This window comes from Triticum aestivum, chromosome 5A (genome assembly GCF_018294505.1).
Source record: "Triticum aestivum cultivar Chinese Spring chromosome 5A, IWGSC CS RefSeq v2.1, whole genome shotgun sequence".
In the NCBI taxonomy this organism is placed as follows: Eukaryota; Viridiplantae; Streptophyta; class Magnoliopsida; order Poales; family Poaceae; genus Triticum; species Triticum aestivum.
Genome location: NC_057806.1, coordinates 706,887,697 through 706,959,785, shown reverse-complemented (window position 1 = coordinate 706,959,785; position 72,089 = coordinate 706,887,697). Strand labels below are relative to the sequence as shown.

Genomic DNA, 72,089 nt, shown 5'->3' with positions numbered 1-72,089 from the left:
AGAGTAAGATCCGCGCCAGAGTGGTACGATAATCCTTTTCTGGAAGTCATGCTACTAGATCATGATGAACCTACGAACTATGAAGAAGCGATGGTGAGCCCAGATTCCGCAAAGTGGCTTGAAGCCATGAAATCTGAGATGGGATCCATGTATGAGAACAAAGTTTGGACTTTGGTTGACTTGCCCGATGATCGGCAAGCAATTGAGAATAAATGGATCTTCAAGAGGAAGACGGACGCTGATAGTAGTGTTACTATCTACAAAGCTAGAATTGTCGCAAAAGGTTTTTCGACAAGTTCAAGGTGTTGACTACGATGAGAGCTTCTCACTCGTATCTATGCTTGAGTCTGTCTGAATCATGTTAGTAATTGCCGCATTTTATGAAATCTGGCAAATGGATAAACAAAACTGCATTCCTTAATGGATTTATTAAAGAAGAGTTGTATATGATGCAACAGAAGGTTTTGTCAATCCGAAAGGTACTAACAAAATGTGCAAGCTCCAGTGATCCATCTATGGACTGGTGCAAGAATCTCGGAGTTGGAATATACGCTTTGATGAGTTGATCAAAGCATATAGTTTTATACAGACTTGCGGTGAAGCCTGTATTTACAAGAAAGTGAGTGGGAGCACTACAACATTTCTGATAAAGTATATGTGAATGACATATTGTTGATCGGAAATAATGTAGAATTATTCTGTAAAGCATAAAGGAGTGTTTGAAAGGAGTTTTTCAAATAAAGACTTCGGTAAAGCTGCTTACATATTGAGTATCAAGATTTATAGAGATAGATCAAGACGCTTGATAAGTTTTTCCAATGAGTACATACCTTGACAAGATTTTGAAGTAGTTCAAAATGGAACAGTCAAAGAAAGAGTTCTTGCCTGTGTTACAAGGTGTGAAGTTGAGTAAGACTCAAAGCCCGACCACGGCAGAAAATAGAAAGAGAATGAAAGTCATTCCCTATGCCTCAGTCATAGGTTCTATAAAGTATGCCATGCTGTATACCAGATCTATTGTATGCCCTACCACTGAGTTTGGCAAGGGAGTACAATAGTGATCTAGGAGTAGATCACTGGACAGCGGTCAAAATTATCCTTAGTGAAATAAGGATATGTTTCTCGATTATGGAAGTGGAAAAAGGTTCGTCGTAAAGGGTTACGCCGATGCAAGTTTGACACTAATCTAGATGACTCTAAGTCTCGGTCTAGATACATACTGAAAGTGGGAGCAATTAGCTAGAGTAGCTCCATGCAGAGCATTGTTGACATAGAAATTTGCAAAATACATGTGGATCTGAATGTGGCAGACCCGTTGACTAAGATTCTCTCACAAGCAAAACATGATCACACCTTAGTACTCCTTGGGTGTTAATCACATAGCGATGTGAACTAGATTACTGAATCTAGTAAACCCTTTGGGTGTTGGTCACATAGCGATGTGAACTATGGGTGTTAATCACATGATGATGTGAACTATCGATGTTAATCACATGGTGATGTGATCTAGATTATTGACTCTAGTGCAAGTGGGAGACTGAAGGAAATATGCCCTAGAGGCAATAATAAAGTTATTATTTATTTCCTTATTTCATGATAAATGTTTATTATTCATGCTAGAATTGTATTAACCGGAAACATAATACATGTGTGAATACATAGACAAACAAAGTGTCACTAGTATGCCTCTACTTGACTAGCTCGTTAATCAAAGATGGTTATGTTTCCTAACCATGAACAATGAGTTGTTATTTGATTAACGAGGTCACATCATTAGTAGAATGATCTGATTGACATGACCCATTCCATTAGCTTAGCACCCGATCGTTTAGTATGTTGCTATTGCTTTCTTCATGACTTATACATGTTCCTATGACTATGAGATTATGCAACTCCCGTTTACCGGAGGAACACTTTGGGTACTACCAAACGTCACAACGTAACTGGGTGATTATAAAGGAGTACTACAGGTGTCTCCAATGGTCGATGTTGGGTTGGCGTATTTCGAGATTAGGATTTGTCACTCCGATTGTCGGAGAGGTATCTCTGGGCCCTCTCGGTAATGCACATCACATAAGCCTTGCAAGCACTGCAACTAAGATGTTAGTTGTGAGATGATGTATTACAGAACGAGTAAAGAGACTTGCCAGTAACGAGATTGAACTAGGTATTGGATACCGACGATCGAATCTCGGGCAAGTAACATACCGATGACAAAGGGAACAACGTATGTTGTTATGCGGTCTGACCGATAAAGATCTTCGTAGAATATGTAGGAGCCAATATGGGCATCCAGGTCCCGCTATTGGTTATTGACCAGAGACGTGTCTCGGTCATGTCTACATTGTTCTCGAACCCGTAGGGTCCGCACGCTTAAGGTTTCGATGACAGTTATATTATGAGTTTATGAGTTTTGATGTACCGAAGGAGTTCGGAGTCCCGGATGAGATCGGGGACATGACGAGGAGTCTCGAAATGGTCGAGACGTAAAGATCGATATATTGGACGACTATATTCGGAGTTCGGAAAGGTTCCGAGTCATTCGGGTATTTATCGGAGTACCGGAGAGTTACGGGAATTCGCCGGGGAGAAGTATTGGGCCTTATTGGGCCCTGCGGGAAAGAGAGAGGGGCTGCCTAGGGCAGGCCGCGCGCCCCCCCAAGGCCTAGTCCGAATTGGACTAGGGGGAGGGGCCGCACCCCCTCCTTCCTTCCCTTCTCTCTTCCCCTTCCTAGTCTCCTACTCCTACTACATGGAAGGATCCCTAGTTGGACTAGGAAAGGGGGAATCCTACTCCCGGTGGGAGTAGGACTCCCCTATGGCGCGCCTCCTCCCTAGGCCGGCCTCCTCCTCCCTCCCTCCTTTATATACGGGGGCGGGGGGGCACCTCTAGACACAACAAGTTGACACAAGTTGATCCACGTGATCGATTCCTTAGCCGTGTGCGGTGCCCCCTGCCACCATATTCCTCGATAATACTGTAGCGGAGTTTAGGCGAAGCCCTGCTGCTGTAGTTCATCAAGATCGTCACCACGCCGTCGTGCTGACGGAACTCTTCCCCGACACTTTGCTGGATCGGAGTCCGGGGATCGTCATCGAGCTGAACGTGTGCTCGAACTCGGAGGTGCCGTAGTTTCGGTGCTTGATCGGTTGGATCGTGAAGACGTATGACTACTTCCTCTACGTCGTGTCATCGCTTCCGCAGTCGGTCTGCGTTGGGTACGTAGACAACACTCTCCCCTCGTTGCTATGCATCACATGATCCTGTGTGCGCGTAGGAAATTTTTTGAAATTATTACGAAACCCAACAGTACATGCCCTCCATGTCTCTGCACACTGCCACAACTCCACAAATATAAGTAAAACATAAAAAAATATGTGCGTGACTTCAGTGTGATGAAACCACATGGCTACTGGGCCGGCCCACTAATAGCTCCCTCTATAGGCGAAGGATATTTTTGCCCCTGTATCTTGCCTACAAAGAGATATGCTCAGCTTGGCCCATGAAAAAAGTCTCACCAATAGTACCGTTTTTCTCCAGAAGGTGTCTGATCGCTAGTTAGTTTGTGCATGCTTAATGCTGGGCCTTTTCTCTCTTTATTTTTTCACTTTATCCCTTCTTATAAATATTTTGGAAGTTGTTAAAGTATGTTTATTTTATTTTATTTTATTAGTCCTATAAAAATGTTTATAGGGTATTAAAAAATGGTAATCATATTTTCAAAAAGGGTTCATCATGTGTTAAAAAGATTCCTCGGGTATCGAAAATGTTTAGTGGGTCTTTTAATTTTTTCATAGGATATTAAAAAATGTCCACCAGAAAATAAAATTTCATCGTGTTTTCCAAAATGTTCGACGCATATTAAAAAGGCCATTTTTTTTTGAAAACATTTCCATCGTGTAATAGAAAATTGTTCGCTGGTCATTAAGAAGGATTCATCATCTTATTTAACAAATCTCTATTGCATATTAAATAACTTTTTATTGTGTTTTAAAATACTTTCATCATGTGATATAAAATTGTTCAACACATATTACCCTTTTCAATAAATGATAACACATTAAAAAATGGGCATGGAAATTTAAAAAGTTCTCCACATATACTTTTTAAAATTTTAATGACATATAAATATATATATTCATACTCTATGACCGATAGGATTTTTAAAGATAATGAATTTGAACCTAAAAAAATGGAAATTTAAAAATTTAAAAAGAAAACTGAGAATAAAAATAGAAACAAAATTATCAAAACCGATAAAGAAAACACATTAATAAAATGTAAAAAAAAAGACATAGTCTTCCTAAAACCAAACGGAAGATTCCCAAAACCCGCTAAGCACACGATTACTAGTTCCACCAGGTCCGCTACTAGGCCACGATCCCCACATTGTCGCCTGTACATCCACCTTGCAAGAGGCGAGATATAGCTTTTTGGTTGCAACTTCGTGTGGAAAAAAGAGAACTTATCCATTTATGGCGTCATGTGGTTAGAACTGTAGGCCCATGAGGCCATCTCTTGCTATCTGCTGCTCACACATATCATCGACCAAGTCACCATATGTGGCTTTTGGAGCTCCTGGTCTATGTACAGTACTCCACTGACCACTGATTACGTTGCTCTTTCAGTGGATGGATACTTTTCAATGGAATCTGGCGCGACAACGTTAGGGATGATTCTCCAACGACATGATGGTTCAATTATTATTTTAGCAAGTTGGTTTATTTCAATTGTGACGAAGCACTGGAGGCGGAGAATAGATACATACAATTATGCAAGGGATGTTACTTGCTATACAAAATTTCAGTCTTCCGGTCATTGTCCAATCTGACTCAAGTGAGGCTTTATCCTATCTATCAGGGGACGGACTAGTTCGCTCGACATATGGTCATCTTGTGGCTGAAATTAAGGACTTGATATGTGACATGGAGTTTATTCCCTAGAAATTGACTAGGGATCAGAATAGAGTTGCCGATCGTGTGGCAAACTATAGTCGTATCGAGTGTACCACGGCTATGTGGAAGTAGTTGGGACCACCATGTATCGAGGATCTTCTGACTCTCGACTGTAACTCTCTCAATTTGGAACAAAACTCCTTTCCCCATGCAAAAATATATATGCTTGGAGGGAGGTGCCATATATCGCTTCTAGCGAGCAGTACGCTCGCATCGCTCATGCGCCTGCTGTTGGTAGGCTTGGCCCAATGAGCGTGGAAGAGCTAGTACACGTTCATTTTCTCTTTATTATTTCGGTCGGTTTAATTTTAATTAAAAATCACGAAGAAGAACAAGTTCATGAATTTTAAAAGAGTTCAATTTGAAGAATGTTACATATTTTAAAAAATGTTAATGGATTTGACAAAATTCATAAAATTGGAAAAGTGAAGAATTTGAAAACAATCAGTGAAAAATGTCCACAAATTTGGAAAAGGTTTAATAATTTAAAGAAAGCTCTCTTATTTTAGAAAATCGTTCATGAATTTGAAAATTGTTCAGTGAACGACATTTGAAAAAGGTTCAATGCAAAATGTTCAGAAGTTCGATTTTTTTTCATGAATTTAAAAAATGTTCGTGTATTTGAAAAATCTTTGCGGATTTGTAAAATGTTCTTGTATTTGAGAAACAGGAAAAAAGAAAAAGAAAAGACAAAAAAAGCAGTAAAACCGGTGCATACATTGGATCGAACGTTGGGTAATCATATGATAAAGATTGTTAGCGAACGTGCTTCTGTAGTGGTCCTGTTCCTTAGGCTAGAGTAGTGTAATTCTATTGTAACAGCCAGTATATATGTACTTGTGTAACCCCAATCAATAATCAAGGAAGTGTTACACGATCTCTCTCGCTATCCTCATTCAGACTCCAACATGGTATCAGTTTGAATCTCACGATCCACGTCTTCCACTACTCCTCTCTCCTCCCCACCCTCCACGATCGCCATGAGCACTTCCTCCTTTGTCTCCTCCCGCGACTCGGAGTCCGACGACGACCAGTTCCGTCTTCCCGTCGTCACCCAAACCCTCCCCACTACCCAGGTCCAGTCCCTTCGCATCCGCGACCATGTGCTGGTTACTCTGGATTTCGAGAAGGAAAACTACGCCCTCTGGCGCCGTCAGTTCCTCTCCGCCCTCGCCAAGTTTGGCCTCACCGCCCACGTCGACGGCTCGCTGACCCAGGCGACTTCCGACTGGGTTCTCAATGACTTTGCCATCCTCCCGTGGTACAACGCTACAGTGACTCCGTCGACGTTGGAGATCGTCTCCGATCACAAGGACACGACGTATTCCCTCTGGCACCCGCTTCACTCTCTCTTCCGCAGCAACTGCGACGCCCGGATCACCTACCTCCTCGACGAGTTCCACAGCTTTACCCAGGGCGATCTCTCCGTCGTCGACTACACCTCCCGGCTCAAGACCATGGCGGACACCCTCCGGGACCTCGGTCACCGCCTGAAGGATCGCGAGCTCGTTCACAATGTGCTCCGTGGCCTCGATGAGCGTCTCCAACACGCCGTCCCGCACATGACGCCCGGACGCCACCCTTCTTCATCAAGCTGCGGTCGTTTCTCTAGCTAGAGGAGCAGCGCGTCGCTCGCCTGGCGCACGTCAACGCCCGCTCGGCTCTCCTCACCCATGCCAGCGCGTTCTACGTGGCCCGCCTATCGTCTTCCACGTCGGCCCCGCCCTCCTCCAACCCCCCCGCTGCTCGGCCCTCCAACGGCCGGGCCCGGCGGCTCTCCGGCTCTCGTGGGCGCCAGAAGAAGCGCAAGCAGAACCCCTCCGGCCAGCCCGGCTCCTCTTCCGGCGGGGGCGCGCCCGGCGGCCTTCTGCCCGTCCCGCGTCTGCCCGCTCCTGCTGCAATGATGGCCGGCACCTTACAGGGGATCCTCGACGCAAGCCCACCCGTACCCGTCGTTCCCCAGGCGCACCCAGCTACGACCACCGTCCTGCCCTCACCACAATGGGATCAGGCCGCCCTCATTGCTGCCTTGAATTAGATGGCTCTACATCCGCCCACTGCTCCTGGCGGCGATTGGATCTTCGACAGCGGCACCTCTTCCCATATGGGCTCCGGCTCTGGTATTCCCTTTCCCCCTTCCTCTCCAACCTCGATCGTCGTCGATAATGGTGCTCTCCTGCCCATCACCGGCGTCGGCTCCACCTCCTCCCCCACCCCCTCACGCCCACTCTCTCTTCTTGAAATTCTTATCTCCCCCTCTCTTATTAGAAATCCAGTCTTAGTTCATGCCTTCACTCGTGACAATTTGGTTTCTGTTGAATTTGACCCTACTGGTTTTTCTATCAAGGATCTGGCAACCAAGATGGTGCTTCTCCGATGTGATTCTCCCAGCGAGCTCTACACCTTCACACCGCCTCGCCACTATCTCTCCACCACCGTCACCGCCGACCTGTGGCACCAGCGCCTCGGCCATCCTGGTGCCGCCGTCCTCGCCAAAGCCTCTACATATTTCAATTTCAATTTCAATAAAAGCACGACATATCATTGTGATGCTTGTCACTTGGGCAAACATGTTAGGCTACCTTTTAGTTCCTCTTCTTCTCAAACTAGTTTCCCTTTTGAGCTTTGTCATTGTGATTTATGGACAAGTCCTCTCTTAAGTGTATCCGGTTATCAATATTACTTGGTCATTCTGGATGATTTTACTCATTATGCATGGACCTTCCCTATACGTCGCAAGTATGAAGTTCATTCTCTCCTTACTCGTTTCTATGCCTACGTCAAAATACAATTCTCTCACCCCATCTTAACCTTCCAAACGGACAACGGTCGCGAATTCGACAACCTTGCCAACCGCACGCTCTTTTAGTCCAACGACACTCTTCTACGCCTCACCTGCCCCTACATTTCCCAACAAAACGAGAAAGCCGAATGCATTTTACGCACTCTCAACCACAGGGTTCGCACCCTTCTCTTGCATGCTCAGATGCCTCCTCCATGGTGGGCTGAAGTCCTCGCCACATCCACCTACCTTCTCAACCGTAGACCTTGCAAGCCTCACCTCATTACCACACTACACGAGCTTCTCTTTGGGCATGCACCTGACTTTCGCCACTTACATGTATTCGGTTGCCTCTGTTATCCCAATTTGCTCGCGACTACTCCCAACAAACTCTCAACACGATCGGTTTCCTGCGTTTTTTTGGGTTATCCCAGTGACTGCAAGGGATATCGTTGCTACAATCCCCTCACTCGTCGTGTAATCTTTTCCAGGCACGTCATGTTCGTTGAATCCATTTTCCTGTTCAAAACCCTGCCTCCCACACCCGAATCCATCGCTGAATCAGCTCCTGATCCGCCTCCCTTGGATCACGTCGATCCTGCATGGGAGCCGCCCCAACCGACCCCTCCCGCATCGCCACCTGGCTCCCCCATGCGGCCCACGTCCACCCCTCCCAACTCGCAGCCCACCACATCCGGGGCTTCCCCGCCTTCCCCACCCGGCGGCCCATCTCCCTCCACTCGATCATCTTCCTCCTCCTCCGCTCCTCCTCCACCGCCGCCTACCAGCACCACACACCCGATGCTCACGCGCGCTAAACACGACATCTTCCAACCCAACCCTCGCTAGCCAATCTTCAGGCCACCGTCCTCTCTCCCATTCCCACTTCCGTTCGCGTAGCTCTTCAAGATCCAAATTGGCGCGCCGCCATGCAATCGGAGTATGATGCCCTGATGACGAACTCGACGTGGACACTTGTTCCGCGCCCACCCAACACTAATGTTGTGACCGGCAAGTGGGTTTTCAGGCACAAGCTGAACACCGACGGGTCTTTGGAGCACTATAAGGCCCGGTGGGTCGTCCGCAGTTTTGCCCAGCGCCCTGGCATCGACTTTGGCGAAACCTTCTCTCCGGTTGTCAATCCGGCGATGATCCGCATGATGCTTACTCTGGCGTGCTCGCATGGTTGGCCCGTACACCAGCTCGACGTGAAGAACGCTTTCCTTCACGGTGTTCTCGACGAGCAGGTGCACTTCTACCAGCCGACCGGCTTCGTCGATGCTTCACGCCGCGATCATGTCCGTCGCCTTGCCAAGTCCCTCTATGACCTCAAGCAGGCGTCACGGGCCTGGTTTCATCGCTTCACCGTGTTCGCCGCCACCATTGGCTTCACTGCATCCCGCTCCGACGCATCCCTATTCATCCTCCGGCGGGGTGCTAAAGCTGCCCATTGATACGTCCATTTTGCATCATGCTTTTGTATCGATATTTATTGCATTATGGGCTGTTATTACACATTATGTCACAATACTTATGCCCATTCTCTCTCTTATTTTACAAGGTTTACATAAAGAGGGAGAATGCCGGCAGCTGGAATTCTGGGCTGGAAAAAGAGCAAATATTAGAGACCTATTTTGCACAACTCCAAAAGTCCTGAAACTCCACGGAAGTTATTTTTGGAAATAAAAAAATACTGAGCAAAGAAAATAGCAGAGAGGGCCCACACCCTGGCCACGAGGGTGGGGGGCGCGCCCCCTGCCTCATGGGCCCCCTGGTGGCCCTCCGATGCCCATCTTCTGCTATATGAGGTCTTTCATCCGAGAAAAAATAATAATAAACAAGCTTTCAGGACGAAACTCCGCCGCCACGTGGCGGAACCTTGGCGGAATCAATCTAGGGCTCCGACAGAGCTGTTCTGCCGGGGACACTTCCCTCCGGTAGGGGGAAATCATCACCATCGTCATCACCAACGATCCTCTCATCGGGAGGGGGTCAATCTCCATCAACATCTTCACCAACACCATCTCATCTCAAACCCTAGTTCATCTCTTGTATCCAATCTTTGTATCCAAACCTCAGATTGGTACCTGTGGGTTGCTAGTAGTGTTGATTACTCCTTGTAGTTGATGATAGTTGGTTTACTTGGTGGAAGATCATATGTTGAGATCCATTATGCATATTAATACCCCTCTGATTATGAACATGAATATGCTTTGTGAGTAGTTACGCTTGTTCCTGAGGACATGGGAGAAGTCTTGCTATTAGTAGTCATGTGAATTTGGTATTCGTTCGATATTTTGATGAGATGTATGTTATCATCCCTCTAGTGGTGTCATGTGAACATCGACTACATGACACTTCACCATTGTTTGGGCCTAGAGGGAGGCATTAGGAAGTAATAAGTAGATGATGGGTTGCTAGAGTGACAGAAGCTTAAACCCTAGTTTATGCGTTGCTTCATAAGGGGCTGATTTGGATCCATATGTTTCATGCTATGGTTAGGTTTACCTTAATACTTCTGTTGTAGTTGCGGATGCTTGCAATGGGGGTTAATCATAAGTGGGATGCTTGTCCAAGTAAGGACAACAACCAAGCACCGGTCCACCCACATATCAAATTATCAAAGTACCGAACGCGAATCATATGAACGTGATGAAAACTAGCTTGACGATAATTCCCATGTGTCCTCGGGAGCGCTTTACTTCATATAAGAGTTTGTCCAGGCTTGTCCTTTGCTACAAAAAGGATTGGGCCATCTTCCTGCACCTTATTTACTTTTATTACTTGCTACTCGTTACAAATTACCTTATCACAAAACTATCTGTTACCGATAATTTCAGTGCTTGCAGAGAATACCTTACTGAAAACTGCTTATCATTTCCTTCTGCTCCTCGTTGGGTTCGACACTCTTACTTATCGAAAAGGCTACGATAGATCCCCTACACTTGTGGGTCATCAAGACTCTTTTCTGGCGCCGTTGTCGGGGAGTGAAGCGCCTTTGATAGGTGGAATTTGGTAAGGAAAAATTTATATAGTGTGCTGAAATTTACTGTCACTTGTTACTATGGAAAGTAATCCTTTGAGGGGCTTGTTCGGAGTATCTTCACCCCGACCGGTAGAGCAAATAGTTGCTCCTAAACCTATTGGACCTACTGAAAATGAAAATGTTTACTTTGATATTCCTTCGGGTATGATAGAGAAACTGCTGGCTAATCCTTTTGCAGGAGATGGAACGTTGCATCCCGACCTACACTTAATCTATGTGGATGAAGTTTGTGGATTATTTAAGCTTGCAGGTATGCCCGATGATGTTATCAAGAAGAAGGTCTTCCCTTTATCTTTGAAGGGAGATGCATTGACATGGTATAGGCTATGTGATGATATGGGATCATGGGACTACAAATGGTTGAAATTGGAATTCCATCAGAAGTTTTATCCTATGCATCATGTTCATCATGATCGTAATTATATATATAATTTTTGGCCTCGCGAAGGAGAAAGCATCGCTCAAGCTTGGGGGAGGCTTAAGTCAATGTTATATTCATGCCCCAATCATGAGCTCTCAAGAGAAATGATTATTCAAAATTTTTATGCTCGGCTTTCTGACAACAATCACTCCATGCTCGATACTTCTTGTACTGGTTCCTTTATGATGAAGACTATTGAATTCAAATGGAATTTATTGGAGAGAATTAAATGCAACTCTGAAGATTGGGATCTCGACGAAGGTAAGGAGTCAGGTATAACACCTAAGTTTGATTGTGTTAAATCTTTTATGGATACCGATGTTTTCCGTAAATTTAGCACTAAATACGGACTTGACTCTGAGATTAGCTTCTTTCTGTGAATACTTTGCTCCCACCGCTCGATGAACTTCTGCCATGCACTTCACTGTATCCTTTTTGTAGTTCATTATATCTTCTTTTTGCTCACGGATGACATTCTTGCATTTTCCATGTTTCGGTTGCAGTCCCAGGGGTGTACAGGCGCAGTACTGTGGGGGTTGGACATGCAGTGCACCTGCGGAAAAAAATTGTGGATTTATTTTTTGAAGTCCCCCGTCATTTGTAATTTTAATGTGTTTGTACTGTGGATTAAAGAAATAAGCATTGCAGTACATTCGCCCCGTCTCGTAGTCCATAGACGTACAACTCTCCCTAAACATGCATTGAAGATAACAACGGTACTTTTTGAAGTGCAGCTCACTTGTTTCGTTGCTGCAGTGATCTTCTCTTGCACAGCAGTTCCCTCTGATGCCAAGTGTAACTTTTTTTGGAAGATTATAATTAGAAAAGGTTGATTCTTCTATGCAGCTCACTCTGTTGTTGTGTGGAAGAAAAATAGATGCAGTCCACTTGCCTCGTCCCTGCGGTTTAGTTTTCCATCGTGTACTGTTCTCTTCTCTGTGCTGATATATTGCTTAGTATTTCACTTTGATACATGTCGGGGTTCATTCATGCACTTCCGTTGCCTATCTGATGCAGTGCGGTTTCAGTCCGAAGCAGTGCACTCATCTGACTGATGTAGTACACATGGTTCATTGCAGCCTCAGTGCAACTTCACCGCCTGCATGTTGCATTTAGGTTCCTTTGTGCTTATATTTTCATTTATAATGTGTGATTTGAATGGTTGAGGGCATCTCTGCAGTTCATCTCTTGTATCTAATGCATAAAAAAGTAACCGGTTGTAAAAAGAAATGCAGACCGGTTGTACACATACTTTTGCTTCCACACAAAAACTAAACAAAAAATGTAGAAAAGAACAGCGCAGTTCGCTCGGCTTTTCCTTGCAGTACATATCTGATGAGGTACCACGTGTTTCATCACAAAAGTTACAAAAGAAGACAAAAAGGAATCATGCGGTTCACTACGATATATGTCGCAGCTCACTTGCCCCTGTTTTTGTGGTCCACTCTTGTTCATAATTTTTTTGAAAAAAAAGACAACAAAAACTTGTCTGAGAAAAATATATGTTCGACAAAAGAAATCATGAAGTTCACTTGACCGTCTGATGCAGTTCGGTTTTCTGTCAGATGAAGTACCCACGTCGATTTGGATGTCGCGAAAAACAAAGTGTCCGCATTTCGGTAAATTTAAAACTGCTCTTAAACTGTAAGGAATTAGAGAGAGTGTTCTACATGAAAAAGTTGCGTCTCATCGATATCTTTCCAATGGCATATCATTTGAATCATTTCGACAACCGGTTTGTAAAACTTTCGCGAAAACCGGCCGCTGCCACTCGTCGTCCGCCGCATGATTTTCAAAATTAACTTAAAACTGTAAGGAATCTCAAAACCATTTATACATATGAAAGTTGCGCCTTGTCCATAACTTTCCAACGACGTATTACACGCCTCGTTTTGACAAACGGTTCAAAAACTAGAGCAAAAACAGTACAAAAATTGCAAAAATTTCAAAAAACAGAATTCCGCGATTTAATAAATTCGAAACTGCTTTTAAACGGTAACGAATTAGAGAAAATACTAGATATGAAAAAGATGCGCCTCGATGATATCTTTCAAACAACGTATCATTTACCTTATTCCGATGAGCGGTTTAGGAACAATCATGAAAATACGCTCGCTGCCACTCATCATCCGCCGCATCATTTTTAAAACTGCTCTTAAACTGAGAGGAATCTCGAAAAGTGTTCAACATGGCGAAGTTGCGCCTAATCAATAGCTTTTCAACGGCATATTACACGCCTCGTTCCGATAAACGGTTAAAGAATTAGAGCAAAAACAGTACCGGAAAAACACTGCGTGCAGTTTTTTTCGACACGAAGTTCACTCGTGTGAGTACTGCAGCACACTTGGTTCAAACAATGACGTGCACTTGTATTGATTGTGCAGTGCGGAAGTGTTATCAAAATAACTATTCTGATAATATTATCAGAATAGACCGGCTATTCGTCACCCTGGGTCGCGCTATTCGTCACCCTGGGTGAGGAATAGTTATTCTTCACCCCCCTCTATTTTACCATCAATGCATCGTAATTTTACGTTTCGTAAGTTTTGTCTTATTTCCAACGAAAAAAGAGACCGTAAGAAAATATATAATCGCTGTAAAAAATATTTTATATTATGTAAAATTACAAACGTAAAAACATATTCTAAAATACACATAAACTGCAATTTTTTTTGTCTTATGACCTATATTTTTATTTTTTATGTCAAATTTTATGTAGTGAATCAATAGAAATGTAACTATTTGAATCCCAAACGTAATTTAATTATAAAATGATCGTAAGATTACCTCGGATGAGGAATAATTTATTCTGTACCCTGGGTGATGAATAGTAACACTATATTACGATCCGAGGTAATCTTACGATCATTTTATAATTAAATTACGTTTGGAATTCAAATAGTTACATTCCTGTTGATTCAGTATGTAAAATTTGATATAAGAAAATAAAAATATAGGTCATAAGACAAGAAAATTTACAGTTTATGTGTATTTTAGACTATGTTTTTACGTTTGTAATTTTACATAACATAAAATATTTTTTACGGCGATTATATATTTTCTTACGGTCTCTTTTTGCGTCGGAAATAAGACAAAACTTACGGAACGTAAAATTACGGTGCATTGATGGTAAAATAGAGGGGGAGGGTGAAGAATAACTATTCCTCACCCAGGGTGACGAATAGCGCGACCCTATATATAGCTATTCATCACCCTAGGTGAGGAATTCTTATTCCTCACCCCAGCCCATCTCTCATGGCTATACCTCCAAGATCGTAAGAAACAGAAGGACTAGAGGTAATATTACAGCCTAAACCAAGGAACCAATCTCTGTTCCGTAAAGCAAAGGGGATTAATGTAATATTACCTCATGCATGCGAATAATTTACATCGTGCATGTAAGCAACCTACATGTCGCATCAAAGTGGTAGTGTAGAAATCAAACGATGATGTCGTAATCTTACGGAGTGAGCAACGGAAGCTTTGGTGACTTACAGTGACGTGTTCCTATATTAGTACCCCACTTGATTAGTGTGCAATGCATTCATCATATGAGTTATTTTGTCTATAAAATCATGCTTATCCAATTTCCTTGTAGAGGTACGAGTGGTAGTTTGTTCTTGTAATTTGTATGTGTTTTCAGAATATTGTGCTAGTCTGGTTAATAACTGTGATTTTAAGTGTTTATCTGAGAAAACTGATGTTGACTTCTTGGTTCTGGATTTCTTCTCTGCATTTACTCCAATGTATTGCACAGCAATTATCTACTAGATTATCTTCGCGTGTTTCACCTCATTAGCTCTAGATCACACACAAAATGATTCCTGGGTATTATTGCAAGACATAAGAATTACTGAAATGGTTCATTACACCACGGCATAACTACTCAAAAAGCACTTGGATAAATTAACTAGGTCTTCTTACAATGAACAAAGGCGATGTGAGTTCAACACACATGAATAAATAAAAAATCAGTATACTGCTTGACAAAGTATCATCTAAAAAAATCAATATCTGTAGAGAAAACTATCTTTCTGTAGCAAAACAATCTCCAGTCAATCTTGAGATGGACATTGGTGTTCTTTTGGCCAAACTCAGACCTTTGCATTTCAAATACTAAGAGGATGCAAAATCCCCATCTGAATGAACCTACAATTTCTGCAAAGATGTACTTCCATTCAGCCTTTGCGCCATCCTCATCTGAATGACCCTAATGTTTCTGTAACGATTACTGAAAAAGTTCTAGTACTTGGAAAATTGTTACATGTACTAGTATCATTGCAGCTACTCGTTAGATACAAAATGTAACCATGGACAACTATAAGCTGAAAAGATGAACATTAGTTTCAAAGGTACTCTCCATAATCCATCAGCCACGCTCCTACCTAAGAATGCTGAAAGTAAAGAGAGTTCTAAGATCCAACAGTGATTTTTCACCATCTAATCGGACCTAGCATGAGTCTTGCACAAACCTTTCTATGATACTCCCTCCATTCCTTTATGTAAGGTGTATAATTTTCAGCACGGTGACCAAGGCACACAATTATACACAAGTTAGGACAAAATTAACCTTGACTAAATCATTTATCAGTGGCAAGTAAATCATTTAAGCTAGGAAAGTAAGATATATGCACAATCAGGAGAGAGATACTTTCCTTTATCTCTTTACAAGAAGAGATACATGCAATCGGGGAAAAGATACTTTCCTTTTTACTAGAGGGCTAAAAACAGATTTTTGAGGAATTGGAAGAAATGCACTTTACATTGTGGAATTTTATCAAAAAAGAAATACAACGTATATAAAGGAACGGAGGGAGTAGTCGAAACCACCTGAAGAAACTAGAGAAACCTATTTATACGGTGCTGCTGCACACCATATTTTTATGTGTGGAAGATGCCAAGATGGTATTAGAATGTTCGGAATTCAGACCAGCGTTTGTAAATTTACTCCTGACTGTAAAAGCTTGTTATATTTACAGAGATAAACATTTGCACACATTTTTTGGACGTTTAAGTTTATGTATGTCAGCACTTGAACAAGGATTGAATCACTGGAAGAAAACCTTGGTATACAGAAACTATAAGTTTCTGGAAAGTTATAGCTGTCAAATTTTACTATGATATTTTCTTTCATCAAGTATTGGTGCGGGACAACATACAAGATAAATAAATCAAGAGAGATATGTGCAAGATTTCAACTATATACTAAAGGTTAAGCCATTGTTGCTACAGCTATCATAATCTATCCTAAGATGTACAGAAATAATATGGAGAAGAATGCAGTGAGCAAATGCACATCAGTCTTTGAGTTCCTTACTGATTGCAAAGAAAATACAGACAAGAAAAATGAAGTAGCAACTAATTTGCATTACTAATTGATGAAACAATATATGTGCACTGAAAACAAGTCAAATAGGACGTCTGTTCAAAGACAGAAAAATAAAATTCGACATCTGCTCGGCGCCGCTGTGATTCACCCTCTAAACAAATTCAACAAAACAAATTAGTTATGCTAATAGCAATTTGCATCTTCACGGGTTGGCTCGTATTCAATTAGCATGTTCAACAGGTTCTTCATGGGTCGTTGAAGAGATTTGGATTAAAATCACTAGCGCATAGTGGAGCAAGCAACACAAATCGCTCACATTTGAAGCAGCGCCGTGAGGAGCCTACACCGTTCCCGCGGCCAACAGGCTACCACAAGCCGCTTTGCCCAACACTGAGGCCACAACCCACACGCCTTGTCGACATTTCCGCCGAGCACCACGTCGTCACAACCCCACCATGGTCCACCACTGCTCCCCAATCCACCCAGCCTTTCTTCCGACCACCATGCCATCCGGCCCATCCGCCGGTCACTTAGATGTCGGCCACCACGCCCAAGCTAGTCGCCGTCGAAAACCGCATGCCGCCATGATTTTTTTAGGGAATCGGCCACCATGATTAGAATAGGAAACGACGAGCTCGAGAAAGCGGGCTATAGCTACCACGAACATAAAGCTTTTTTTTGCAAACGACTTACGTTAGCACCTAAAAGATTTTACCTCATGCGTGGAGAGGCACAACACGTTGATTGGATTAGACCGAAGAGAAATCTGACTCGGTCGATCGACCAGGGTGCGTTATTACTTATTAATAGAGTTACTATATATATAAATGGCTAAATGGCCATCATCTGCACAATCACAAGAAGATGAAGTACATGCACCCTTAATTGATTCCCCCGGATCATGATTTGATTTGAAAATATCAAGGCCAAGAATCATGGCATGATGGCAAGCAAGGGAAAATAAACATCTGGTCATCCATCATGGAGAGTTCCAAGGGTTCCTTAAACCAACGAAATAACAATTTTTAAAATCACAAAATAAAGAAGAGAAGGTTATTGTTTTGTATGACATGGAATGCAGATCAATCAAGCTAACAGAAATGAAGAAACCAAATTTACAAATGCAGATTTAGACCAAGATATGTTTATAAACCCTAAAGAAACATTACATGGCATTTAAAAAAAAGGGAAAATCTAGGTTTGCAACCATCCAATCAGCAATTAATAATATGGGATTTCTAAAATACTTTCGGGAATTAGAATGACAGAAATGCTATTGTGGTACATTAGCTGATTCCTGAATGAGAATAAACTTATACACAGAGCAAATCCAAATCATAAATCTAGCTAGTAAGGCAAGATCTAAGATGGTCAGAGATGTAAATTGACTCCTGTCTTTATCACATTACTAATGGAGCTTCCAGCACAATACTTGTCCTGCATAATATGCTAATTAATCTAAGCATCAGTAGCAAAATGACTAATAAGAACACACACGCACGCATGACAACGCCTACAGAGGGAGAGAGAAAGCGAAAAAACCTGGGAATGGCTTGGTACCATGTAGGAGACGAAGCCATGGAGCCTGGGCATCTTACGCGGAGCTCGCCGGAGGATTGACAGCGACAACGTCCACCTCGTCAGCGCTATGAACCAGTCGTGGGAAGGGGGTCGCTTCTCGCGAGCCTCACTCCAATCGGGGTCATCCTGCTGTCGTGCATATCAAAAAGAAAGGAGGGGTCGAGTCCGGCGCAGCGCGGCAACGAGAGGCCAGTGCAGGAGCTTGGGGTCGGGAACTGGGAACGGAAGTCAGGTCATCGCCCGGGCGACGAAGGGAGCGAGGGATGGAGGTGGGTCGTGGCGCGCCCGTCGGTCGAAGAGGTTGCCAAACGCCGTGAAATACTGCTCGCCTCGATGCTGCCACCGGCAAACGGGGCCACCCCCGGCGTCGCACGCATCCGACTCCACCCGCGGCGGCTCGCCGCCGAAACCACCCGCCGCTCGGCGCTTCCTCTCCCAATATTCCAGAAACTGCGGGGAGTGGGCTAGCTAAGCAGTTGCTAGGTAAAAATAAATTATCTTGGCTTTTCTTTTGAGCAAATAAATTACCTCACCAAGAGCCAGGTTGCATGCGAGTGTGGCTGGGTCGTCCGACCGGGGTGGAGAATAGGTAATTCTTCACCCAGGGTTACTAATAGACTTTCTCTCTCTTTATATATATATATATATATATATATATATATATATATATATATATATATATATATGACTCCTCTTCTGTACTCCTGGGAGTATGTACTCCCATTCTCAATATACCTCATATATGTATTAATTATACCTCTTTATTATTCTCAATATACTTCATTAAATATTTTAAGATACCCCAATACGAGTTTTGTTGAAAAAATATCATCTGCGATGTACTTTTTGTAATATACCTTTTTCACGTACAAACAGATCAGTATATATGTAAACATTTAAAAACATGTAGACTCACATAAATTTTTTCATGAAACTCATTTTGGGGTATCTAATAATTACTAATGAAGTATATTAAAAATAATAAAGTGATATAAAAGATTCATCTATGTGGTATATGAGAAGCGGGAGTACGTACTCCCAGGAGTACACAACCATTTTCCTATATATATATATAGGGTCGCGCTATTCGTCACCCTGGGTGAGGAATAATTATTCTTCATCCTCCTCTTTTTACGATCAATGCACCGTAATTTTATGTTTCGTAAGTTTTGTCTTATTTCCGACGTAAAAAGGGACCGTAAGAAAATTTATAATTGCTGTAAAAAATATTTTATGTTATGTAAAATTACAAACGTAAAAATATAGTCTAAAATACACATAAACTATAAATTTTCTTGTCTTATGATCTATATTTTTATTTTCTTATGTCAAATTTTACGTAGTGAATCAATAGGAATGTAACTATTTGAATTCGAAACGTAATTTAATTATAAGATGATCGTAAGTATATAGTGTTACTATTCATCACCCAGGGTGCGATGATCGTAAGATTACCTCGGGTGAACAATAACTTATTATGCACCCTGGGCGATGAATAGTAACACTATATATATATATATTTAATTATATAGTGTTATTATGCACCCTGGGTGATGAATAGTAACACTATATATATATATATATATATATATATTTAATTATATAGTGTTATTATGCACTCTGGGTGATGAATAGTAACAATATATATATATATATAACTTATTATGCACCCTGGGTGATGAATAGTAACACTATATATATAGTGTTACTATTCATCACCCAGGGTGCATAATAAGTTATTGTTCACCCGAGGTAATCTTACGATCATCTCATAATTAAATTACGTTTCGAATTCAAATAGTTACATTTTTATTGATTCACTACGTAAAATTTGACATAAAAAATAAAAATATAGGTCATAAGACAAGATAATTTGCAGTTTATCTGTATTTTAGACTATATTTTTAGGTTTGTAATTTTACATAACATAAAATATTTTTTACAGCGATTATATATTTTCTTATGGTTCCTTTTTGCTTCGGAAATAAGACAAAACTTACGGAACATAAAATTACGATGCATTGATGGTAAAATAGAGGGGGTGAAGAATAACTATTTCTCACCCAGAGTGACGAATAGCGCGACCTATATATATATATATATATATATATATATATATATATATATATATATATATATATATATATATTGCTATTCTAAGAATGATCATGATGCCCTCATGTCTATATTTTATTTTTATCGACGCATCTATCTCTAAACATGTGGACATATTTTTCGATTTCGGTTTTCACTTGAGGACAAGCGAGGTCTAAGCTTGGGGGAGTTGATACGTCCATTTTGCATCATGTTTTTATATCGATATTTATTGCATTATGGGTTGTTATTACACATTATGTCACAATACTTATACCTATTCTATCTTATTTTGCAAGGTTTACATAAAGAGGGAGAATGCCGGCAGCTGAAATTCTGGGCTGGAAAAGGAGCAAATATTAGATATCTATTCCGCACAACTCCAAAAGTACTGAAACTCCACGGAAGTTATTTTCGGAAATAATAAAAAATACTGAGCGAAGAAAATAGCAGAGGGGGCCCACACCCTGGCCACGAGGGTGGGGGGCGCGCCCTACCCCCTGGGCGCGCCCCTGCCTCGTGGGCCCCCGATGGCCCTTCGATGCTCATCTTCTGCTATATGAGATCTTTCGTCTGATAAAAAAATAATAAGCAAGCTTTCGGGACGAAACTCCGCCGCCACGAGGCGGAACCTTGGCGGAACCAATCTAGGGCTCCGGCAGAGCTGTTCTGCCGGGGACACTTCCCTCCGGCTGGGGGAAATCATCACCATCGTCATCACCAACGATCCTCTCATCGTGAGGGAGTCAATCTCCATCAACATCTTCACCAGCACCATCTCATCTCAAACCCTAGTTCATTTTTTGTATCCAATCTTTGTATCCAAACCTTAGATTGGTACCTGTGGGTTGCTAGTAGTGTTGATTACTCCTTGTAGTTGATGCTAGTTGGTTTACTTGGTGGAAGATCATATGTTGAGATCTATTATGCATATTAATACCCTTCTGATTATGAACATGAATATGCTTTGTGAGTAGTTACGTTTGTTCCTGAGGACATGAGAGAAGTCTTGCTATTAGTAGTCATGTGAATTTGGTATTCGTTCGATATTTTGATGAGATGTATGTTGTCATCCCTCTAGTGGTGTCATGTGAACATCGACTACATGACACTTCACCATTGTTTGGGCCTAGAGGGAGGCATTGGGAATAATAAGTAGATGATGGATTGCTAGAGTGACAAAAGTTTAAACCCTAGTTTATGCGTTGCTTCGTAAGGGGCTGCTTTGGATCCATACATTTCATGCTATGGTTAGGTTTACCTTAATACTTCTGTTGTAGTTGCAGATGCTTGCAATGGGGGTTAATCATAAGTGGGATGCTTGTCCAAGTAAGGACAACAGCCAAGCACCGGTCCACCCACATATCAAATTATCAAAGTACCGAACGTGAATCATATGATCGTGATGAAAACTAGCTTGACGATAATTCCCATGTGTCCTCGGGAGCGCTTTACTTCATATAAGAGTTTGTCCAGGCTTGTCCTTTGCTACAAAAAGGATTGGGCCATCTTGCTGCATCTTATTTACTTTTATTACTTGCTACTCGTTACAAATTACCTTATCACAAAACTATCTGTTACCGATAATTTCAGTGCTTGCAAAGAATACCTTACTGAAAACTGCTTATCATTTCCTTCTGCTCCTCGTTGGGTTCGACACTCTTACTTATCAAAAAGGCTACGATAGATCCCCTACACTTATGGGTCATCACCCATCTTCTTCTGTATGTTGATGATATCGTACTTGCGGCATCCTCAACGCCCCTTCTTCGCTCCATCGTCGACAAGCTACAACAGGAGTTTGCCATGACAGATATGGGCGATCTTCACTACTTCCTCGGCATCCGCGTGCAACGTACAACACGGGGGTTCTTCCTCAACCAGGCCCAGTATGCCGAGGAGCTTCTTCGCCGCGCCGGCATGTCCCAATGCCATGCTGCCTCAACACCAGTGGACATGGCCCCAAAGGTCGCCGCTGCCGCCGGCGCTCCCGTGTCCGACCTGTCAGAGTGTCGCAGCCTTACCGGGGGCTTGCAATATCTCACAATGACGCGTCCGGATCTGGCGTATGCGGTGCAACAAGCTTGCCTTCACATGCATGACCCGCGGGACAGTCACCGCGCCCTCATCAAGCGTATTCTACGGTATGTCCGCGGCACGCTCCAGCATGGTCTTCTTCTTCTTCTAGCATCTTCATCGACATACATCATCGCGTATTCGGACGCGGACTGGGCTGGGTGCCCTGACACTCGCCGGTCTACCTCTGGTTACTGCGTGTATCTTGGTGACACGATCGTCAGCTGGTCCTCCAAAAGTGACAAGTCATCGTCTCTCGATCCAGTGCAGAAGCAGAATACCGCGCCCTGGCGAATGTGGTCGCTGATTGTGTATGGTTGAGGCAGCTGCTTGGTGAGCTCTCCGTCTCTCAATCGAAGGCCATAGTCATCTTCTGCAATAATGTATCAGCCGTGTACATGTCTATTAATCCGGTTCATCATCGGAGGACGAAGCACATAGAGCTTGACATTCATTTCATCCGGGAAAAGGTGGGCCCTTGGCGAGTTCCGTGTTGTACATGTTCCAACAACTCAACAGCTAACCGATATCATGACGAAGGGTTTGCCGACATCCATTTTCCAGCACTTCAGGTCCAGTCTCTGTGTCTCCTCAGGCATCGACGACATGACTGCGGCGGGGTGTTAGCGAACGTGCTTCTGTAGTGGTCCTATTCCTTAGGCTAGACTAGTGTAATTCTGTTGTAACAGCCAATATATATGTACTTGTGTAACCGAGTATTTGACAAAAAACTACCACATTAGGGGTTACCGTCCCACAAAACTACCACATTCAAAAAAGTGACTGACAACTACCAAAAAATTCTAATTTTGTGACTAAAAACTACCACTTTTGAAAAATGGCAAGTTTAGACGATTTAAACACATTTATGACATGCGGGACCCACTCACCAGGGCTGACATGGCGGCAAAGTCAACTATGTTTGTTTTGACCATTAGTGTTGACCGTTATGACAAGTGGGGCCCACATCAATCTTCTTCTTCCTCCTCCTCCTCCTCCTCCTCCTCTCTCTCTCTTTGGTATTTCAACAAACATCTTATGTGCATGGAGGAAAGCCGGTGAACTCCGGCCGACGACGGACGTGAGCGTGCTCATCCAGCTGTCATCCCTGACCCCAGGACCGAGCCACACCGCCCCCTCTACCACGCAGGCGTGCGCCAAAACCACGCACCGCCGCAGCGCCCGAGCTGCCCGTCCTCTCCCTTAGACGCGAGCTCGTGCAGCCATGGCACCTGTGTGCCTCGCGCCCCTGCCTCGACAGAAACTCCGGCGAGCCCTCAAGCTACTTCCCGTCGCATGCTGGCTTTTTCACTGTTGCCCCTGCTTTGGTCCTCCTGCTGCTGTGCACCGGCGCGCGCGTGCTTTCCTCCGTCTAGCGCCTCCGCCTTCACGAACCCCTCCGTCCTCATGGCCGAGCGCCTCGCCGCTGGCCAGCGCCGCGGACATTCGCGACCGCGCGCGCCCGGAGCAGGTGCAAGCTTGCCAGCTACCGTCTGCATGCAATATCGGGCCGGCGCCGCTGCATGCTGTTGCCGTTACCGGGGCGCGAGGAGGAGGTCCTCAGCCAGCGGCAGCACGCTGCCGTCGCACGCCTATAGCCCAGACACGGTGGCGCCGAGCATGCTCGCCACCTCCAACGCGACCTCGCTTCCATCGCCTCTTTCCCTTAGATGCACGGAAGGTGCTTGATGAAATGCCTGAGAGAGACGGGAGAAGGAGGAGGAGGAAGGTTGACGATGACGTGTGGGCCCCACTTGTCATAACAGCCAACTTGACGGTCAAAACAAACGGGTCTAACTTTGTCGCCACGTCAGCCCTGATGGGTGGGCCCCGTCTGTCATAAACGCGTTTAAATCGTCTAAACTTGGAATTTCTTTATTCATAGCACTGTATATAAACTATTTCATATAAATATATTGCTTTTGTATGTATCATTAAAAAACTTGTGAGGCGGACTTTTTATGATGTTTGTTGGCAATATTTCATGTAGGTAATATATATGCGCATTTATTATGTATTTTCCTATAATCACCATAATGATTATCTTAAGAGCACCATAGCCCAGCCAAACAATATATAGTAAGGGCCCCTAATTTTTATTCTCGCCCCGGGCCCCTAAATTCTCAGGACCGGCCCTGTTCAAAAGTGATAGTTTTAATTTACAAAATTAAAAAAATTTGATAGTTATCAGTCACGTTTTTGAATGTGGTAGTTCTGTGGGACGGCAACCCCTAATGTGATAGTTTTTTGTCAAATACTCTGTGTAACCCCAATCAATAATCAAGGAAGTGTTACACGATCTCTTTCTTGCTACCCTCGTTCAGACTCCAACAAAGATCATCGGATACATCGAATGTAGAATGACGCGTATGTTGCCGTAGTCTAAGACGTTGAAGCGACGTTGGATATTCGATTCCAGGTCTGCTATGACCGTGCGCTGTATGCATGACATACACGCCCGTGCACGCACGAAGCATAGTACATTATGCAACACTTGGTCAAATAATAATATAGGGAAGTTTTTATTTTTTTGAAAAAATAATATAGAGAAGTTGACCTGGAACAAAGCTATACCTCAAAATAATGTGGAATATTTTTCCCCACAAAAAAAGAAAAGAAAATGACTATATAGTTTCTGAATTTCGTTGACTTGAGTGCCATCTATGCATGATACATCTATCCGTGCACGTACTTAGCAAAACATGTCTACTTGCTAGTAATATCCAAATTAATTAACTCCCCGCAAAACATGTCTACTCTAATTAATTTGCCTCTATGCAAAATACATCCGTGCACGATGTAGATCAAACAGCTAGCGCCTAGCAGTAGATGGAACGCCACAAAAATCCTAGGAATAGCTATATATATCTGCATGAAATGCAGGCCATTACATCCGCATCCACCATAAAAGTAAATAGCTCTCCGGCCTATAGCGACCAACACGCAGGTAGTTGTGATGGCGTCTTCATCTCTGTCAGTGGTGTTGCTCCTGTGCCTGGCTGCGGTGGCGTCGGCGCAGATGTCCCCGACGTTCTACGACGCGTCGTGCCCCGGGGCGCTGGCCACCATCAAGAACGGTGTGGTGGCCGCCGTGAGCAGCGACCCCCGCATGGCTGCGTCGCTGCTCCGGCTGCACTTCCATGACTGCTTTGTCCAAGCAAGTCCTTCACACACTACTTGCACTGGTAGAAAAAGAGGCTTCCGTCCAGCCCCATTAGTCGCGAAACTGTAGGAACCGCGACTAATGAAGTCTTTAGTCGCGGTTCGGCAGACGAACCGCGACCAAAGGCCTGGGCCCAGGGCGCTCGGTGGCCAGCTGGTGCACGTGAGGGGCTTTAGTCGCGGTTGGCCAGGCCAACCGCGACTAAAGGTGCGCAAAGGCCTTTAGTCGCGGTTGGCCAGGCCAACCGCGACTAAAGCTCCTCCCCTATATATACCAGTTCAGCACGCTCACTTAGCCATTTGGTGCCACTTCTCTTCACAAGCTTCACAAGGGGGTGTAGGTTTGCTTTTGGTTCCTCTTATGCACACAAGGTGTTTGATGAAATGCCCTAAGAGGGTGAAACAAACATGATATGAAGTGTTGGAGCCACACTTGAGGTTCCTCATTTATTTTTTCCTCCTCGATCGCGGTTAGCAACTTGAACCTTTCATGCATGTGTGTCATTGATAAAATATGCATGTGTGCAGTTCATTGTTTAATTTATATTGTTTGTAGCTAGTTAGTTTAACAAATGCATGATGGTTAATTATATATTTTATATTATAATAATGCAGATGAATCGGCAATGGATGTACGGTAACCGACTCTCCGGCGAGTTCACTACGGGTTTGAAAGATTTCCTCGTAGTGGCTAATGCGAACAAGCAGGGGGGTTTTGTTATCTGTCCATGTGTTATCTGTAAGAATCAGAAGGGTTACTCTTCCTCAAGAGATGTTCACATGCATCTGCTTCGGCACGGTTTCATGCCAAGCTATAATTGTTGGACCAAGCATGGAGAAAGAGGGGTTATAATGGAAGAAGATGAAGAAGGGGATGATTTCATCGATGAAAGCTATCTTGCTCATTTCGGTGATACTTTCATGGAGGATGCTGAAGGTGAAGGGGAAGGTGAAGAAGAGGCACGTGATGATCCCGTTGATGATCTTGGTCGGACCATTGCTGATGCACGGAGACGCTGCGAAACTGAAAAGGAGAGGGAGAATTTGGATCGCATGTTAGAGGATCACAGAAAGGCGCTGTACCCCGGATGCGATGATGGTCTGAAAAAGCTGGGCTGCACACTGGATTTGCTGAAATGGAAGGCAGAGGCAGGTGTAGCTGACTCGGCATTTGAAAACTTGCTGAAAATGTTGAAGAATATGTTTCCAAAGGATAACGAGTTGCCCGCCAGTACGTACGAAGCAAAGAAGGTTGTCTGCCCTCTAGGTTTAGAGGTTCTGAAGATACATGCATGCATCAACGACTGCATCCTCTACCGCGGTGAATACGAGAATTTGAATGAATGCCCGGTATGCACTGCATTGCGTTATAAGATCAGAGGCGATGACCCTGGTGACGATGTTGAGGGCCAGAAACCCAGGAAGAGGGTTCCCGCCAAGGTGATGTGGTATGCTCCTATAATACCACGGTTGAAACGTCTGTTCAGGAACAAAGAGCATGCCAAGTTGTTGCGATGGCACAAAGAGGACCGTAAGTCGGACGGGGAGTTGAGACACACCGCAGATGGAACGCAATGGAGAAAGATCGACAGATGGTTCAAAGATTTTGCAGCTGACGCAAGGAACATAAGATTTGCTCTAAGTACGGATGGCATGAATCCTTTTGGCGAGCAGAGCTCCAGCCATAGCACCTGGCCCGTGACTCTATGCATCTACAACCTTCCTCCTTGGTTGTGCATGAAGCGGAAGTTCATTATGATGCCAGTGCTCATCCAAGGTCCGAAGCAACCCGGCAACGACATCGATGTGTACCTAAGGCCATTAGTTGATGAACTTTTACAGCTGTGGGGTGGTGTCCGTGTGTGGGATGAGCACAAACAAGAGGAATTTGACCTACGAGCGTTGCTTTTCGTAACCATCAACGATTGGCCTGCTCTTAGTAACCTTTCGGGACTGTCAAATAAGGGATACAATGCATGCACGCACTGCTTACATGAGACTGAAAGTGTACATTTGCCAAATTGTAAGAAGAACGTGTACCTTGGGCATCGTCGATTTCTTCCGAAAATTCATCCAGTAAGAAAGAAAGGCAAGCATTACAACGGCAAGGCAGATCACCGGCCGAAGCCTGCGGAACGCACTGGTGCTGAGGTATTTGATATGGTCAAGGATTTGAAAGTCATCTTTGGAAAGGGTCCTGGCGGACAATCAGTTCCGAAGGGAGCTGACGGGCACGCAGCCATGTGGAAGAAGAAATCTATATTCTGGGAGCTAGAATATTGGAAAGTCCTAGATGTCCGCTCTGCAATCGACGTGATGCACGTTACGAAGAATATTTGCGTGAACCTCCTAAGCTTCTTGGGCGTGTATGGGAAGACAAATGATACAAAGGAAGCACGGCAGGACCAGCAACGTTTGAAAGACCCTGATGACCGGCATCCGGAATGGTTTCAAGGTCGTGCCAGCTACGCTCTGACCAAAGAAGAGAAGGTCATCTTTTTTGAATGCCTGAGCAGTATGAAGGTCCCGTCTGGATTCTCGTCCAATATAAAGGGAATAATAAACATGGCGGAGAAAAAGTTCCAAAACCTGAAGTCTCACGACTGCCACGTGATTATGACGCAATTGCTTCCGATTGCTTTGAGGGGGCTCCTGCCGGAAAATGTTCGAGTAGCCATTGTGAAGCTATGTGCATTCCTCAATGCAATCTCTCAGAAGGTAATCAATCCAGAAGTTCTACCACGGTTACAGAACGATGTGATCCAATGTCTTGTCAGTTTCGAGTTGGTGTTCCCGCCATCCTTCTTCAATATTATGACGCACCTCCTGGTTCACCTAGTCGAAGAGATTTTCGTTCTCGGTCCTGTATTTCTACACAATATGTTCCCCTTCGAGAGGTTCATGGGAGTATTAAAGAAATATGTTCGTAACCGTGCTAGGCCAGAAGGAAGCATCGCCAAGGGCTATGGAAATGAGGAGGTAATTGAGTTTTGTGTTGACTTTGTTCCTGACCTTAAGCCGATTGGTCTTCCTCGATCGCGGCACGAGGGGAGACTAAGTGGAAAAGGCACGATCGGAAGGAAATCAACGATATGTATGGACGGCCATTCTCTGACTGAAGCACACCACACTGTACTGACCAATTCCAGCTTGGTGGCTCCGTACTTTGAGAAACACAAGAATATTTTACGCTCGGACAACCCGGGGAAGCCTGAATCCTGGATTAGGAAGGCCCACATGGAGACTTTCGGCAGTTGGTTGAGAAAACATTTAATGAATGACAATGATGTTGTAGATCAGCTGTACATGTTGGCCAAGACACCATCTTCGACTATAACGACTTTCCAAGGGTACGAGATAAATGGGAATACATTTTACACGATCGCCCAAGATAAAAAGAGCACCAACCAAAACAGTGGTGTCCGCTTTGATGCAGCAACCGAGAATGGGCAAAAGGTCACATATTATGGTTACATAGAGGAGATATGGGAACTTGACTATGGACCCTCCTTTAAGGTCCCTTTGTTCCGGTGCAAATGGTTCAAGCTAACAGGAGGTGGGGTAAAGGTGGACCAGCAATACGGAATGACAATGGTGGATTTCAACAATCTTGGTTACCTTGACGAACCATTCGTCCTAGCGAAAGATGTCGCTCAGGTTTTCTATGTGAAGGACATGAGTAGCAAACCGAGGAAACGGAAAGATAAGAAAACGATCAGTACATCATGCGATGATCCAAAGCGCCACATTGTTCTTTCAGGGAAAAGAAACATCGTGGGAGTGGAGGACAAGACAGACATGTCAGAAGATTATAATATGTTTGCTGAAATTCCGCCCTTCAAAGTGAACACCGACCCAAGCATTAAGTTAAATGATGAGGATGCTCCATGGATACGGCACAATCGTAAGCAAGCAGGGACACAAGGGAAGAAATGATGTGTAATAATTTATTGTACCAAACTTTGTTGAATGGATCATGTGAATTATATTACCCGTGAATGGATCATGTGAATTATATTACCCTTGACGAAACATTTTGAATTGAATTAGTTTTATTTTTCTGAATTTTTTGATATATTATTTGTATTTTTAACATTTTGAACTGAATTAGTTTTATTTTTCTGAATTTTTTGATATATTATTTGTATTTTTAGAATTTTGAATTGAATTAGTTTTATTTTTCTGAATTTTTTGATATATTATTTGTATTTTTAACATTTTGAATTGAATTAGTTTTTTTTCTGAATTTTTTGATATATTATTTGTATTTTTATAATTTTGAATTGAATTAGTTTTATTTTCTGAATTTTTTGATATATTATTTGTATTTTTAACATTTTGAATTGAATTAGTTTTTTTTTCTGAATTTTTTGATATATTATTTGTATTTTTAACATATTGAATTGAATTAGTTCTATTTTTCTTAATTTTTTGATATGTTATTTGTATTTTTAACATATTGAATTGAATTAGTTTTATTTTTCTTAATTTCTTGATATATTATTTGTATTTTTAGAATTTTGAATTGAATTAGTTTTATTTTTCTGAATTTTTTGATATATTATTTGTATTTTTAAGATTTTGAAAAAGAAAAAGTATTTGGAAAATACCTTTAGTCGCGGTTGGCCTTCCCAACCGCGACTAAAGGTGGTTGCGCGCGGGAACGAAAAACCCGCCAAAAAAGTCCTTTAGTCGCGGGTCGCCTCCCCAACCGCGACTAAAGGTTACCCTTTAGTCGCGGGTCGCCTCCCCGACCGCGACTAAAGGTTCTCCTTTAGTCGCGGGTCGCCTCCCCAACCGCGACTAAAGGCCCTTTAGTCGCGGGTCGCCTCCCCAACCGCGACTAAAGGGGGGGGCTATAAATACATGCGCCCGACCCGTCGCCTCCATTTCTCCGCTCTGCCTCTGCCGCGCCGAAGGCCTGCCGCCCTCGCCCTCGACGCCGCCCGCCGTCGACCTCGCCCTCGACGCCGCCCGCCGTCGCCCGCGCCCTCGACGCCGCCCGCCGTCGCCCGCCGCCCCCTCTCGCCCACGTACGGCGCCCGCCGCCCCCTTTCGCCCTAGTACGCCGCCCGCGCCGGCCTCCCTCGCCCACCACCGCGCCGCCCCGCGCCGGCCTCCCTCGCCGGCGGCCGGCCTCGCCGGCGGCCGGCCTCGCCGGCGTTGATCGAGAGAGAGAGAGAGAGAGCAGAGAGAGAGAGAGAGCAGAGAGAGAGAGCAGAGAGAGAGAGAGAGAGAGAGAGCAGAGAGAGAGAGCAGAGAGAGAGCAGAGAGAGAGAGAGCAGAGAGAGAGAGAGAGAGAATTTTGTGATTTTTTAAAAATAATTGTGAACATTTTAAATAATGCATATTTTCAAATCCATGAACATTTTTACAAATTCGCGTACAATTTTTAAAATTGTGAAATTTATTGAAACTTTGTGAACACTGTTTTAATCAGCGAATAAATTTTGGAATTCATTAATATTTTTTTGTTTTGATGAATTTTTTTGTGTCTAATAAAATCAATTTTTTGAGATACACGAATAATTTTTAAATTCACGAATATGTCATGAATCAGTGAAAAAATTAAATACGTGAACTATTCTGAAATCCCTAAACATTTTTTGAATACACAATATGTTTTTATTCCTGTTTTTTCCACAAAATCATCAACATTTTTTGAAAACCTTTTTTTTGCAAAATCACAATGTTTTTGTATCCATGAACATTTTATGATTCATTTTTTTGAATTCACATACATTTTATGATTTCTCAAATATCTTTTTTCATTGCTATATTTTGATATACTGAATTGTTTTAAAGATGAAAAGGATAAAAACAGGAAAAGAAAAAATGAAATGAAATGAAAAAGAAAAGAAAAAAGAGTGTGGCCAGCACCCCCCGCCCTGCACATGGGCCATCCCGACCCCACATATATTCGTCTCCATCCGCATCCCTGGCCAAACCCTAGCCACTCTATTCCAAGCTCTGTTCGGACAATTTGTTTATACGGAGAGGGGCGGCGAGGGGGGCGGCGATGCGCGCGGTGTTTTTTTAGGGATCGAGAGGGGACGGCGAGGGTTATAAATGTGTTGTCCTCGCCTCCCCTCTCCGTGACGCCGTCGTCTGCCGCCCCGTCTCGCGCTCTACCGCGACACCCTCTCCCACCCCTTCCTCGCCCCCTCCTTTCGCCACCGCCCTTTCGCCACCGCCACCGCCACCGCCCCCCTTCTTCACTTAATTAATTTGTTTTTACTACATGTTTTCAGGACTGACATAATGGCGGACGATAGAGCTGACCCGATTATGGACAACTATGATCCGGACGGTGAAGCACATATGTTCGGCATCATAAACGGCGATATTCTATATGTGCCGACCGGAGAAGAAGAAGATGATATCTCTTCTTATCTGAACCTTGACGGTGAAGATGAAGGGCGCCGTCAGCAAGATGATGCCGAACAAACGTCGATAAACGACGATCTTCAAATGGAAGTAGCAACCACCTCCGGCGCCGAGGTATATATATACATTGAGCCTCTGGTGATACAAACTAACTGATTTGAATAAATATGTGTGTACTAACGCGCGCGACTCTTTCTTATTTTAGCCCTCGGCCGGATCATCGAAACAATCGAGTACGTCGTCAAAGCGTGGAGCAACCAAGACGATGAAACAAGGAGAAACATGCACCATCGAGGTTGTCGACAGTGCAACCGGAAGGCCGCTGGAGCCCCGCAAGAACGCCACCAAGTTTGTCAGCCAATGCGGAGCCATTGTTAGAGACAACGTCTCGATCACCGTCCAGGAGTGGAATGAGCCAAAGAAGGCACGAATTGATGGTTTCACTTTTGTCGATAAGAGAACAAAAAAAGATTGCTTCAAGAAGCTTATGGAACATTTCGTTCTACCTCCGGAATACAACAAATTCGATGAGGAGGGTAACAAGATTGAGGAAAACAAGGAGAGGAGGAGGCTAGTCAAACAGTTCGCTCTTCATAAGATGGCCGACGCATTCCGGAAATTCAAGCAAAATCTAGCCCATGACTTTGTCAAGCAGAACAAGACTCCGGATTTCAAAGGACAATATGAGAAACTGAAACATGATTGGCCAGAATTTGTGAAGCAAAAGAAATCGGAGCAGTTCATTCAAATATCGAAAAAAAATAAGGAAAATGCGGCTAAGAAGGAGTACAATCATGTTATGGGGCCAGGAGGGTATCGCATTTGGGTGCCTAGGTTGGAGAAGATGGAGAACGAGCTGAGGGCGCGAGGAATCCGTCCAGGTACGGAGGGATGGGACCCAAGGGCCAAAAGCTGGTGGTACGGGCATGGGGGAACGCTGAACCCGGAGACAGGGGAGTGTGTTTACCGGGGCAAATTAATTAAACCCACCCAAGCCCTTATTAACGCAATGAGGGATGCTCAACAGGGGAAGATCAAGTTCAATAGAGAGAACGACGCGCTGACAAAAGCCCTCGGGAATCCTGAACACGGAGGACGTGTACGAGGCATGGGGCACATTCCGTGGAAAATAGGGTTCCCCCAGAACGATGACTCCTCTTCTGTACTCCTGGGAGTATGTACTCCCATTCTCAATATACCTCATATATGTATTAATTATACCTCTTTATTATTCTCAATATACTTCATTACATATTTTAAGATACCCCAATACGAGTTTTGTTGAAAAAATATCATCTGCGATGTACTTTTTGTAATATACCTTTTTCACGTACAAACAGATCAGTATATATGTAAACATTTAAAAACATGTAGACTCACATAAATTTTTTCATGAAACTCATTTTGGGGTCTCTAATAATTACTAATGAAGTATATTAAAAATAATAAAGTGATATAAAAGATTCATCTATGTGGTATATGAGAAGCGGGAGTACGTACTCCCAGGAGTACACAACCATTTTCCTATATATATATATAGGGTCGCGCTATTCGTCACCCTGGGTGAGGAATAATTATTCTTCATCCTCCTCTTTTTACGATCAATGCACCGTAATTTTATGTTTCGTAAGTTTTGTCTTATTTCCGACGTAAAAAGGGACCGTAAGAAAATTTATAATTGCTGTAAAAAATATTTTATGTTATGTAAAATTACAAACATAAAAATATAGTCTAAAATACACATAAACTATAAATTTTCTTGTCTTATGATCTATATTTTTATTTTCTTATGTCAAATTTTACGTAGTGAATCAATAGGAATGTAACTATTTGAATTCGAAACGTAATTTAATTATAAGATGATCGTAAGTATATAGTGTTACTATTCATCACCCAGGGTGCGATGATCGTAAGATTACCTCGGGTGAACAATAACTTATTATGCACCCTGGGCGATGAATAGTAACACTATATATATATATATATATATATATATATATTTAATTATATAGTGTTATTATGCACCCTGGTTGATGAATAGTAACACTATATATATATATATATATATATATTTAATTATATAGTGTTATTATGCACTCTGGGTGATGAATAGTAACAATATATATATATATAACTTATTATGCACCCTGTGTGATGAATAGTAACACTATATATATAGTGTTACTATTCATCACCCAGGGTGCATAATAAGTTATTGTTCACCCGAGGTAATCTTACGATCATCTCATAATTAAATTACGTTTCGAATTCAAATAGTTACATTTCTATTGATTCACTACGTAAAATTTGACATAAAAAAATAAAAATATAGGTCATAAGACAAGATAATTTGCAGTTTATCTGTATTTTAGACTATATTTTTAGGTTTGTAATTTTACATAACATAAAATATTTTTTACAGCGATTATATATTTTCTTATGGTTCCTTTTTGCTTCGGAAATAAGACAAAACTTACGGAACATAAAATTACGATGCATTGATGGTAAAATAGAGGGGGTGAAGAATAACTATTTCTCACCCAGAGTGACGAATAGCGTGTATATATATATATATATGTTGCTATTCTAAGAATGATCATGATGCCCTCATGTCTGTATTTTATTTTTATCGACGCATCTATCTCTAAACATGTGGACATATTTTTCGATTTCGGTTTTCGCTTGAGGACAAGCGAGGTCTAAGCTTGGGGGAGTTGATACGTCCATTTTGCATCATGTTTTTATATCAATATTTATTGCATTATGGGTTGTTATTACACATTATGTCACAATACTTATACCTATTCTATCTTATTTTGCAAGGTTTACATAAAGAGGGAGAATGCCGGCAGCTGAAATTCTGGGCTGGAAAAGGAGCAAATATTAGATATCTATTCCGCACAACTCCAAAAGTACTGAAACTCCACGGAAGTTATTTTCGGAAATAATAAAAAATACCGAGCGAAGAAAATAGCAGAGGGGGCCCACACCCTGGCCACGAGGGTGGGGGGCGCGCCCTACCCCCTGGGCGCGCCCCTGCCTCGTGGGCCCCCGATGGCCCTTCGATGCTCATCTTCTGCTATATGAGATCTTTCGTCTGATAAAAAAAATAATAAGCAAGCTTTCGGGACGAAACTCCGCCGCCACGAGGCGGAACCTTGGCGGAACCAATCTAGGTCTCCGGCAGAGCTGTTCTGCCGGGGACACTTCCCTCCGGCTGGGGGAAATCATCACCATCGTCATCACCAACGATCCTCTCATCGTGAGGGAGTCAATCTCCATCAACATCTTCACCAGCAACATCTCATCTCAAACCCTAGTTCATTTTTTGTATCCAATCTTTGTATCCAAACCTTAGATTGGTACCTGTGGGTTGCTAGTAGTGTTGATTACTCCTTGTAGTTGATGCTAGTTGGTTTACTTGGTGGAAGATCATATGTTAAGATCTATTATGCATATTAATACCCTTCTGATTATGAACATGAATATGCTTTGTGAGTAGTTACGTTTGTTCCTGAGGACATGAGAGAAGTCTTGCTATTAGTAGTCATGTGAATTTGGTATTCGTTCGATATTTTGATGAGATGTATGTTGTCATCCCTCTAGTGGTGTCATGTGAACATCGACTACATGACACTTCACCATTGTTTGGGCCTAGAGGGAGGCATTGGGAAGTAATAAGTAGATGATGGATTGCTAGAGTGACGAAAGTTTAAACCCTAGTTTATGCGTTCCTTCGTAAGGGGCTGCTTTGGATCCATACATTTCATGCTATGGTTAGGTTTACCTTAATACTTCTGTTGTAGTTGCAGATGCTTGCAATGGGGGTTAATCATAAGTGGGATGCTTGTCCAAGTAAGGACAACAGCCAAGCACCGGTCCACCCACATATCAAATTATCAAAGTACCGAACGTGAATCATATGATCGTGATGAAAACTAGCTTGACGATAATTCCCATGTGTCCTCGGGAGCGCTTTACTTCATATAAGAGTTTGTCCAGGCTTGTCCTTTGCTACAAAAAGGATTGGGCCATCTTGCTGCATCTTATTTACTTTTATTACTTGCTACTCGTTACAAATTACCTTATCACAAAACTATCTGTTACCGATAATTTCAGTGCTTGCAAAGAATACCTTACTGAAAACTGCTTATCATTTCCTTCTGCTCCTCGTTGGGTTCGACACTCTTACTTATCAAAAAGGCTACGATAGATCCCCTACACTTATGGGTCATCACCCATCTTCTTCTGTATGTTGATGATATCGTACTTGCGGCATCCTCAACGCCCCTTCTTCGCTCCATCGTCGACAAGCTACAACAGGAGTTTGCCATGACAGATATGGGCGATCTTCACTACTTCCTCGGCATCCGCGTGCAACGTACAACACGGGGGTTCTTCCTCAACCAGGCCCAGTATGCCGAGGAGCTTCTTCGCCACGCCGGCATGTCCCAATGCCATGCTGCCTCAACACCAGTGGACATGGCCCCAAAGGTCGCCGCTGCCGCCGGCGCTCCCGTGTCCGACCTGTCAGAGTGTCGCAGCCTTACCGGGGGCTTGCAATATCTCACAATGACGCGTCCGGATCTGGCGTATGCGGTGCAACAATCTTGCCTTCACATGCATGACCCGCGGGACAGTCACCGCGCCCTCATCAAGCGTATTCTACGGTATGTCCGCGGCACGCTCCAGCATGGTCTTCTTCTTCTTCTAGCATCTTCATCGACATACATCATCGCGTATTCGGACGCGGACTGGGCTGGGTGCCCTGACACTCGCCGGTCTACCTCTGGTTACTGCGTGTATCTTGGTGACACGATCGTCAGCTGGTCCTCCAAAAGTGACAAGTCATCGTCTCTCGATCCAGTGCAGAAGCAGAATACCGCGCCCTGGCGAATGTGGTCGCTGATTGTGTATGGTTGAGGCAGCTGCTTGGTGAGCTCTCCGTCTCTCAATCGAAGGCCATAGTCATCTTCTGCAATAATGTATCAGCCGTGTACATGTCTATTAATCCGGTTCATCATCGGAGGACGAAGCACATAGAGCTTGACATTCATTTCATCCGGGAAAAGGTGGGCCCTTGGCGAGTTCCGTGTTGTACATGTTCCAACAACTCAACAGCTAACCGATATCATGACGAAGGGTTTGCCGACATCCATTTTCCAGCACTTCAGGTCCAGTCTCTGTGTCTCCTCAGGCATCGACGACATGACTGCGGCGGGGTGTTAGCGAACGTGCTTCTGTAGTGGTCCTATTCCTTAGGCTAGACTAGTGTAATTCTGTTGTAACAGCCAATATATATGTACTTGTGTAACCGAGTATTTGACAAAAAACTACCACATTAGGGGTTACCGTCCCACAAAACTACCACATTCAAAAAAGTGACTGACAACTACCAAAAAATTCTAATTTTGTGACTAAAAACTACCACTTTTGAAAAATGGCAAGTTTAGACGATTTAAACACATTTATGACATGCGGGACCCACTCACCAGGGCTGACATGGCGGCAAAGTCAACTATGTTTGTTTTGACCATTAGTGTTGACCGTTATGACAAGTGGGGCCCACATCAATCTTCTTCTTCCTCCTCCTCCTCCTCCTCTCTCTCTCTCTTTGGTATTTCAACAAACATCTTATGTGCATGGAGGAAAGCCGGTGAACTCCGGCCGACGACGGACGTGAGCGTGCTCATCCAGCTGTCATCCCTGACCCCAGGACCGAGCCACACCGCCCCCTCTACCACGCAGGCGTGCGCCAAAACCATGCACCGCCGCAGCGCCCGAGCTGCCCGTCCTCTCCCTTAGACGCGAGCTCGTGCAGCCATGGCACCTGTGTGCCTCGCGCCCCTGCCTCGACAGAAACTCCGGCGAGCCCTCAAGCTACTTCCCGTCGCATGCTGGCTTTTTCACTGTTGCCCCCGCTTTGGTCCTCCTGCTGCTGTGCACCGGCGCGCGCGTGCTTTCCTCCGTCTAGCGCCTCCGCCTTCACGAACCCCTCCGTCCTCATGGCCGAGCGCCTCGCCGCTGGCCAGCGCCGCGGACATTCGCGACCGCGCGCGCCCGGAGCAGGTGCAAGCTTGCCAGCTACCGTCTGCATGCAATATCGGGCCGGCGCCGCTGCATGCTGTTGCCGTTACCGGGGCGCGAGGAGGAGGTCCTCAGCCAGCGGCAGCACGCTGCCGTCGCACGCCTATAGCCCAGACACGGTGGCGCCGAGCATGCTCGCCACCTCCAACGCGACCTCGCTTCCATCGCCTCTTTCCCTTAGATGCACGGAAGGTGCTTGATGAAATGCCTGAGAGAGACGGGAGAAGGAGGAGGAGGAAGGTTGACGATGACGTGTGGGCCCCACTTGTCATAACAGCCAACTTGACGGTCAAAACAAACGGGTCTAACTTTGTCGCCACGTCAGCCCTGATGGGTGGGCCCCGTCTGTCATAAACGCGTTTAAATCGTCTAAACTTGGAATTTCTTTATTCATAGCACTGTATATAAACTATTTCATATAAATATATTGCTTTTGTATGTATCATTAAAAAACTTGTGAGGCGGACTTTTTATGATGTTTGTTGGCAATATTTCATGTAGGTAATATATATGCGCATTTATTATGTATTTTCCTATAATCACCATAATGATTATCTTAAGAGCACCATAGCCCAGCCAAACAATATATAGTAAGGGCCCCTAATTTTTATTCTCGCCCCGGGCCCCTAAATTCTCAGGACCGGCCCTGTTCAAAAGTGATAGTTTTAATTTACAAAATTAAAAAAATTTGATAGTTATCAGTCACGTTTTTGAATGTGGTAGTTCTGTGGGACGGCAACCCCTAATGTGATAGTTTTTTGTCAAATACTCTGTGTAACCCCAATCAATAATCAAGGAAGTGTTACACGATCTCTCTCTTGCTACCCTCGTTCAGACTCCAACAAAGATCATCGGATACATCGAATGTAGAATGACGCGTATGTTGCCGTAGTCTAAGACGTTGAAGCGACGTTGGATATTCGATTCCAGGTCTGCTATGACCGTGCGCTGTATGCATGACATACACGCCCGTGCACGCACGACGCATAGTACATTATGCAACACTTGGTCAAATAATAATATAGGGAAGTTTTTATTTTTTTGAAAAAATAATATAGAGAAGTTGACCTGGAACAAAGCTATACCTCAAAATAATGTGGAATATTTTTCCCCACAAAAAAGAAAAGAAAATGACTATATAGTTTCTGAATTTCGTTGACTTGAGTGCCATCTATGCATGATACATCTATCCGTGCACGTACTTAGCAAAACATGTCTACTTGCTAGTAATATCCAAATTAATTAACTCCCCGCAAAACATGTCTACTCTAATTAATTTGCCTCTATGCAAAATACATCCGTGCACGATGTAGATCAAACAGCTAGCGCCTAGCAGTAGATGGAACGCCACAAAAATCCTAGGAATAGCTATATATATCTGCATGAAATGCAGGCCATTACATCCGCATCCACCATAAAAGTAAATAGCTCTCCGGCCTATAGCGACCAACACGCAGGTAGTTGTGATGGCGTCTTCATCTCTGTCAGTGGTGTTGCTCCTGTGCCTGGCTGCGGTGGCGTCGGCGCAGATGTCCCCGACGTTCTACGACGCGTCGTGCCCCGGGGCGCTGGCCACCATCAAGAACGGTGTGGTGGCCGCCGTGAGCAGCGACCCCCGCATGGCTGCGTCGCTGCTCCGGCTGCACTTCCATGACTGCTTTGTCCAAGCAAGTCCTTCACACACTACTTGCACTGGTAGAAAAAGAGGCTTCCGTCCAGCCCCATTAGTCGCGAAACTGTAGGAACCGCGACTAATGAAGTCTTTAGTCGCGGTTCGGCAGACGAACCGCGACCAAAGGCCTGGGCCCAGGGCGCTCGGTGGCCAGCTGGTGCACGTGAGGGGCTTTAGTCGCGGTTGGCCAGGCCAACCGCGACTAAAGGTGCGCAAAGGCCTTTAGTCGCGGTTGGCCAGGCCAACCGCGACTAAAGCTCCTCCCCTATATATACCAGTTCAGCACGCTCACTTAGCCATTTGGTGCCACTTCTCTTCACAAGCTTCACAAGGGGGTGTAGGTTTGCTTTTGGTTCCTCTTATGCACACAAGGTGTTTGATGAAATGCCCTAAGAGGGTGAAACAAACATGATATGAAGTGTTGGAGCCACACTTGAGGTTCCTCATTTATTTTTTCCTCCTCGATCGCGGTTAGCAACTTGAACCTTTCATGCATGTGTGTCATTGATAAAATATGCATGTGTGCAGTTCATTGTTTAATTTATATTGTTTGTAGCTAGTTAGTTTAACAAATGCATGATGGTTAATTATATATTTTATATTATAATAATGCAGATGAATCGGCAATGGATGTACGGTAACCGACTCTCCGGCGAGTTCACTACGGGTTTGAAAGATTTCCTCGTAGTGGCTAATGCGAACAAGCAGGGGGGTTTTGTTATCTGTCCATGTGTTATCTGTAAGAATCAGAAGGGTTACTCTTCCTCAAGAGATGTTCACATGCATCTGCTTCGGCACGGTTTCATGCCAAGCTATAATTGTTGGACCAAGCATGGAGAAAGAGGGGTTATAATGGAAGAAGATGAAGAAGGGGATGATTTCATCGATGAAAGCTATCTTGCTCATTTCGGTGATACTTTCATGGAGGATGCTGAAGGTGAAGGGGAAGGTGAAGAAGAGGCACGTGATGATCCCGTTGATGATCTTGGTCGGACCATTGCTGATGCACGGAGACGCTGCGAAACTGAAAAGGAGAGGGAGAATTTGGATCGCATGTTAGAGGATCACAGAAAGGCGCTGTACCCCGGATGCGATGATGGTCTGAAAAAGCTGGGCTGCACACTGGATTTGCTGAAATGGAAGGCAGAGGCAGGTGTAGCTGACTCGGCATTTGAAAACTTGCTGAAAATGTTGAAGAATATGTTTCCAAAGGATAACGAGTTGCCCGCCAGTACGTACGAAGCAAAGAAGGTTGTCTGCCCTCTAGGTTTAGAGGTTCTGAAGATACATGCATGCATCAACGACTGCATCCTCTACCGCGGTGAATACGAGAATTTGAATGAATGCCCGGTATGCACTGCATTGCGTTATAAGATCAGAGGCGATGACCCTGGTGACGATGTTGAGGGCCAGAAACCCAGGAAGAGGGTTCCCGCCAAGGTGATGTGGTATGCTCCTATAATACCACGGTTGAAACGTCTGTTCAGGAACAAAGAGCATGCCAAGTTGTTGCGATGGCACAAAGAGGACCGTAAGTCGGACGGGGAGTTGAGACACACCGCAGATGGAACGCAATGGAGAAAGATCGACAGATGGTTCAAAGATTTTGCAGCTGACGCAAGGAACATAAGATTTGCTCTAAGTACGGATGGCATGAATCCTTTTGGCGAGCAGAGCTCCAGCCATAGCACCTGGCCCGTGACTCTATGCATCTACAACCTTCCTCCTTGGTTGTGCATGAAGCGGAAGTTCATTATGATGCCAGTGCTCATCCAAGGTCCGAAGCAACCCGGCAACGACATCGATGTGTACCTAAGGCCATTAGTTGATGAACTTTTACAGCTGTGGGGTGGTGTCCGTGTGTGGGATGAGCACAAACAAGAGGAATTTGACCTACGAGCGTTGCTTTTCGTAACCATCAACGATTGGCCTGCTCTTAGTAACCTTTCGGGACTGTCAAATAAGGGATACAATGCATGCACGCACTGCTTACATGAGACTGAAAGTGTACATTTGCCAAATTGTAAGAAGAACGTGTACCTTGGGCATCGTCGATTTCTTCCGAAAATTCATCCAGTAAGAAAGAAAGGCAAGCATTACAACGGCAAGGCAGATCACCGGCCGAAGCCTGCGGAACGCACTGGTGCTGAGGTATTTGATATGGTCAAGGATTTGAAAGTCATCTTTGGAAAGGGTCCTGGCGGACAATCAGTTCCGAAGGGAGCTGACGGGCACGCAGCCATGTGGAAGAAGAAATCTATATTCTGGGAGCTAGAATATTGGAAAGTCCTAGATGTCCGCTCTGCAATCGACGTGATGCACGTTACGAAGAATATTTGCGTGAACCTCCTAAGCTTCTTGGGCGTGTATGGGAAGACAAATGATACAAAGGAAGCACGGCAGGACCAGCAACGTTTGAAAGACCCTGATGACCGGCATCCGGAATGGTTTCAAGGTCGTGCCAGCTACGCTCTGACCAAAGAAGAGAAGGTCATCTTTTTTGAATGCCTGAGCAGTATGAAGGTCCCGTCTGGATTCTCGTCCAATATAAAGGGAATAATAAACATGGCGGAGAAAAAGTTCCAAAACCTGAAGTCTCACGACTGCCACGTGATTATGACGCAATTGCTTCCGATTGCTTTGAGGGGGCTCCTGCCGGAAAATGTTCGAGTAGCCATTGTGAAGCTATGTGCATTCCTCAATGCAATCTCTCAGAAGGTAATCAATCCAGAAGTTCTACCACGGTTACAGAACGATGTGATCCAATGTCTTGTCAGTTTCGAGTTGGTGTTCCCGCCATCCTTCTTCAATATTATGACGCACCTCCTGGTTCACCTAGTCGAAGAGATTTTCGTTCTCGGTCCTGTATTTCTACACAATATGTTCCCCTTCGAGAGGTTCATGGGAGTATTAAAGAAATATGTTCGTAACCGTGCTAGGCCAGAAGGAAGCATCGCCAAGGGCTATGGAAATGAGGAGGTAATTGAGTTTTGTGTTGACTTTGTTCCTGACCTTAAGCCGATTGGTCTTCCTCGATCGCGGCACGAGGGGAGACTAAGTGGAAAAGGCACGATCGGAAGGAAATCAACGATATGTATGGACGGCCATTCTCTGACTGAAGCACACCACACTGTACTGACCAATTCCAGCTTGGTGGCTCCGTACTTTGAGAAACACAAGAATATTTTACGCTCGGACAACCCGGGGAAGCCTGAATCCTGGATTAGGAAGGCCCACATGGAGACTTTCGGCAGTTGGTTGAGAAAACATTTAATGAATGACAATGATGTTGTAGATCAGCTGTACATGTTGGCCAAGACACCATCTTCGACTATAACGACTTTCCAAGGGTACGAGATAAATGGGAATACATTTTACACGATCGCCCAAGATAAAAAGAGCACCAACCAAAACAGTGGTGTCCGCTTTGATGCAGCAACCGAGAATGGGCAAAAGGTCACATATTATGGTTACATAGAGGAGATATGGGAACTTGACTATGGACCCTCCTTTAAGGTCCCTTTGTTCCGGTGCAAATGGTTCAAGCTAACAGGAGGTGGGGTAAAGGTGGACCAGCAATACGGAATGACAATGGTGGATTTCAACAATCTTGGTTACCTTGACGAACCATTCGTCCTAGCGAAAGATGTCGCTCAGGTTTTCTATGTGAAGGACATGAGTAGCAAACCGAGGAAACGGAAAGATAAGAAAACGATCAGTACATCATGCGATGATCCAAAGCGCCACATTGTTCTTTCAGGGAAAAGAAACATCGTGGGAGTGGAGGACAAGACAGACATGTCAGAAGATTATAATATGTTTGCTGAAATTCCGCCCTTCAAAGTGAACACCGACCCAAGCATTAAGTTAAATGATGAGGATGCTCCATGGATACGGCACAATCGTAAGCAAGCAGGGACACAAGGGAAGAAATGATGTGTAATAATTTATTGTACCAAACTTTGTTGAATGGATCATGTGAATTATATTACCCGTGAATGGATCATGTGAATTATATTACCCTTGACGAAACATTTTGAATTGAATTAGTTTTATTTTTCTGAATTTTTTGATATATTATTTGTATTTTTAACATTTTGAATTGAATTAGTTTTATTTTTCTGAATTTTTTGATATATTATTTGTATTTTTAGAATTTTGAATTGAATTAGTTTTATTTTTCTGAATTTTTTGATATATTATTTGTATTTTTAACATTTTGAATTGAATTAGTTTTTTTTCTGAATTTTTTGATATATTATTTGTATTTTTAGAATTTTGAATTGAATTAGTTTTATTTTTCTGAATTTTTTGATATATTATTTGTATTTTTAACATTTTGAATTGAATTAGTTTTTTTTTCTGAATTTTTTGATATATTATTTGTATTTTTAACATATTGAATTGAATTAGTTCTATTTTTCTTAATTTTTTGATATGTTATTTGTATTTTTAACATATTGAATTGAATTAGTTTTATTTTTCTTAATTTCTTGATATATTATTTGTATTTTTAGAATTTTGAATTGAATTAGTTTTATTTTTCTGAATTTTTTGATATATTATTTGTATTTTTAAGATTTTGAAAAAGAAAAAGTATTTGGAAAATACCTTTAGTCGCGGTTGGCCTGCCCAACCGCGACTAAAGGTGGTTGCGCGCGGGAACGAAAAACCCGCCAAAAAAGTCCTTTAGTCGCGGGTCGCCTCCCCAACCGCGACTAAAGGTTACCCTTTAGTCGCGGGTCGCCTCCCCGACCGCGACTAAAGGTTCTCCTTTAGTCGCGGGTCGCCTCCCCAACCGCGACTAAAGGCCCTTTAGTCGCGGGTCGCCTCCCCAACCGCGACTAAAGGGGGGGGGCTATAAATACATGCGCCCGACCCGTCGCCTCCATTTCTCCGCTCTGCCTCTGCCGCGCCGAAGGCCTGCCGCCCTCGCCCTCGACGCCGCCCGCCGTCGACCTCGCCCTCGACGCCGCCCGCCGTCGCCCGCGCCCTCGACGCCGCCCGCCGTCGCCCGCCGCCCCCTCTCGCCCACGTACGGCGCCCGCCGCCCCCTTTCGCCCTAGTACGCCGCCCGCGCCGGCCTCCCTCGCCCACCACCGCGCCGCCCCGCGCCGGCCTCCCTCGCCGGAGAGGCCTCGCCGCCCTCGCCGGCGGCCGGCCTCGCCGGCGTTGATCGAGAGAGAGAGAGAGAGAGCAGAGAGAGAGAGAGAGAGCAGAGAGAGAGAGCAGAGAGAGAGAGAGAGAGAGAGAGAGAGCAGAGAGAGAGAGCAGAGAGAGAGAGAGCAGAGAGAGAGAGAGAGAGAATTTTGTGATTTTTTTAAAAATAATTGTGAACATTTTAAATAATGCATATTTTCAAATCCATGAACATTTTTACAAATTCGCGTACAATTTTTAAAATTGTGAAATTTATTGAAACTTTGTGAACACTGTTTTAATCAGCGAATAAATTTTGGAATTCATTAATATTTTTTTGTTTTGATGAATTTTTTTGTGTCTAATAAAATCAATTTTTTGAAATACACGAATAATTTTTAAATTCACGAATATGTCATGAATCAGTGAAAAAATTAAATACGTGAACTATTCTGAAATCCCTAAACATTTTTTGAATACACAATATGTTTTTATTCCTGTTTTTTCCACAAAATCATCAACATTTTTTGAAAACCTTTTTTTTTGCAAAATCACAATGTTTTTGTATCCATGAACATTTTATGATTCATTTTTTTGAATTCACATACATTTTATGATTTCTCAAATATCTTTTTTCATTGCTATATTTTGATATACTGAATTGTTTTAAAGATGAAAAGGATAAAAACAGGAAAAGAAAAAATGAAATGAAATGAAAAAGAAAAGAAAAAAGAGTGTGGCCAGCACCCCCCGCCCTGCACATGGGCCATCCCGACCCCACATATATTCGTCTCCATCCGCATCCCTGGCCAAACCCTAGCCACTCTACTCCAAGCTCTGTTCGGACAATTTGTTTATACGGAGAGGGGCGGCGAGGGGGGCGGCGATGCGCGCGGTGTTTTTTTAGGGATCGAGAGGGGACGGCGAGGGTTATAAATGTGTTGTCCTCGCCTCCCCTCTCCGTGACGCCGTCGTCTGCCGCCCCGTCTCGCGCTCTACCGCGACACCCTCTCCCACCCCTTCCTCGCCCCCTCCTTTCGCCACCGCCCTTTCGCCACCGCCACCGCCACCGCCCCCCTTCTTCACTTAATTAATTTGTTTTTACTACATGTTTTCAGGACTGACATAATGGCGGACGATAGAGCTGACCCGATTATGGACAACTATGATCCGGACGGTGAAGCACATATGTTCGGCATCATAAACGGCGATATTCTATATGTGCCGACCGGAGAAGAAGAAGATGATATCTCTTCTTATCTGAACCTTGACGGTGAAGATGAAGGGCGCCGTCAGCAAGATGATGCCGAACAAACGTCGATAAACGACGATCTTCAAATGGAAGTAGCAACCACCTCCGGCGCCGAGGTATATATATACATTGAGCCTCTGGTGATACAAACTAACTGATTTGAATAAATATGTGTGTACTAACGCGCGCGACTCTTTCTTATTTTAGCCCTCGGCCGGATCGTCGAAACAATCGAGTACGTCGTCAAAGCGTGGCGCAACCAAGACGATGAAACAAGGAGAAACATGCACCATCGAGGTTGTCGACAGTGCAACCGGCAGGCCGCTGGAGCCCCGCAAGAACGCCACCAAGTTTGTCAGCCAATGCGGAGCCATTGTTAGAGACAACGTCTCGATCACCGTCCAGGAGTGGAATGAGCCAAAGAAGGCACGAATTGATGGTTTCACTTTTGTCGATAAGAGAACAAAAAAAGATTGCTTCAAGAAGCTTATGGAACATTTCGTTCTACCTCCGGAATACAACAAATTCGATGAGGAGGGTAACAAGATTGAGGAAAACAAGGAGAGGAGGAGGCTAGTCAAACAGTTCGCTCTTCATAAGATGGCCGACGCATTCCGGAAATTCAAGCAAAATCTAGCCCATGACTTTGTCAAGCAGAACAAGACTCCGGATTTCAAAGGACAATATGAGAAACTGAAACATGATTGGCCAGAATTTGTGAAGCAAAAGAAATCGGAGCAGTTCATTCAAATATCGAAAAAAATAAGGAAAATGCGGCTAAGAAGGAGTACAATCATGTTATGGGGCCAGGAGGGTATCGCATTTGGGTGCCTAGGTTGGAGAAGATGGAGAACGAGCTGAGGGCGCGAGGAATCCGTCCAGGTACGGAGGGATGGGACCCAAGGGCCAAAAGCTGGTGGTACGGGCATGGGGGAACGCTGAACCCGGAGACAGGGGAGTGTGTTTACCGGGGCAAATTAATTAAACCCACCCAAGCCCTTATTAACGCAATGAGGGATGCTCAACAGGGGAAGATCAAGTTCAACAGAGAGAACGACGCGCTGACAAAAGCCCTCGGGAATCCTGAACACGGAGGACGTGTACGAGGCATGGGGCACATTCCGTGGAAAATAGGGTTCCCCCAGAACGATGACCCGTACGGTTACAGAAGCCGTAAGAGAAAGATGGATCGGGAAGCAGATGTTGTGGCGCGGTTGGCATCGGAAATGGATGTGATGAAGAAAACCATGAGTGTACTAGTAGCCGAAAGAGATGCAGCTCGGGTGCAGCATGAAGATCATCCAGCGGATCTCGGAAGCCAGCAGCGGAGAAGCAGCGTGGCTTCCACGGAGGCCCCACCGGCTGGTGCAGATGCACCGACGATCGAAATTACTGCACCGGAGCCTCTGGTGGTCCAAATTACTGCACCGGAGCCTCTGGTGGTCGAAATTACTTCACCGGAGCCTCCTCGCTACCCCGTGGACGATATAAAGGAGATGAAAGAATGTCATCTGTATTATCCTATCGGGAACATGTCCATGAAGGTAGCCATCGGCAGTGCTTTACCATGTTTACCTGGAGCACTCCACCACAACAACCCCATTCAAGATGGCTATGCTCGTGTCACGGTGGAGGACATAGTCCAAGGGTTTGAGGACCTGGAGATTGACATTGCTACACCTGAAGGGGAGAAAAGACTTGGAGATGTCAAGCGCCATTTCATTCTATGGCAAAAGAAGTTTATCAAGTTTCCAGGCGAGGCGCCAAGGACAACAAGTCCACCCCCCTACGGTGGTGGTGGTGGCGGTGGCGGTGGTGGTGGTGGTGGTGGTGGCGGTTCACCTACACCTCCGTCACGTCAGCCGACGCCGCCCCCCAGTCCACAACGTCCGGCGGGTGATCAGCCGCCGCCCCCCAGTCCTCGTCCGGCGGGTGATCAGACGCCGCCCCCCAATCCACCTCCGGCAAAGAAGCAGAAGCAGTCCTGGATTATTAACCCGGACCCTTATGTACCTAAGACCACAAAGGTACCGGAGCCATCACTGAAGCCTCTCCCCACAAGGCCTTGGGAACGTAGTGCCGAGGAAGTCGACGCGGCCGCGGCTGCTGATTTGGAGAAATGGAAGGCGGACTGCAAGAAGAAAAGAGAGCCCGAGCCCAAGCCAGTATTTTCTGATGAGCAAAAGAAGTGGGCTAAGTCATTTTTGAGCACACCGTCCCAAGCCGCGAAGAATCTGCCTAACGACTATGCACGTGAACTTCGCAGGCAGGCACTCATGTTCAAGGAGAACAAAGAGCGGGAGAAGGCCGAAAGTAAAAAAAGCGGGAAACAAGTTGCCCAGCTCGGGGAACAAAGTAAACAATCGATTGCCCCGCTTATAGTGGAAGCCTTCTGTCCGGATGCCCCCGAGATCATACAAGCTGCGGCAGCACAGGGATTGACTGTAACGAGTGCCAGAGAACAAGCGGCCAACTTAGGTATTACTCTTCGTGAACTGTTAGGCCTTGATGAGGCGCCAGTGAAGGAGGTAGTAATTACATATGTCAAGAATGGGCCTCTCGTCGAGCCTGCGCAGGAAAAGGATCTACCTCCACAAATGAAAGGTCTGCTGAAATGGTACAAGGGTTACATAAAAAATAAAAACGCCAAAGAATATATTTATGCGGAAGTTAGACATGAGCATCACTTCAAACATTACTATGTACAAATTGAACTGAGTGAATTGTTCCAGCTTTTCAATCTGCGCGAGCTCGATAAATCTATCATCAGTTGCTACGTTCTGTAAGTGATTTATTAATTTCTACCCCATCTCGTTCATATTGCCTGCACTATATATATGTCCTAACTATATTGTTGTGTCCGCTATTATACATGCAGAATGAAGATTAAGGAATGCAGAGTAAGGAACATCCATGATGTTGGGTTCATTGACCCACACATCGTTAATGGACATGTGTTGGAGCGTTACCCCGCCGACGTGGAGGCAGACCTGTGGCAGTTTCTTACAAAGCAGGAACTCAAAAGTGATATTCTATTTCCTTACCATTTTGAGTGAGTGTTTCTGTCTTGAGCACATTCTCTTTTGTTTACTCCATGCATGGTATGTGGCCGGCTAATCGATGAGTTATGCATGACGTACTGTGCATGTATCGTGTCCGCAGGTTCCACTGGATTCTGCTAGTAATTAAAGTTAACACCTCAGAATGTCTCGTCCACGACTCTGTGAATATGGATCCAAAGCTTTGGGGCGGCATGAGAAGAATGCTGCAGAAGTAATTATTTTCATTCATTTGCGCTCTATATCGATCGGCCTATTTCGTTCATTTCCTAATATCAAGTAACTAATTAATAACTCTCTTGTTCATTTAATTTTCTTTGCCTCGTAGGGTTTGGAGACGGTTCGTAGATACAAAGGTCGGTGAATTCAAAAAAGAGCTAGAATTCAAAATGTTAAAGGCTAAGAATGCTGGGGATATTCAGCCACCGGAGACCAATCTATGTGGATACTATGTCTGTGAGATGATCCGGAGATACACCTCTGAGCGGGTTCCGAGTGATACCAATGCTCAGAGGAATAACCTCCGGTGGATGCTTAGTCCAGAAGCTCGCTTCCGACCACTTCAAGAGGAACTAGCTGGATGGTTCAGCAGGGAAGTCCTCCATCCTAAAGGAGAACACTATTACGAGGACGTAGAACTTTATATGCATTAAATCATGTATGGAAACTTGTTCAAAATTGTATATGGTCATCCGATGATATTGAATATATATTGTATATTCCTCTTGAATTCTTTTTGGTTCTAATTTCAAATTTATTTGAAATTGTACATTCATATGCATGTATGTAGTACCGTAGAATATATGAAACTCCTTCAAAATTAAAATAAAGCACAAAAGAAATAAAACAATACAAATTAAACAGAAAACAGGTTTAAGGGGGGGGGGCTAAAACCCTAAACCTGCGGCGGCCTTTAGTCGCGGTTGGCCAGAAGAACCGCGACTAAAGGTCCTCCGCCCCGACGGCCACCTGGCGCCCACGTGGACGGGCCTTTAGTCGCGGTTCTTAAGCAACCGCGACTAAAGGGGGGGGGGGGCTTTAGTCGCGCCCGTTCGGTCGCGGTTGCGCAACCGCGACTAATGGCAGTTGCGAACCGCGACCAAAGGCCCTTTTTCCACCAGTGTTGTTATTGTTTGGATCGATTTCATTTGCTGAACACCAGCGGTTAACCGTGCCTGGCTACGTACAAGCAGGGCTGCGACGCGTCCGTTCTGCTGGCTGGCAACGAGCGGAACGCGTTCGGGAACGTGGGATCGCTGCGAGGCTTCGACGTCATCGACCAAATCAAGTCCAATGTGGAGCAGGCGTGCAAGCGCACCGTCTCCTGCGCCGACATCCTCGCCGTCGCCGCTCGCGATTCCGTCGTCGCGGTAAGAACTAACATGATCTTTCAACCCCTTTTTAATTAATAATTTGTTTGCATGCGTGTCACGGTTTTGAACTGAGGTTAGTACTCATCGGCTTCACTTGTGTAGGTAGGAGGGCCGTCATGGACAGTCTCTCTGGGGAGGAGGGACTCCGACACGGCTAGCGAGACACTGGCCAACCGTGACCTGCCTGCCCCATCACTTAGCGTCACCGATCTCATCACCCGCTTCGCCGCCAAGGGGCTCAACCACACCGATATGGTCGCCCTCTCTGGTGCGCACACCATAGGGCAGGCGCAGTGCAAGAACTTCAGGACCAGGCTCTACAGCGAGGAGAACATTGACCCGGCCTTGGCGACGTCGCGCAAGGCCACCTGCCCTCAGCTAACCGGCTCTGGCGACAGCAACTTGGCCCCATTGGACGATACGACCCCGGACATGTTCGACAACGCCTACTTCGTCAACCTCAAGCTCAATAAGGGGCTCCTACACTCCGACCAGGTGCTCTACACCCTTGCCGGTGGTGCCACCGAAGACATCATTGACGGCTTCGCATCTAACCAGGATGCGTTCAACAACGCCTTTGCCGCAGCCATGGTGAAGATGGGGAACATTAGCCCCTTGATTTTCCCACAGGGTCAGGTCAGGCGCATCTGCTCCAGGGCGAACTAAGAATTGCCAGCCGGCCATTTGCACCAAATGATAGCGTCGACCATGCATCAACCTGCTGCTTTGAGATCGGAATTAGCCACATTTTTTTCTCCACAAAATGAGCCATCCATGTCTTTGCAGCAACTTGTGGTGCCACATACTCCATTATTTCTTGCCTTTTTTGTACCTATTGTAATTTTTTGGATCCCATTATTCTTCAATTTGATTCTCTTCTATACTTTGCTAATTATTCATAACCTATTCACATTTGTATTTTTATAAAACGTTTTGTCAATTCTAGCAAGACATAACAAAGAGTCGTCCCATCTCTGGGTTGTTGGGAGAAAGGCAATGCCCACTATGACATCTCCTCATGAACTATCAGCGTGGCTTTTGAGTACTACTATATTTGGGAAGATTATATGATAGAATGACTCACATACATTTCCTTTTTAGGAGAGTCCAACCTTCTCCTCCATCAAGTGCTGATGTTATCACCACTAGCTGGTTGGAATGGTCATGGCTGTTTACAACCGACAGACCTCCACATGATAGTCTTCGCATAATGCTAGTCATGACAGGGGCTGTTATTCCATTCATTAGATACAAAGTAAGATCATTCCTAATAGTTTTCGGTATTGCGGGAGTTGGACCAAAGAACATGCTCCAGCGGATCTCTTCTCCGCAATATCTTTTTTATAACCCCCCCCCCCACACACACACCCCTATAGAGGCAGTAAACGATGAAGTGTTGGCGGGAGACAACCGACAAAAAAATAAAACGAAAAGGAAAACAAGAAAAGGAATTATCCCAATTCATTGGGATCTTTTGCCGGGGCAATAAGGAGAATAGGAGGAGAACTCATTGGCTGGCTTGGGATAAACTAATGAGACCCAAAGGCGAAGCGGGTATGGGATTTCATGATCTTAGATTATTTAATCATGTGCTTCTAGCTAACCAAGTTTGTTGGTTATTGGTTTATCAGCATCCACTATGTGCAAAGGTGATGAAGGCAAAATATTATCCTCGTGGGCATGTCCTGGATACTGTCTTCCCGCAAGCGATGTCGGTGACTTGGCAAAATGTTATGCATGGCCTTAAGCTGCTTTAAAATGGTGTCATTTGAAGTGTTTTGATGGTTCTAGTATAAATATTTGGAGAGGTAATTGTCTTCCCAGAGATTATATCCACAAAAAAAAAATCTATTTTGAAGAATTGAACTAGGCTTAAATGGGTGTGTGAGTTATTCATGAGAGGGTCTAGGAGATGGGATGAGAGAATTTCATCACACACATGTTTTATCACCATGATGTTGAGGAAATTTTAAAATTTCCTATTCAATCTGTGGGAGAGGGAGATTTTATTGCTTGACACCATGAGAAAAATGGTTTTCTTTAGATTAAGAGTGCGTATAGGCTGGCGTTGAAACACAATGACAATAAAGTAGATTTTGGGAACTCTAGTACCACCATGAGCGGGGAAAGGATGCTCTGTTGGGGAACGTAGTAATTCAATTTTTTTCCTACGATCACGCAAGATCTAACTAGGAGATGCATAGCAACGAGAGGGGAGAGTGTGTCCACGTATCCTCATACACCGAAAGCGGAAGCGTTTAGTAACGCGGTTGATGTAGTTGAACGTCTTCATGATCCAACCGATTCAAGTACCGAACTTACGGCACCTCCGTGTTCAGCACACATTTAGCATGATGACGTCCCTCGATCTCTTGATCCAGCAGAGGGTCAAGGGAGAGTTCCGTCGGCACGACGGCGTGGTGATGGTGATGGTGATGTGATCCGCGCAGGGCTTCGCCTAAGCACTACGACGCTATGATCGGAGAAGTAAACTGTGGAGGGGGGCACTGCACACAGCTAAGAGAACAATTGTTGTGCTTTGGGGTGCCCCCTTGTCCCCGTATATAAAGGAGGGGAGGAGGTCGGCCACAAGGGGCGTGCCAAGGAGAGCGGAGTCGTATTAGGACTCCAGTCCTAGTAGGATTCGCCCCCCTTTTTTTCCTTCTACCGGAGGGGGAAAAGGGGAAGGAGATGGAGTAGGAGAAGGAAAGGGGGGTGGCACCCCGTTCCCTAGTCCAATTCGGCCTCCTCCCTTGTGGGGGCCGCACCTGACCCTTGTGGGCTGGTTAGCCTCCCTCCTATGGCTCATATGGCCCATATCTTTCCCTGGGGGGTTTCAGCAACCACTCTGGTACTCCGGTATATACCCGATACACTTCGGAACCCTTTCAGTGTCCGAATACTACCTTCCAATATATCAATCTTTACATCTCGACCATTTAGAGACTCCTCGTCATGTCCGTGATCTTATCCGGGACTGCGAACAAACTTTGGTCACCAAAACACTTAACTCATAAATACAAATCGTCATCGAACGTTAAACTTGCGGACCCTATGAGTTCGAGAACTATGTAGACATGACCGAGACACATCTCCGGTCAATAACCAATAGCAGAACTTTACATCTCGACCATTTAGAGACTCCTCGTCATGTCCGTGATACCATCCGGGACTCTGAGCAAACTTTGCTCATGAAAACACTTAACTCATAAATACAAATCGTCATCGAATGTTAAGCGTGCGAACCCTACGGGTTCAAGAACTATGTAGACATGACCAAGACACATCTCCGGTCAATAAACAATAGCGGAACCTGGATGCTCATATTGGTTCCTACATATTCTACGAAGATCTTTATCGGTCAAACCGCATAACAACATACGTTATTCCCTTTGTCATCGGTATGTTACTTGCCCGAGATTCGATCGTCGGTATCATCATACCTAGTTCAATCTCGTTACTGGCAAGTCCCTTAGTCGTTCCGTAATGCATCACCTCTTCAATACACGGAGTGACAAATCCTAATCTTGATCTATGCCAACTCAACAAACACCTTCAGAGACACCTGTAGAGCATCTTTATAATCACCCAGTTACTTGTGATATTTGATAGCACACAAAGTGTTCCTCCGGTATTTGGGAGTTGCATAATCTCATAGTGAGAGGAATATGTACAAGTCATGAAGAAAGCAATAGCAATAAAACTAAACGATCATTATGCTTAGCTAACAGATGGGTCTTGTCCATCACATCATTCTCTAATGATGTGATCCCGTTCATCAAATGACAACACATGTCTATGGTTAGGAAACTTAACCATCTTTGATAAACGAGCTAGTCAAGTAGAGGCATACTAGGGATACTCTGTTTTGTCTATGTATTTACACATGCATTAAGTTTCTGGTTAATACAATTCTAGCATGAATAATATACATTTATCATGATATAAGGAAATATAAATAACATCTTTATTATTGCCGCTAGGGCATATTTCCTTGAGTCTCCCACTTGCACTAGAGTCGATAATCTAGTTCACATCACCATGTGATTTAACACTCTATAGTTCACATCGCCATGTGACCAATACCCAAAGGGTTTACTAGAGTCAATAATCTAGTTCACATTGCTATGTGATTAACAGCCAAAGAGTACTAAGGTGTGATCATGTTTTGCTTGTGAGAGAAGTTTAGTCAACGTCTGCCACATTCAGATCCGTATGTATTTTGCAAATTTCTATGTCTACAATGCTGTGCACGGAGCTACTCTAGTTAATTGCTCTCACTTTCAATATGTATCCAGATTGAGACTTAGACAAGTAGTAAACCGTTCATGCTCCCTATTTGCAGTCGCTTTGTGGACATGTACTATGTTTGCAGTTACATGTATTGTCATGGACATGCCATTGGACCAAAAACTCTCTTTTTGACCTTAATTACTGCCGCTTTGTGTCCATGCATTTGGGGTAGAATGATTGTCATTGCATGTTCAGGGGTAAACATACAATTAACCTCAACAGTTCCCCTCCCAACCCAGTAGCGGTTGCTTTGTGCATCTGCAGTTGCATGTCTAGTGGTGGACATGCAATTGGCAGCCAACCCTCTTCCCCTACCTCAGTTGCAGTCACTTTGTCCCCATGTAGTTGCAGTCGGTTACAACACTTGTAGTTGCATGTCTAGTGGTGAAGATGCAACTAGCTGGACAACCCCCTCCCGACCCCAATAGCAGTCGCTTTGTGCGCATGCAGTTGCAGTCGGGTTACAACGCTTGCAATTACATGTCTAGTGGTGGACACACAACTAGCCCGACAACCCCTCCTGACCCCAATTGCAATCTCTTTGTGCCAATACAGTTGCAGTCGGGTTACAACGCTTGCAGTAGCATGTCTAGTGGTCGACATGCAACTGGCCACGACAAGCCTCCTCCCTTCCGACCCCAGTTGTAGTCACTTTGTGCCCATGCAGTTGCGGTCGGGTTACAACGCTTGAATTCGTATGTCTAGTGGTGGACATGCAACTGCCTAGGACAACCCTGCCTCCGCGACCTCAGTTGGAGTCAATATATGCCCATGCAGTTGTGGTCGCTTTGTACTCATGCAGTTGCACTCAAATTACAACACTTGCAGTTGCACTCAAATTAGAACGCTTGCAGTTGCATGTCTAGTGGTGGACATGCAACTAGCCCGACAACCCCCTACTGACCCCTGTTGCAGTAGCATTGTGCCCATGCAGTTGTAGTCGGGTTACAACCCTTGCAATTGCATGTCTAGTAATGGACATGCAACTGGCCACGACAACCCTCCTCCTTTTAGACCCTAGTTGCAGTCGTTTTGTGCCCGTGTAGTTGCGGTCGGGTTACAATTCTTGCTGTCGCACAGATGTAAAAAACTGAACAACTAAGCAAAAAAATTAGTGAGACAATAGACAATACAGAATACCCACATGTCGACAAGGCGAGAAAGCATTAATGTGAAAGTGTGAGCTAGAATGCGGGGCACATGAAAAAACACGCACATTTGCCCTAGGGTAGGTGTTGTTGCATCCCGTTGAAAGGTTGCAGTTGCGACCCATTTGAAAACTTGTAGTTACGATCCCGTGAGTACATGTAGTTGTGATCCCATTTGAAACTTCTTGTTGCGATTCCTTTTGAAAACTTGCAGTTGCGATCTATTTTTAAAGACTTGCAGTCATGACCCGAGAAAACAAAAATGAAATGAAAAATAGATTTATCTAGTTGTACATTCCAAAATTAACAAAATCTCATCCAACTAGAATTAGTCACAAGTGTTTGCATATAAAGCATGAAAAAGCTAACAAAAACTAAATAAACAAATAATAAAAAGGAAATCAAATGATAACAATAAAAAAATGCAGCCAAAAAGAAAAGAAAGATTAGTCACGAGAGTGAGGAACGACATGGTCGCTTTCCCTATTAACATGTAGACATAAAAAAGGTGACAAAAAGATAGACATGAGTGTGGTAACTTTTTTTTTCTTTTTTGGCAATGGACTGTGGTAATTTTTTTTGAGGTGATGAACTGTGGTAACTAGGTAGTGCGTTGGTGCATGTCGCTACAGCGTGGACAAGCGGGCCGACAAAAAAACAACTTGGGCTGCCGTGCCCGCGTCGCTGCATGCAAAAAAAAAAAACAGCATGCACAAGTTACTCAAAAAAGAAAAAAAAACAGCACGCACGAATGTCCGCACGTTTAGATCGGATGGCCAGGTGCGTGAATGAGACCAATTTGTTTCTCATCTAGCTAAGTTTTAGCAAAACTGTTAAAAGTATGGGTTTACTAGAAAACAAAAAAAATAGGCTAGAAAATCCCACAAAAATCAGAAATATCCAACCATTTATTTAATAGACACACACACACACATGTGCAAAAATTCATTATATTTTACTTTCACAAGTTGCGTACAAAAAAAAGACAAATATGTAGTTTCAAATGGGCCAGAATTTTTTTTTGTTTTTGGTTTGGAATTTTGTTTTGTTGTACAGCTTACAAAGTACATTTAAAAAAAAAATTATGTATCCGTAGTGAATACATACAAGTTTTCACAGAATTATTTTCATTTTTTTGAAACTTTTAAATATGGTTTTTTTTTCAAAAAGGGGCACCGTGGTGCCCGAGCACACAAACTTCACACTCATTGAGTGTCTCTCTTTTGTTTCCCTCAAAAGAGAAGTCGAATCATTTTACGCATCGAATTACCCAGTTTAAGATGCCCCCAAAGATTTGTATATGACTACATCATGTTCATCACACAATTCAATAATTTATATATCAAGTCTACTATGTATAGAAAGAATGACTAATTGTGTCAACTCGAGCCTACCATGACTTAGAAGATAGTCACACATATATCAAATAACTCTCAGATCACAACAACCAAAGTAACTCCTAACAATTATTCGAGTAAAAAATTAGTCAGGATCGCTCAATCATACTTTTACATACGAACAATGGGCACGACAGAAAAACTGCTTTAGTTGCCAGAGATATTAGTATAACTTTTGGTGGCATATGCATTTGAATGAATCTAATGCTTTAGTTAAAATATCAAGAAATTTTGTAATTGAGAAACCAAAATTAGTGAAAACACTTCAAACCTGACTTGAACAAGATAGAATAATATATTTTAAAGCTTCCTCTGGCTATTCGACTTTATAACCCAACAAGATGCCATCCAACATGTGAAGTGCATCTGGATGACCAAATGCTTTAATTAATATTAGACTTCAAAATCATCACATTTTCTTTGTCAAACTCAAGAATAAAAGTCCAACTAATCATCCATAGACAACAACTTACATGGTAGGCCGCAAAAATATTCAAGACATTAAAATATACAAAGTATTATCCATCTATTTTCAAAATGTTAGATTTCACAAACAAGGCACTAACTTTTATATGTCAGCACTACCACCCCCTAACTCTTGAATGCAGTCACCCGTTAAGTTATGACATGCAGGTTCAGTGAGGTACAAACATCTTTGCCGACACTTAGTACATCTGTTGAATGCAGTAAGTTATTTGAATAGTAGTAAACATTTTTTTTTGAATTACATGAAGATTTTTTACATTGCATATTATTTTTCAAAAGTGTCACGTATATTTTCTTGAAACGCATGAACATTTTAAAAATATCACATACATTCTTGTAATGGTACAAATATTCTCTAAAAGCTGGGCAAATATTGTTTTTACACTGCATGGACATTTTTGAAGTGTACGATGAACATTTTTAAAATAAAATTTAGTTTTTAGTAATATATGTATTTACAAAACACAAATATAAGGTTTTTTTAGCAGTACACAAATATAAGTTTTTTTTTCAGGGAACAGAAATGTAAGTTTTTTTAGACAATCATCCGAATCTTTATTAAACCGTCACAATGTTTACATGAATGAAAGAAAGTTCACCGGGATGGCCTAACCAAACATGGCGGCCAACCCCTAAATTGAAGTGCATGCTTTGCAAGATTGTGAGCCTCGAAGTTCGAGCTCCTAAACTCATGGACAAAATTATATAAAATGAAGCTACTCGAATACTCTATGATTTCATGTATAATAGCACCATAGCCTGCCCCACTCTTCCGCTTAATATCCTCAATCGCCATCTTACAATCTGACGCAACATGGATAGATTGTAAATTAAGATCCTCTGCGAGAACCATCGATTCTCTTGCTGCTAGTTCCTCCAATGTGGTAGGGTCGCTGATGCCCCTAAAGACAATGGCCGATGAACCCAGGTACATGCCCTCCCTGTCTCTGCACACTGCCACAACTCCACAAATATAAGTAAAACATAAAAAAAAATGTGCGTGACTTCAGTGTGATGAAACCACATGGCTACTGGGCCGGCCCACTAATAGCTCCCTCTATAGGCGAAGGATATGTTTGCCCCTGTATCTTGCCTACAAAGAGATATGCTCAGCTTGGCCCATGAACAAAGTCTCACCAATAGTACCGTTTTTCTCCAGAAGGTGTCTGATCGCTAGTTAGTTTGTGCATGCTTAATGCTGGGCCTTTTCTCTCTTTATTTTTTCACTTTATCCCTTCTTATAAATATTTTGGAAGTTGTTAAAGTATGTTTATTTTATTTTATTTTATTAGTCCTATAAAAATGTTTATAGGGTATTAAAAAATGGTAATCATATTTTCAAAAAGGGTTCATCATGTGTTAAAAAGATTCCTCGGGTATCGAAAATGTTCAGTGGGTCTTTTAATTTTTTCATAGGATATTTAAAAAATGTCCACCAGAAAATAAAATTTCATCGTGTTTTCCAAAATGTTCGACGCATATTAAAAAGGCCATTTTTTTTGAAAACATTTCCATCGTGTAATAGAAAATTGTTCGCTGGTCATTAAGAAGGATTCATCATCTTATTTAACAAATCTCTATTGCATATTAAATAACTTTTTATTGTGTTTTAAAATACTTTCATCATGTGATATAAAATTGTTCAACACATATTACCCTTTTCAATAAATGATAACACATTAAAAAATGGGCATGGAAATGTAAAAAGTTCTCCACATATACTTTTTAAAATTTTAATGACATATAAATATATATATTCGTACTCTATGACCGATAGGATTTTTAAAGATAGTGAATTTGAACCTAAAAAAATGGAAATTTAAAAATTTAAAAAGAAAACTGAGAATAAAAATAGAAACAAAATTATCAAAACCGATAAAGAAAACACATTAATAAAATGTAAAAAAAAAGACATAGTCTTCCTAAAACCAAACGGAAGATTCCCAAAACCCGCTAAGCACACGATTACTAGTTCCACCAGGTCCGCTACTAGGCCACGATCCCCACATTGTCGCCTGTACATCCACCTTGCAAGAGGCGAGATATAGCTTTTTGGTTGCAACTTCGTGTGGAAAAAAGAGAACTTATCCATTTATGGCGTCATGTGGTTAGAACTGTAGGCCCATGAGGCCATCTCTTGCTATCTGCTGCTCACACATATCATCGACCAAGTCACCATATGTGGCTTTTGGAGCTCCTGGTCTATGTACAGTACTCCACTGACCACTGATTACGTTGCTCTTTCAGTGGATGGATACTTTTCAATGGAATCTGGCGCGACAACGTTAGGGATGATTCTCCAACGACATGATGGTTCAATTATTTTTTTAGCAAGTTGGTTTATTTCAATTGTGACGAAGCACTGGAGGCGGAGAATAGATACATACAATTATGCAAGGGATGTTACTTGCTATACAAAATTTCAGTCTTCCGGTCATTGTCCAATCTGACTCAAGTGAGGCTTTATCCTATCTATCAGGGGACGGACTAGTTCGCTCGACATATGGTCATCTTGTGGCTGAAATTAAGGACTTGATATGTGACATGGAGTTTATTCCCTAGAAATTGACTAGGGATCAGAATAGAGTTGCCGATCGTGTGGCAAACTATAGTCGTATCGAGTGTACCACGGCTATGTGGAAGTAGTTGGGACCACCATGTATCGAGGATCTTCTGACTCTCGACTGTAACTCTCTCAATTTGGAATAAAACTCCTTTCCCCACGCAAAAATATATATGCTTGGAGGGAGGTGCCATATATCGCTTCTAGCGAGCAGTACGCTCGCATCGCTCATGCGCCTGCTGTTGGTAGGCTTGGCCCAATGAGCGTGGAAGAGCTAGTACACGTTCATTTTCTCTTTATTATTTCGGTCGGTTTAATTTTAATTAAAAATCACGAAGAAGAACAAGTTCATGAATTTTAAAAGAGTTCAATTTGAAGAATGTTACATATTTTAAAAAATGTTAATGGATTTGACAAAATTCATAAAATTGGAAAAGTGAAGAATTTGAAAACAATCAGTGAAAAATGTCCACAAATTTGGAAAAGGTTTAATAATTTAAAGAAAGCTCTCTTATTTTAGAAAATCGTTCATGAATTTGAAAATTGTTCAGTGAACGACATTTGAAAAAGGTTCAATGCAAAATGTTCAGAAGTTCGATTTTTTTCATGAATTTAAAAAATGTTCGTGTATTTGAAAAATCTTTGCGGATTTGTAAAATGTTCTTGTATTTGAGAAACAGGAAAAAAGAAAAAGAAAAGACAAAAAAAGCAGTAAAACCGGTGCATACATTGGATCGGACGTTGGGTAATCATATGATAAAGATTGTTAGCGAACGTGCTTCTGTAGTGGTCCTGTTCCTTAGGCTAGAGTAGTGTAATTCTATTGTAACAGCCAGTATATATGTACTTGTGTAACCCCAATCAATAATCAAGGAAGTGTTACACGATCTCTCTCTCGCTATCCTCGTTCAGACTCCAACATGGTATCAGTTTGAATCTCACGATCCACGTCTTCCACTACTCCTCTCTCCTCCCCACCCTCCACGATCGCCATGAGCACTTCCTCCTTTGTCTCCTCCCGCGACTCGGAGTCCGACGACGACCAGTTCCGTCTTCCCGTCGTCACCCAAACCCTCCCCACTACCCAGGTCCAGTCCCTTCGTATCCGCGACCATGTGCTGGTTACTCTGGATTTCGAGAAGGAAAACTACGCCCTCTGGCGCCGTCAGTTCCTCTCCGCCCTCGCCAAGTTTGGCCTCACCGGCCACGTCGACGGCTCGCCGACCCAGGCGACTTTCCGACTGGGTTCTCAATGACTTTGCCATCCTCCCGTGGTACAACGCTACAGTGACTCCGTCGACGTTGGAGATCGTCTCCGATCACAAGGACACGACGTATTCCCTCTGGCACCCGCTTCACTCTCTCTTCCGCAGCAACCGCGACGCCCGAATCACCTACCTCCTCGACGAGTTCCACAGCTTTACCCAGGGCGATCTCTCCGTCGTCGACTACACCTCCCGGCTCAAGACCATGGCGGACACCCTCCGGGACCTCAGTCACCGCCTGAAGGATCGCGAGCTCGTTCACAATGTGCTCCGTGGCCTCGATGAGCGTCTCCAACACGCCGTCCCGCACATGACGCCCAGACGCCACCCTTCTTCATCAAGCTGCGGTCGTTTCTCCAGCTAGAGGAGCAGCGCGTCGCTCGCCTGGCGCGCGTCAACGCCCGCTCGGCTCTCCTCGCCCATGCCAGCGCGTTCTACGTGGCCCGCCTATCGTCTTCCATGCCGGCCCCGCCCTCCTCCAACCCCCCCGTTGCTCGGCCCTCCAACGGCCGGGCCTGGCGGCTCTCCGGCTCTCGTGGGCGCCAGAAGAAGCGCATGCAGAACCCCTCCGGCCAGCCCGGCTCCTCTTCCGGCGGGGGCGCGCCCGGCGGCCTTCTGCTCGTCCCGCGTCTGCCCGCTCCTGCTGCAACGATGGCCGGCACCTTACAGGGGATCCTCGACGCAAGCCCACCCGTACCCGTCGTTCCCCAGGCGCACCCAGCTACGACCACCGTCCTGCCCTCACCACAATGGGATCAGGCCGCCCTCATTGCTGCCTTGAAATAGATGGCTCTACACCCGCCCACTGCTCCTGGCGGCGATTGGATCTTCGACAGCGGCACCTCTTCCCATATGGGCTCCGGCTCTGGTATTCCCTTTCCCCCTTCCTCTCCAACCTCGATCGTCGTCGATAATGGTGCTCTCCTGCCCATCACCGGCGTCGGCTCCACCTCCTCCCCCACCCCCTCACGCCCACTCTCTCTTCTTGAAATTCTTATCTCCCCCTCTCTTATTAGAAATCCAGTCTTAGTTCATGCCTTTACTCGTGACAATTTGGTTTCTGTTGAATTTGACCCTACTGGTTTTTCTATCAAGGATCTGGCAACCAAGACGGTGCTTCTCCGATGTGATTCTCCCAGCGAGCTCTACACCTTCACACCGCCTCGCCACTGTCTCTCCACCACCGTCACCGCCGACCTGTGGCACCAGCGCCTCGGCCATCCTGGTGCCGCCGTCCACGCCAAAGCCTCTACATATTTCAATTTCAATTTCAATAAAAGCACGACATCTCATTGTGATGCTTGTCACTTGGGCAAACATGTTAGGCTACCTTTTAGTTCCTCTTCTTCTCAAACTAGTTTCCCTTTTGAGCTTTGTCATTGTGATTTATGGACAAGTCCTCTCTTAAGTGTATCCGGTTATCAATATTACTTGGTCATTCTGGATGATTTTACTCATTATGCATGGACCTTCCCTATACGTCGCAAGTATGAAGTTCATTCTCTCCTTACTCGTTTCTATGCCTACGTCAAAACACAATTCTCTCGCCCCATCTTAGCCTTCCAAACGGACAACGGCCGCGAATTCGACAACCTTGCCAACCGCACGCTCTTTTAGTCCAACGACACTCTTCTACGCCTCACCTGCCCCTACATTTCCCAACAAAACGAGAAAGCCGAATGCATTTTACGCACTCTCAACCACAGGGTTCGCACCCTTCTCTTGCATGCTCAGATGCCTCCTCCATGGTGGGCTGAAGTCCTCGCCACATCCACCTACCTTCTCAACCGTAGACCTTGCAAGCCTCACCTCATTAGCACACTACACGAGCTTCTCTTTGGGCATGCACCTGACTTTCGCCACTTACATGTATTCGGTTGCCTCTGTTATCCCAATTTGCTCGCCACTACTCCCAACAAACTCTCCCCACGATCGGTTGCCTGCGTTTTTTTGCGTTATCCCGATGACTGCAAGGGATACCGTTGCTACGATCCCCTCACTCGTCGCGTAATCTTTTCCAGGCACATCATGTTCGTTGAATCCATTTTCCTGTTCAAAACCCTGCCTCCCACACCCGAATCCATCGCTGAATCAGCTCCTGATCCGCCTCCCTTGGATCACGTCGATCCTGCATGGGAGCCGCCCCAACCGACCCCTCCCGCATCGCCACCTGGCTCCCCCATGCGGCCCATGTCCACCCCTCCCAACTCGCAGCCCACCACATCCGGGGCTTCCCCGCCTTCCCCACCCGGTGGCCCATCTCCCTCCACTCGATCATCTTCCTCCTCCTCCGCTCCTCCTCCACCGCTGCCTACCAGCACCACACACCCAATCCTCACGCGCGCTAAACACGTCATCTTCCAACCCAACCCTCGCTAGCCAATCTTCAGGCCACCGTCCTCTCTCCCATTCCCACTTCCGTTCGCGTAGCTCTTCAAGATCCAAATTGGCGCGCCGCCATGCAATCGGAGTATGATGCCCTGATGACGAAATCGACGTGGACACTTGTTCCGCGCCCACCCAACACTAATGTTGTGACCGGCAAGTGGGTTTTCAGGCACAAGCTGAACGCCGACGGGTCTTTGGAGCACTATAAGGCCCGGTGGGTCGTCCGCAGTTTTGCCCAGCGCCCCGACATCGACTTTGGCGAAACCTTCTCTCCGGTTGTCAATCCGGCGACGATCCGCATGATGCTTACTCTGGCGTGCTCGCGTGGTTGGCCCGTACACCAGCTCGACGTGAAGAACGCTTTCCTTCACGGTGTTCTCGACGAGCAGGTGCACTTCTACCAGCCGACCGGCTTCGTCGATGCTTCACGCCGCGATCATGTCCGTCGCCTTGCCAAGTCCCTCTACGACCTCAAGCAGGCGTCGCGGGCCTGGTTTCATCGCTTCACCGTGTTCGCCGCCACCATTGGCTTCACTGCATCCCGCTCCGACGCATCCCTATTCATCCTCCGGCGGGGTGCTAAAGCTGCCCATTGATATGTCCATTTTGCATCATGCTTTTATATCGATATTTATTGCATTATGGGCTATTATTACACATTATGTCACAATACTTATGCCCATTCTCTCTCTTATTTTACAAGGTTTACATAAAGAGGGAGAATGCCGGCAGCTGGAATTCTGGGCTGGAAAAAGAGCAAATATTAGAGACCTATTCTGCACAACTCCAAAAGTCCTGAAACTCCACGGAAGTTATTTTTGGAAATAAAAAAATACTGAGCGAAGAAAATAGCAGAGAGGGCCCACACCCTGGCCACGAGGGTGGGGGGCACGCCCCCTGCCTCGTGGGCCCCCTGGTGGCCCTCCGATGCCCATCTTCTGCTATATGAGGTCTCTCATCCGAGAAAAAATAATAATAAGCAAGCTTTCGGGACGAAACTCCGCCGCCACATGGCGGAACCTTGGCAGAATCAATCTAGGGCTCCGACAGAGCTGTTCTGCCGGGGACACTTCCCTCCGGTAGGGGGAAATCATCACCATCGTCATCACCAACGATCCTCTCATCGGGAGGGGGTCAATCTCCATCAACATCTTCACCAACACCATCTCATCTCAAACCCTAGTTCATCTCTTGTATCCAATCTTTGTATCCAAACCTCAGATTGGTACCTGTGGGTTGCTAGTAGTGTTGATTACTCCTTGTAGTTGATGATAGTTGGTTTACTTGGTGGAAGATCATATGTTGAGATCCATTATGCATATTAATACCCCTCTGATTATGAACATGAATATGCTTTGTGAGTAGTTACGTTTGTTCCTGAGGACATGGGAGAAGTCTTGCTATTAGTAGTCATGTGAATTTGGTATTCGTTCGATATTTTGATGAGATGTATGTTATCATCCCTCTAGTGGTGTCATGTGAACATCGACTACATGACACTTCACCATTGTTTGGGCCTAGAGGGAGGCATTAGGAAGTAATAAGTAGATGATGGGTTGCTAGAGTGACAGAAGCTTAAACCCTAGTTTATGCGTTGCTTCATAAGGGGCTGATTTGGATCCATATGTTTCATGCTATGGTTAGGTTTACCTTAATACTTCTGTTGTAGTTGCGGATGCTTGCAATGGGGGTTAATCATAAGTGGGATGCTTGTCCAAGTAAGGACAACAACCAAGCACCGGTCCACCCACATATCAAATTATCAAAGTACCGAACGCGAATCATATGAACGTGATGAAAACTAGCTTGACGATAATTCCCATGTGTCCTCGGGAGCGCTTTACTTCATATAAGAGTTTGTCCAGGCTTGTCCTTTGCTACAAAAAGGATTGGGCCATCTTCCTGCACCTTATTTACTTTTATTACTTGCTACTCGTTACAAATTACCTTATCACAAAACTATCTGTTACCGATAATTTCAGTGCTTGCAGAGAATACCTTACTGAAAACTGCTTATCATTTCCTTCTGCTCCTCGTTGGGTTCGACACTCTTACTTATCGAAAAGGCTACGATAGATCCCCTACACTTGTGGGTCATCAAGACTCTTTTCTGGCGCCGTTGTCGGGGAGTGAAGCGCCTTTGATAGGTGGAATTTGGTAAGGAAAAATTTATATAGTGTGCTGAAATTTACTGTCACTTGTTACTATGGAAAGTAATCCTTTGAGGGGCTTGTTCGGAGTATCTTCACCCCGACCGGTAGAGCAAATAGTTGCTCCTAAACCTACTGGACCTACTGAAAATGAAAATGTTTACTTCGATATTCCTTCGGGTATGATAGAGAAACTGCTGGCTAATCCTTTTGCAGGAGATGGAACGTTGCATCCCGACCTACACTTAATCTATGTGGATGAAGTTTGTGGATTATTTAAGCTTGCAGGTATGCCCGATGATGTTATCAAGAAGAAGGTCTTCCCTTTATCTTTGAAGGGAGATGCATTGACATGGTATAGGCTATGTGATGATATGGGATCATGGGACTACAAATGGTTGAAATTGGAATTCCATCAGAAGTTTTATCCTATGCATCATGTTCATCATGATCGTAATTATATATATAATTTTTGGCCTCGCGAAGGAGAAAGCATCGCTCAAGCTTGGGGGAGGCTTAAGTCAATGTTATATTCATGCCCCAATCATGAGCTCTCAAGAGAAATGATTATTCAAAATTTTTATGCTCGGCTTTCTGACAACAATCACTCCATGCTCGATACTTCTTGTACTGGTTCCTTTATGATGAAGACTATTGAATTCAAATGGAATTTATTGGAGAGAATTAAATGCAACTCTGAAGATTGGGATCTCGACGAAGGTAAGGAGTCAGGTATAACACCTAAGTTTGATTGTGTTAAATCTTTTATGGATACCGATGTTTTCCGTAAATTTAGCACTAAATACGGACTTGACTCTGAGATTAGCTTCTTTCTGTGAATACTTTGCTACTCATGTTGATCTCCCTAAGGAGAAGTGGTTTAAATATCATCCTCCCATAGAAGTAAAAGTAGTTGAACCTATTAAAGTTGAAGAAAAGACTATCACTTATAATGATCCTATTGTTCCTACTGCTTATGTTGAGAAACCACCTTTCCCTGTTAGAATAAAGGATCATGCTAAAGCTTCAACTGTGGTTCGTAGAAGTAATATTAGAACTTATGCACCCCCTAAGCAAGTTAAAGTTGAACCTAATATTGCTATTGTTAAAGATCTCTTGGCTGATAATATTGATGGGCATGTTATTTACTTTTGTGATGAGACTGCTAGAATTGCTAAACCTGGTCCTAAAGATAAACATAGACCCGTGGTAGGCATGCCTGTTTGAAAGTGCGTTATATCGACTAGAGGGGGGGGGGTGAATAGGCGATTTTTATGAAAGTCTTCAAAACATGGAAGTTTCAAAGACAAACGATAGAAATAAACCTATTACCATGCAGCGGAAGGTAGACTACACTAGGCAAACCATAGTCAAGTATTCAATGAAGTGAAAGCACAATGACTAATAGCAGCTAGGTAGTAAGGATCAGGTAGGAAGATATTATGAAGCCAAACAAAACACGCAGTCACTCAGTGAAGACAAAAGATAGTGCAATCATACAATAACTTCACAAGGACCAACAGTAAGTAAAGGGAAGGGAAGGATGAAACCAGTGACTCGTTGAAGACAATGATTTGTTGGACCAGTTCCAGTTGCTGTGACAACTGTACGTCTGGTTAGGGCGGCTAGGTATTTAAACCTGAGGACACACAGTCCCGGACACCCAGTCCTGAACACGCAGCTCAGGACACCCAGTCCTCACCGTATTCCCCTTGAGCTAAGGTCACACAGACCTCGCCCAATCACTCTAGTAAGTCTTCAAGGTAGACTCCCAAACCTTCACAGACTTCGTTCACCGGCGATCCACAATGTCTCTTGGATGCTCAGAACGCAACGCCTAACCGGCTGGAGGATTCATAGTCCTCAAGTGTAATAAGTCTTCAGATCACACAGACAAGAAGACTTAAGTGATGCCTAACACTCTTTGGCTCTGGGTGGTTAGGGCTTTATCCTCGCAAGGAATTCTCTCTCAAAGGCTTCAAGGTGGGTTGCTCTCAAATGACAAAAGCCATACTCTAACTCTGAGCAGCCAACCGTTTATGGTTGTAGGGGGTGGGCTATTTATAGCCACTAGGCAACCCGACCTGATTTGTTCGAAATGACCCTGGGTCACTAAGGAACTGACACGTGTTCCAACGGTCATATTTCAAACACACACAACAACTTTACTTGGGCTACAAGCAAAGCCGACTTGTCCGACTCTGGACAAGATTCGCTCTCATAGTCTTCACTCGAAGACATAGGTTTTGGTTAAGCATCACTTCAGTCATTCTGACTGGTTCTCTTGGACCCCACTTAACAGTACGGTGGTTCCTATGACTCAACAAAGAATAAAAAGAACTACGAAAGATCTAAGTCTTCGAGCTCCATAGGCTTCATGCGATGTCTTCTCTTGTCATAGTCTTCAATGTGAATATCTTCATATACCACCTTTGACATCAATATCTTCATACATTTTTAGGGGTCATCTCTGGTAGGAAAACCGAATCAATGAGGGACTTCTAACTGTGTTATCCTGCAATTCTCACAAACACATTAGTCCCTCAACTAGGTTTGTCGTCAATACTCCAAAACCAACTAGGGGTGGCACTAGATGCACTTACACTGTTATTTCTGTTAAAATAGGAGATCATTGTTATAGTGGCTTGTGTGATATGGGTGCTAGTGCTAGTGCAATACCTATTTCCTTATACAAAGAAATTATGCATGATATTGCACCAGCTGAGATAGAAGATATCAATGTTACCATTAAGCTTGCTAATAGAGATACTATTTCACCAATTGGGATTGTTAGAGATGTTGAAGTCTTTTGTGGGAAGGTTAAATATCCTGCTGATTTTCTTGTTCTTGGTTCCCCACAAGATAGCTTTTGTCCCATTATATTTGGTAGACCCTTCTTGAATACTATTAATGCTAAGATAGACTGCAATAAGGATATTGTTTCTATTGGTTTAGGGGATATGTCTCATGAGTTTAATTTTGCTAAATTTAGTAGACAACTGATAATCCACAAGTATAGGGGATCGCAACAGTTTTCGAGGGTAGAGTATTCAACCCAAATTTATTGATTCGACACAAGGGGAGCCAAAGAATTTTTTCAAGTATTAGCAGCTGAGTTGTCAATTCAACCACACCTGGAAACTTAGTATCTGCAACAAAGTGTTTAGTAGCAAAGTAATATGATAGTAGTGGTAACGATAGCAAAAGGTAACAGTAGCAAAAGTAGTGTTTTTTGGTATTTTGTAGTGATGATAGCAATAGCAACGGAAAAGTAAATAAGTGAAGAACAATATATGGAAAGCTCGTAGGCAATGGATCCGTGATGGAGAATTATGCCGGATGCGGTTCATCATGTAACAGTCATAACCTAGGGTGACACAGAACTAGCTCCAGTTCATCAATGTAATGTAGGCATGTATTCCGAATATAGTCATACGTGCTTATGGAAAAGAACTTGCATGGCATCTTTTGTCCTACCCTCCCGTGGCAGCGGGGTCCTTACGGAAACTAAGGGATATTAAGGCCTCCTTTTAATAGAGTACCGGAACAAAGCATTAACACATAGTGAATACATGAACTCCTCAAACTACGGTCATCACCGGTAAGTATCCCGATTATTGTCACTTCGTGGTTAATGGATCATAACACATAATAGGTGACTATAGACTTGCAAGATAGGATCTAGAACTCTCATATATTGATGAAAACATAATAGGTTCAGATCTGAAATCATGGCACTCAGGCCCTAGTGACAAGCATTAAGCATAGCAAAGTCATAGCAACATCAATCTTAGAACATAGTGGATACTAGGGATCAAACCCTAACAAAACTAACTCGATTACATGATAGATCCCATCCAACCCATCACCGTCCAGCAAGCCTACGATGGAATTACTCACGCACGGCGGTGAGCATCATGAAATTAGTGATGGAGGATGGTTGATGATGACGATGGCGACAGATTACCCTCTCCGGAGCCCCGAACGGACTCCAGATCAGCCCTCCCGAGAGGTTTTAGGGCTTGGCGGTGGCTCCGTATCGTAAAACACGATGAATTATTCTCTCTGATTTTTTCTCTCCGAAACACAATATATAGAGTTGGAGTTGGAGTCGGAGGAGCTCCAGGGGGCCCACGAGGTAGAGGGGCGCGCCCCCACCCTCGTGGACATGTGGTGCCCCCCTGGCCTTCATCTTTTGTAGGTATTTTTTATATTTTCCAAAAAGTTGCTCCGTGAAGTTTCAGGTCATTCTGAGAACTTTTGTTTCTGCACATAAATAACACCATGGTAATTCTGCTGAAAACAACGTCAGTCCGGGTTAGTTCCATTCAAATCATGCAAGTTAGAGTCCAAAACAAGGGCAAAAGTGAAGGAAATATGCCCTAGAGGCAATAATAAAGTTATTATTTATTTCCTTATATCATGATAAATGTTTATTATTCATGCTAGAATTGTATTAACCGGAAACATAATACATACATAGACAAACAGAGTGTCACTAGTATGCCTCTACTTGACTAGCTCGTTAATTGAAGATGGTTATGTTTCCTAACCATAAACAAAAGAGTTGTTATTTGATTAACGGGATCACATCATTAGGAGAATGATGTGATTGACATGACCCATTCCATTAGCTTAGCACCCAATCGTTTAGTATGTTGCTATTGCTTTCTTCATGACTTATACATGTTCCTATGACTATGAGATTATGCAACTCCCGTTTGCCGGAGGAACACTTTTTGTGCTACCAAACGTCACAACGTAACTGGGTGATTATAAAGGAGCTCTACAAGTGTCTCTAAAGGTACATGTTGGGTTGGCTTATTTCGAGATTAGGATTTGTCACTCCGATTGTCGAGAGGTATCTCTGGGCCCTCTCAGTAATGCACATCATATAAGCCTTGCAAGCATTGCAACTAATGAGTTAGTTGCGAGATGATGTATTACGAAACGAGTAAAGAGACTTGCCGGTAACGAGATTGAACTAGGTATTGAGATACCGACGATCGAATCTCGGGCAAGTAACATACCGATGACAAAGGGAACAACGTATGTTGTTATGCGGTCTAACCGATAAAAGATCTTCGTAGAATATGTAGGAGCCAATATGAGCATCCAGGTTCCGCTATTGGTTATTGACCGGAGACGTATCTCGGTCATGTCTACATTGTTCTCGAACCCGTAGGGTCCGCACGCTTAAGGTTTTGATGACAGTTATATTATGAGTTTATGAGTTTTGATGTACCGAAGTTAGTTCGGAGTCCCGGATGTGATCACGGACATGACGAGGAGTCTCGAAATGGTCGAGACATAAAGATTGATATATTGGACGGCTATATTCGGACACCGGAAGTGTTCCGGGTGATTTCGGAGAAAACCGGAGAGCCGGAGGGTTACCGGAACCCCCCCGGGAGAAGTAATGGGCCATATGGGCCTTAGTGGAGAGAGAGAGGGGCAGCCAAAGGTGGGCCGCGCGCCTCCTCCCCCCTGGTCCGAATTGGACTAGGAGAAGGGGGGCGGCGCCCCCCTTTCCTTCTCCCTCCCCACTTCTTTCCCCCTCCTAGTAGGAGTCCTACTCCTACTAGGAGGAGGACTCCTCCTGGCGCGCCAATAGGGGCCGGCCGGCCTCCTCCCCTTGATCCTTTATATACGGGGGCAGGGGGCACCCCTAGACACAAGTTGATCCACGTGATCATATTCTTAGCCGTGTGCGGTGCCCCCTTCCACCATAATCCTCGATAATATTGTAGCGGTGCTTAGGCGAAGCCCTGCGACGGTAGTACATCAAGATAGTCACCACGCCGTCGTGCTGACGGAACTCTTCCCCGACACTTTGCTGGATCGGAGTCCGGGGATCGTCATCGAGCTGAACGTGTGCTAGAACTCGGAGGTGTCGTAGTTTCGGTGCTTGATCGGTCGGGCCGTGAAGACGTACGACTACATCAACCGCGTTGTGCTAACGCTTCCGCTGTCGGTCTACAAG

General features: G+C 44.2%; 1 protein-coding gene across 1 annotated transcript; it reads left to right on the top strand.

Moving 5' to 3' along the window:
• Window positions 1–39,352: 39,352 nt before the first annotated feature.
• Window positions 39,353–51,082, top strand: LOC123108557 (peroxidase 2-like). The gene is made up of 3 exons (XM_044530326.1): window positions 39,353–39,588; window positions 50,237–50,413; window positions 50,519–51,082. The coding sequence occupies exons 1-3, from the start codon at window positions 39,388–39,390 to the stop codon at window positions 51,080–51,082; spliced, it is 942 nt and encodes a 313-aa protein (XP_044386261.1). The 5' UTR covers window positions 39,353–39,387.
• Window positions 51,083–72,089: the final 21,007 nt, after the last annotated feature.

Excerpts from the sequence above, each read along its gene's own strand:
- LOC123108557 (XM_044530326.1), top strand. The coding sequence starts at position 39,388 with ATGGCGTCTTCATCTCTGTCAGTGGTGTTGCTCCTGTGCCTGGCTGCG. Across the intron at positions 39,589-50,236 it reads TCCATGACTGCTTTGTCCAA|GGCTGCGACGCGTCCGTTCT; the intron begins GCAAGTCCTTCA and ends ACGTACAAGCAG. Across the intron at positions 50,414-50,518 it reads CTCGCGATTCCGTCGTCGCG|GTAGGAGGGCCGTCATGGAC; the intron begins GTAAGAACTAAC and ends TCACTTGTGTAG.